This window comes from Acinonyx jubatus, chromosome B4 (assembly GCF_027475565.1).
Source record: "Acinonyx jubatus isolate Ajub_Pintada_27869175 chromosome B4, VMU_Ajub_asm_v1.0, whole genome shotgun sequence".
NCBI lineage: Eukaryota > Metazoa > Chordata > Mammalia > Carnivora > Felidae > Acinonyx > Acinonyx jubatus.
The window spans coordinates 133,088,487-133,157,703 of record NC_069387.1 but is presented as its reverse complement, the minus strand read 5'-3'; the positions used below and the strand labels follow the sequence as shown (position 1 = coordinate 133,157,703).

General features: G+C 53.8%; 1 protein-coding gene and 1 long non-coding RNA gene across 5 annotated transcripts; one reads left to right on the top strand and one right to left on the bottom strand.

The window, feature by feature from the left end:
- Positions 1-29,840: 29,840 nt before the first annotated feature.
- Positions 29,841-41,106, bottom strand: LOC128316517 (uncharacterized). 3 transcript variants are annotated; one of them, XR_008300559.1, is made up of 5 exons: positions 40,650-41,105; positions 40,182-40,361; positions 37,487-38,784; positions 33,193-33,292; positions 29,841-30,398 (listed from the first exon to the last, which is right to left on the bottom strand). It is a non-coding gene; the product is annotated as an uncharacterized LOC128316517 (long non-coding RNA). The 3 variants fall into 3 exon arrangements; XR_008300560.1 differs by lacking the exon at positions 40,182-40,361 and having other exon boundaries at positions 40,417-41,106; XR_008300558.1 differs by having other exon boundaries at positions 40,182-41,105.
- Positions 41,056-68,872, top strand: LOC106979905 (NADH-cytochrome b5 reductase 3). Of its 2 annotated transcripts, none has more exons than XM_027070583.2 (9): positions 41,056-41,229; positions 49,066-49,197; positions 52,527-52,599; positions 52,985-53,091; positions 55,122-55,251; positions 55,746-55,829; positions 56,011-56,096; positions 60,680-60,779; positions 60,870-61,020. In XM_027070583.2, exons 1-9 carry the CDS (start codon positions 41,209-41,211, stop codon positions 60,953-60,955), a joined length of 819 nt encoding a protein of 272 aa, XP_026926384.1. In that variant the 5' UTR covers positions 41,056-41,208; the 3' UTR covers positions 60,956-61,020. The 2 variants fall into 2 exon arrangements, with proteins under 2 accessions (XP_026926384.1, XP_026926383.1); XM_027070582.2 differs by lacking the exon at positions 60,870-61,020 and adding an exon at positions 67,704-68,872 and having other exon boundaries at positions 41,057-41,229.
- Positions 68,873-69,217: the final 345 nt, after the last annotated feature.

Genomic DNA, 69,217 nt, shown 5'->3' with positions numbered 1-69,217 from the left:
GGATTCTATGTAAGTAATTTCTCCAACCACAACATCATTCACCTATCTTTTAATTTTTTTTTTTTAGAACGAGCAGGTTTTACTTCAATAATGGAAATTCTATAACTGTATATACTTAGGCAGGTAAGGTGCCCTCCTAGGATCAAGCATTGGTTAATCAGCCATTTAGCCATCGTGTGTGAGTGCCTACTGGGTACCAGCACGCAGAGGTGAACGGACGACGTCACTTGCTCACCCTCAGCGCCTCTGTGGGCCTAACTCGGGCCCAGCATTACTGATCGCTGGTCCTGCCTCCCTCTGCAGCCTTCAGCATGGCCCTCCACTCCAGCTAAACTGCATATGCTTCACTCTCCTCCCTCTCTATTGGCCACTCTGTGCCTGTATTGTCCTTCCCATCCATCTTCACCAACAGACTCTTCATGTTCCTTTCCATAAGGCTGATGTCCCCTTCAGGAAGCCTTCTCTGACTGCCCTTCCTGCGGCCCCACAGCTCCCAGGCATCTTTGACTACTATTGGATTCTTGGCCCGTCCCCAAAGATCTTGAAGGGCAGCGGCTTGTCAAAGCCTCTCAGGGCTATCGCTGGGTTTGGGCTCAGGCTCCCAGTGAGGCACATCCATGTAATTTTCGGCAGGGGTGGGCACGGGGGTGCCTCAAGAGGTTCCCAGAAGTCCATGCAGAGCTGAGGGACCAGCTCTGGGTCCCCTCTCCCCGGGGAGGGGTGCATCAGTAAGATCGTTGGGGCCTCGGCCGCCCTTGCCGCCTTCTAATCCGCCAGGCCAGGCCAGAGAAGCTGAAGCCAGTTCTGCAAGAGCACAGCCTGGCCAAATGTTCACAGACCTCCTAAGAGGACCCCATTCTGGAAATGGGGCCCAGGAGGCAGCCTTGGCTTCCAGATTCTCCTCACATCATGCCAGGCAGGGCCAAGAACGAGAGAACTCTCAGATGCTCCTGGCATCCTTTCTCTGAGAAAGTGGGCAGGGGAAGGCGGAGGGGGCACACAGGCGATTTTTCCTCTTCCGCGTTCTACAAAGGACCCTCCATCCATCAGCCTGGCAGTTGGGGGACTGCACCTCACTGAGCCTGACCCACGCCCAGCCTCTTAATGCGGCAGATATAAACCAGTCAGGATCCAGCTGGCCAGAAATAACAGCAGCGGCCTGGAGAAAAGAGGCCGAGAGGATGGGTGTGGGCAGGCAGAGGTAAGGGGAAAAGGCTGATTCATCCCCTGGCTGTGAGGCCGGAAGATGCCACCCTCACCACCCAGCCTGGAGGACCCCAGCCTCCTCCACCCTCCCTGGTGCTCTGTTCTTGCATGGTTGTGACCATCAAATGGGCCAGCGCGGCGCCTGGCACGGAATATGTTTCTATGTTACACCCCTCCCCCAAAATGCTCCCTGGGGAAACTGAGGCTTAGCACGTGGGCAGCAATACCGAGATTCGAACCCAGCCCTGGGCTGGCCTGAGGCCTGAGCTCCAAGCAGGGAGGAGGTAGGCTGGGGACGCTGGAGAGGGCTCTTGCCTTTTTTTTTGGAGAGGGCTCTTCCTGACCTCCCAGGGCAACACCCACAGAGCAGAGCTTCCCGCCTCCCCACCCACCCCCTGCGGGCTCCTCTGCCTCCACCTGATTCCCCCGCCCCTAGGTGTTTCCCCTCAACCCCATACCAAGCTCACAGCCTTGGGCTAACCCCCCTTCTTAATAGCCGGAACATTTGCTGGGCAACTGAGTTCTCCAGTTCTCGGAAAGGGGAAGGGAGGGGCGGGCTCCCATGGAAGGCTGCCCTGGGGACAGTAATCAGATCCTAGGAACCCTGCGGTTGGTTTCTGGCTGTGTGTTTGCAGATGCTTTTGTTTGGGAGTCTAGGAAGATGAGGATCCAGCCCTTTACCGGGGGTCAAGAGGGGCCCAGCAGGGCCTGAGGCAGGTAATCTAATGAACCTGGCTGGCCAAGCCCAGGCAAGCAGGACAGTAGCTTTTCCAGCAGCTCTGGGCTAGGGGAACAAGTCCCCTCGCCCCTGTATCAAAATTCAACTTCTTGTTTAAATATTAAATTGGGACGTCCTCCATCCAAGTGCCTAACAGATGCAGAGGATGAGTAAGTTAACTAAGAAGTGTGTTCCTGGAAGTCTGGTTTCATGGTTCACTTATCCCTCAACCTCTGCTAGTCCTGACGTGGCCCAGCCCGGTGCAAGGCATGCTGGGAATTCCGCCGTGAGGTCGGGGCTTGGGACGGCCGTGGACTCAGGGGTGATCTGGGCTGTGGCGAAGGGGACCCCACTTTCCTGGCCAAGGGCCACAGCAGGGGGGAGCCAAGCTGGTAGGTGAGACTGAACTGGGTGGGGGGAGGTCCCAAACAGGAAGACATTCGTCACAGCCATGGTCCACCACCCACACAAATCAGAACCCCGCCCCAATCCCCACCACCTTCCAAGGAGAGAACCAAGATCAGAGACTCAACAACTCAGGGTGTCTCCATAAGGTACTCAGGAAGCTGCTGTCATGGAAAGACTCCAAAAGTGGGGTTGCTTAAACAAGGCAAGAAATTGTTCCTCTCTCACATCATGGCCCTAGGCTGAGCACTGCAAGGCCCGTGGGCCTTGATGGGGCATCCAAAAGTCTCCAGAGAGAGAGGGAGAGAGGGAGAATCCCAGGTAGGCTCCCCACTGTCGCTGCAGAGCCCTTTCCCTACCCCAGTTACTAGCAAAGGGAGGAGAATGATAAAGACTGGCTTAGAGACCAATTGAGATTTAACGGCCCCCCCCCCCCCCCCCCCCCCCCCCCCCCCCCGGCCTGGGAAGGATGCCCCACTTCCTTTCCAGCATTAGACCACCTGGGGGCTGAACACAATCAGGGTTCCCTTAGCAAGAAAGAAGAAGGGTAGGTGTGGGTGTGGGTAAGGAGCTTCCCTGGGAACTGGCATTTCCCGCCCACCTGCTCTGCCCAAGCCCAGCAATAGACACTTTCCTGCACACGATTTCATTCGCCCCACTCGACACCGGCTGCATTTCATGTATGAGGAAATGGAGACTCAGAGAGGTTAGGTGACTTGCCTGAGGCCACACAGTCAACACCTGGAAGAGCTCAAGTTGCAGCCCAGGTGTGTGGAACTCAAGAGCCAGGCCCTTCCCACTGTGGGAGGCCCCGGCAGAAGTCCGGTGACGGGAACCTCTTAGTTCTATGACCTGCAAAATCAGATCTTAAGCAATATTCCATGCTGATGTAAATGGCGGAGTATTTTTTTTTTTTTTAATATTTATTCATTTTAGAGAGATAGAGCCCAAGTAGAGGACGGGCAGAGAGAAAGGGAATGGCGGAGTATTTTTGCAGAGACATGGGTTTTATTCTACACCAAAACTGAAGGCACATTTTAATAGTATCCTAAGGCTCCTTGCAAAATCGTCTTTTTGGGGAGGTATCTGTTTTCATTAGATGCAGTGCACAATTTTACTCTTTTTGGCCTCTCACTCGTCCATGACTGGTTGGCGTTGAGACCATTTGAGGGTTCATTAATCACGAATGAAATGAATCTGTCAGGATTCATCTCAATGGTAAATAGCAACAACAAAGTAAGAGTGGCTTAAACAGGTTAGAAGTCACTTTCTCACGGGGTGCCTGGGTGGCTAAGTCAGTTGAGCATCCCACTTTGGCTCAGGTCACGATCTCATGGGTCGTGAGTTCGGGCCCCGCGTCGGGCTCTGCGCTGATGGTGCAGAGCCTGCTTGGGATTCTGCATTTTCTCTCTCTCTCAAAATAAATAAATAAACTTAAAAAAAAAAAAGGTACTTTCTTCGTTTGTGAAGAAGCCCAAGGAGGGCAGCCCAGGGCTGGTCACCACAATGTCAGTGAGCCAGGTTCCCATCGGCTTGTGGGTTGTACCACCCTCAGCACAGGGCTTCCACCTTTCAGTCCAAGATGGCTGCTCAAGCGCCAGCATCACGTATGCATTCCAGCCAGAAGGAATAAGGAAGGACTGAAGCAGGGCACTCTCTGCCCCTTAGAGGGAGTCCCCCAAACTGGCATGTGATATTTACACCTCACATCATTTGCCAGAACTTAAGTCATAGGACAACTTAGCTGCAAAGGAGGAGTTGAACCGTGATGCCCTCCCTTTACAGCCTCAGCACCCACGGGGCTGGACGGCCCTGCAGGATTGTCCCGAGTTAGGGCAAGGGGCTGGGTCTTTACAGCTCATGCTGACGAGTCACTGGATGCAGGCAGTCCCTAGAAGACATGACCTTGGGCAAGGCAGCTTTTGTAGCCCCCAAAGGGCCAAGAACTGACGACCATGTTCCAGCTGCCCTCCCAGAAGCAAGTTAAGTTCTCCATTCCAGGAGGGGAACCTGGACAGTTCATCACAGCACCCACCCCAATACTATGAGATTCTACTCATGCGATGCTCAAAGACAGGCAAAATAATCCATCGTGTTGGAAGTCAGGATCACGGTCGCCCTGGGAGGGGGCTCGGGGCTCCGATTACCATTTCTTGATCTGGTGATCAAGAAAATCCGCTGGTCTTACATTTACGGATTATGTGCTTTGCTGGAATAACAGGATGGAGGCTCTGAGGGCGGAGGGAATGGGCTGGGGAGGCTGTTATGCCGCAGCGCAGGAAGACGTGGGGACCTGGGGTACGGCCCATCCGCTGGCCTGGTGGGAGCGTGAGCAGACAAGAAACTCAGATGAGACTTGAATGTGAGCGGCCCCTGGAGATGCGGCTTGGGCTCCACGACAGCCCAGACTGAGCTCACCCAAGGCCCTGGCCAGGGATGGCTTAGGATGAGCTGGTCCCAGGCAAGAGTGTCAAATAAGGACCTTGGAGGCCAAAGACCCGCTGGAGGGGGATGCCTACCCCTCGGAGAGTGAGTCCTGGAGAAGCAGCTGGAGGAGGTGGAGCGAGGCCAGAAGCCAGCAGTGTCCCGGAAGTGAGCCGGGGTGGGGAAGGGGGGTCAGTCCTTCTGGGGCTCAGAGAGGCCCCTGGTGCTAACAGCTGGGGCCTCTGAGCCCCCAGGCCAGCAGTCCCGGGCTCTCTCCCTCCAGCCACGGGCAGTGAGCATTTACGAAGAGGGTCGGCAGTAATCAGGGAGGCCTTGCAGGGATCCCAGGCAGAGGAGGCACTGGCAGGCTGATGGGGACTTGGCCCTTCTTTGCCAGCCCAGCCCATGCTCTTGGAGCAGAGGATGAGCAGGGGGCCCAAGCAGTCTAGGCCAGAAGTGGCCCAGGCTGCATGGTATGGAGGACAGAGCCGGGCTGGGCTAGGACTCCAGCGTAGCCAGGAGGGAGAGGGCTAGGCTGGGCCCTGGGATTCGGGGCCTTTGGGATATTCAGCCCAAATGTTACCTTAGGAAGTCGAAAGAGTTAGCGGTGTGCAAAGCATACTTGATAAAGACCCCTTGGAAGGCTGCCTTGCAGGGTAGTGGGAAGAAGTGTGTTCCATGGGCCAACAAACCTCCCGTGGGACTGAAGAAAGTCACATCCTCTCTGGGCCTCAGTTTCTTCATCTGCAAAGTGGGGACAAGGTACTAAGAGCCCTTAAGCAGTTTCTGGCTCTAAAATCCCCAAACAGGGGCGCCCGGGTGGCTCAGTCGGTTAAGCATTGGACTTCAGCTCAGGTCATGCTCTCATGGTTCGTGAGTTCAAGCCCCACTTTGGGTGAGCTTGAGTCCCGCTTTGGGTGAACACCGCTTCTCTTTCTTCCTCCCTCTTTCTCTCTCCCTCTATGCCTCTTGTGGGATTCTCTCTCCCTCTCTCTCTGCCCCTGGCTCACTTGTGCCCTCTCTCAAAAATAAATAAATAAAATCCCCAAATGGATGAAAAACTTCAAGGGGCCTCAGGGGCTAGAGTTGGGATGTGGCCACCGGACCTTTGTGAGGCCTGGATGGGACAGGGGGCTCTGACCCAGCTGCCCTGGGAGTACCTGTAGCAGCACCTGGGAGGAAGTTTCTGGATACAGCCTGCAGAGCCATTATAGGGCATCCACGCCAGGAGATCACACACCTCAAAGCCCGGAGGCAACAAAGGCCTGAGACAACGTGTCCCCAAATTGCAGGAAAGTGTCTGCCTTATGTCACCTCACCCAACTCTCTGGGGCGGGTATCACGACCGACCGTCATTTTGCCAGGAGATGGGCACCACAGGGGGCCAGGGATTCCCAGCGGGTTCCTGCCACCCGGAACAGATCCATCTGCAACACAGCCTGGCCCCCTGGCCCCTCTCTGCCCCCTGTCCCTCCCGGTAGTTCCCACACACAGCACTTTCATTTCCCTTGCAGGCTCTGAGAGCTTCAAGGACAAGGTCATCACACGACCCTTTGCATGGGTGCAGGATTTGACGTTTCACAAAGCGCCCCGTCTTCCTGTGAGGCAAGTGTGAGCCCTACGTCACTGCGGAGACACCCATGCCCCGAGAAGCCCGGGCCCAAAGTCCACAGCTGGTGGGAGGCAGAGCCGGACATGATCCAGGTCTGTCTGAGCTGGATTCCTGTCCCAAGCCCAGGAATATGCCGCTCGGCCGTCCTCTAGGGAAACCCAAGAAGGACCCACTCATTATTGGGGTGGGGGGCATGCAGAGAGGGTCACAGGACCACCCTCAGATCCAGCCCACTGTCCGGGCCGTCCCATCAGGTAAGGCTCAGGCCTTTCTGTGCCAAGAGACCGAATCTCTGATGGGGGAATCCAGGCAGAACGACGCTTCCTCCCTTGTGGGCAGCCACTGCCCACCCCCCCACACCCCCCCCCCCCCCGGCTCCTCTGAGAGGCCTCAGGCCCGACTCTGCAAGTGCCGGAACCTGCTGTGGCATCTGGGTCCCATTAGCCTGCTGTGGGCTGGCTTGAATCTCAGCAGCCCCCGGGGGACCCCAGCCGGGCTGATGCAACTCACATCTGTCCCTACTCCCCCCAGCAGCTCCCAGGGGTGAGAGCCCCCACCCCCAGAAGTCTCCCAGGACTGGACAAGGAGGAGACAGGAAGCATGAAAGGCTTACATGGGTCTTCAAATTGTGGTCCTGGTTTTCCTTGGCAGCTGGTCTCGGGACTCTCTCTGTGTCCGTGAATGCCTCTCCTATCGGCCTGTGAGCTCCTCAAGGGTAGAACCATGTCTGATTTATTGTTTTTAATGTTTATTTATTTTTGAGAGACAGAGAGAGAAAACAAGCAGGGAGGGGCAGAGAGAGAGAGGGAGACACAGAATCCGAAGCAGGTTCTAAGCTCTGAGCTGTCAGCACAGAGCCCGACGCGGGGTTCGAAGCCACGAGCTATGAGAGATCATGACCCAAGCCAAAGTCAGACGCTCAACCAACTAAGCCACCCAGGCACCCCGAACCACGTCTGATTTATCCACAAGCCCCCAGCTTTGCCCTGCCTGGGCCCCATCACAGAAGTGTGAACTGAGTGAGAGAATGAATGAATGAAGAATAAATGAATGGAAGCATGTATCTACGAGGGTCAAGTCAGGAAAACAGAAATCTTAGCAGTTATTTTACTCATAAAAAATGCTATATTGGGGGGCACCTGGGTGGCTCAGTCGGTTGAGCACTCCACTTCGGCTCAGGTCATGATCTCCCAGTTCATGGTTTCGAGCCCCACCTTGGGCTCTGCACTGACAGCTTGGAGCCTGGAGCCTGCTTCGGATTCTGTGTCTCCCACTCTCTCTGCCCCTCCCCTGCTCACGCTGTGTGTGTCTCTCTCTCTGAAAATAAATAACCATTAAAAAAAAAAACGTAAAAAAAATAAATTAACTTTGATATTTCTTTTTTTTTTTTTTAAGAATTTTTTTTAGCCAAAATGAACTACTGGGACCTCATCAAAATAAAAAGCTTCTGCACAGCGAAGGAAACAATCAGCAAAACTAAAAGGCAACCGACAGAATGGGAGAAGATGTTTGCAAACGACATGTCAGATAGAGGGTTAGTATCCAAAATCTATAAAGAGCTTATCAAACTCAACACCCAAAACACAAATAATTCAGTGAAGAAATGGGCAAAAGACATGAATAGACACTTCTCCAAAGGAGACATCCAGATGGCCAGCTGACACATGAAAAAATGCTCCACATGACTCATCATCAGGGAAATACAAATGAAAACCACAATGAGGTACCACCTCACATCTGTCAGAATGGCTAACATCAACAACTCAGGCAACAACAGATGTTGGCGAGGATGCAAAAAAAAGAGAATCTTGCATTGCTGGTGGGAATGCAAGCTGATGCAGCCACTCTGGAGAACGGTATGGAGGTTCCTCAAAAAACTAAAAATAGAACTACCCTACGACCCAGCAATTGCACGACTAGGCATTTATCCAAGGGACACGGGTGTGCTGTTTCGAAGGGACACAGGCACCCCCATGTTTATAGCAGCACTATCGACAATAGCCAAAGGATGGAAAGAGCCCAAATGTCCATCGATGGATGAATGGAGAAAGGAGATGTTACTCACCAACCAAAAAGAATAAAATCTTGCCATTTGCAACTACGTGGATGGAACTGGAGGGTATTATGCTAAGTGAAATTAGTCAGAGAAAGACAAAAATCATATGACTTCACTCCTATGAGGACTTCAAGAGACAAAACAGATGAACATAAGGGAAGGGAAGCAAAAATAATATAAAAACAAGGAGGGGGACAAAATATCAGAGACTCTTAAATATGGAGAACAAACCGAGGGTGGCTGGAAGGTTTGTGGGACGGGGGGATGGGCTAAATGGGGAAGGGGCACTAAGGAATCTACTCCTGAACTCATTGTTGCACACTATATGCTAACTAACTTGGATGCACATTTTACATAATTAATTAATTAATTTTTTAAAAAGAATTTTTTAAATTATTTTTTTGTAAGTTTATTTACTTTGACAGAGACAGAGAGAGTGTGAGTGGGGGAGGGGCAGAGAGAGGGAGACAGAGAATCCCAAGCAGGCTCTGTGCTGTCAGCGCCCAGTCAGGGCTTGAGCTCACAAAACTGTGAGAGCACTATCTGAGCTGATCAGAGTCGGACACTCAACTGACTAAGCCACCCAGGTGCCCTCCCCCCCTTTTAAAAAGCTTTTAAGTGGTCTCTACACCCAACGTGGGGCTCAAACTCACAACCCCGAGATCAAGAGTCATATGCTCCACCGACTAAGCCAGGGGGGCGTCCCTAGAATGTTGATGTTTCAAAGGACACCCAATTGGGAAAGTGAAAAGAGGACCCACAGAATGGCAGAAAATATTTGCATATCTGGAATACATAAAGGACTGTTACAACTCAAAAATAAAAAGACAACCCAATTAAAAAAATGGGCAATGGATTATGAAGTCGTTTCTCCAAAGAAGATATGCAAATGGCCTATAAGCACACAAAAAGATGCCCAACAGGGATGCCCCCCCCCCGGGTGGCTCAGGTCATGATCTCACGGTTCATCACTCTGAGCCCGGAGTTGGGCTCCACTCTGACCGTGCAGAGCCTGCTTGGGATTCGCTATCTCCCTCTCTCTCTCCCCCTCTTCCCTGCAAAATAAATAAATAAACAGTTTTTTAAAAAATCAATAGGAAAGTATGCAATGAGATCAGGAAGCGCTACGGCAAAGCCTTGAACTTGAAACCCATCCAAAAGACATGTGTCAGTGCTGACTGTGCTTACGAGATTAAAAACCCCAAACCTAAAATTCCTCAAATCTCGGGGAAATTGAAGTGGCTTCCTTATTTGCCTTTAGCAACTCACTGTTTTAATAGCAACATGAAACTTGGTTACGACAAAGCCTTTCTTGGTCATGAAAGGCCACAGCGGACTCCAGCGACTATTTAAAAGGGGAAATGATGATGATGGCCATGATGGCGGGGGTGGCCACTGACAGTTTCCCAGCCCTTGCTGTCAGCCAGCTGTTACATGTGTAACTCACTTACCCTCACACTCACCCTTTGAAGAAGGGGCATATTGACCCACTTTGCAAGATCTCGAAGGCTCTTCTGGGTTAAGATGAGCCATTTGTGGTCAAGGTCATTCTGAGGTTGGCCTTTCACGAATTGCTACATCTCCCATGTTTGGCCAGTCTGACTCCTGACTCCTCTGGTGAGACACATCAGGCACGTCCCTTTGGACAGAAGCACGCCTTCCAAGAGAGGCCCAAGACGTGGGGGACTATGCCCCTGGAACCAGCTACCTGGCTCCCTGCCCTCAGGCCTCTGTCGTCACCAGCACTGCCCTATTCCCCTCTCCTGCATCTGTGTTTCTGCCCGAGCCTCTCCCTGTGGCTGGGGCTCCAAGCCTTATCCCCTGGCAACCCCTCCCCCTTCTCAGGGCCGCTTTTGTCTCCCCCCACTACTGAGCCTCCTCGTCCTGTTCCCTGTCCCAGGAAAGTCCCCACATGCCCAGAGAGGCCAAATCAACTGAATATTTCTTCACCAGAAAGCTCCACATCCTAGCCATGATGGGGAAACAAAGCTTTTTTTTTTTTTTCCTAATCAGAGTAAAAGGAAAAAAAAAAGTCCCAAACGACTCCATGATGTTTTCGTAGAGCAAAAAGACACACACACACACACACACACACACACACACACACAGCATTTTACAAAGTAGATTTCTGGCCATTGCAAAATGATCATAAATTGTCTCAACCTCCCAAAGAGCCTGAAAGGAAAATTTATCTCAAACAGCTTCTTACTTTCCACTGGGCTTTAAATGTAGTCCAACGCGTCCATTCGACCGCAGAAGGCCAAAGCAAGGTTGCGGGAAAATAGTTCACATGAAGAAAGGGAGGAAAAGATCAGCATCTTGTCCAGAGCCTAGAAACTACTGGAAGTCCTCACCCCAACTCAACCCTTTCCCATCACAAAGCCACAGAATTCCAGGACTGTGAGGGACCGCAGACCCACAGGCCCAGCGGCGACATCCCTGGACAAACACTCACCCTCCCATTTGAAGATAGCCTGTAAGTTTTGATACGATTCCAAATGCAGAAACAAACACTGAAATTGACAATGGCTTAGAGAAAGTAGCATTTCATTTCTGAAAGTAAGAAGCCAAGGGCGGCAGTCAGGGCTCAAGGATTTAGCTGCTTCTCAAAGTCATCCAAACACCCAGGCTCCTGCCACCCTGCTCTGTCCCTCCATATCCAGCTTTCATCTCATGGTCCAAAGCAGCTGCTCTAGCTCCTGCCATTGCACCCACACTCAGCCAGCAGACTCAACCCAGAGCTTGTTCCCATCACTTCTGCTCTATCCCATTGGCTACACCCTACTCCCATTAGTTGCAAGGGGAGCTGGAAAAAACAGTTGTTAGACGGGGTGCCAGGTGCCCAACTAAAAAGTCTATTGTTATACATTAGACAGGGAAATAGTTATTTGGGAGAAACTGGCCATTTCTGCCACAGAGGGTTCCTGTGGGAAAATACAGATCGTTTTATGGCACAGTTTTCCAGAATGCACCACGCTAAAGCATGACGAATGTCAAACTTTGTTTTCTTTGGAACTTGCTAGCATCTTGGGCACGGTCCCACTTTGTTGTTAATGCCAAAACCGTGTCCCAAGATAAAAATGTAATGTTTTTTGGACTCTGCTACTGGATCCAAGGATGAGTTCTGGAGTTTGACTCTGGTTTAACTACTCAGGTGTGATTCTGGGCCTTCTTCCCGTAAACCATATGGCTTTGGGCAAATTCCTTACCTGCTTGTCACTCCGTTTTCTCATCTGTAAAATGGGGATAGTAATTGTTCCTGCCTCGTATGATTGTGAGAGTGCATGGCCGGCACAGTATTGGGCATGTAGGAAAAGGTCGGGAAACGCTGTTATTTCATTGTTACTCCCCCGCCCCTTTAGCCTCCAGTCCCACTGCTCAGTCTCACTTTGCTCATCTATAAAATCATGGGTGTGCGGGGCGCCTGGGTGGCTCAGCCGGTTAAGTGTCTGACTTTGGCTCAGGTCATGATCTCTCGTTGGTAGGTGTGAGCCCCTCATCGGGCTCTGTGCTGACAGCTCGGAGCCTGGAGCCTGCTTCGGATTCTGTGTCTCTGCCTCTCCCTTATTCGCAATCTGTCTCTCTCTCTCTCTCTCAAAATAAAATAAAATAAAATAAAACATTAAAAAAAAATTTTTAACTCACGGGTGTGATGGCTAGTCTCCAAAGATGGCTCCAAACAGTCTCTCCCACTCAAGGCACACACACCACATGTCCTATCAAGATGGGGAGCTTACTAGTCACCCCTTGAGTCTGGGCTGGGCGGAGGGCAGCAGCAGAAGGGATAGTGTGCCACTCTGGACCTGACTTTTAAGAGAACAGGCAGCTTCCACTCCCTCCCTCTCAGAACCCGCATGCCAGGCGGTGAGGAAGCCCAAGCAGGTCCAGGGACAGGCCCACAGGCAAGAACGAGGCTCCCGGCTGTGTGAATGAGCCATCAGGGAAATGGATCTTCCAGGCGGTCAACTATCCCAGTTGATGGCCAGTGGAGCTGAGACGTGATCCTGCCGACCCCACGGAATTGCAAGGTGTGAGCAAATAAATAAAGGATCTTTGTTCCAAGCTACTAAATTTGAAGGGGATGGGTTACGAAGCAACGGGGGACCAGCAGACAGCCTGTATGTAGAAGTAGGATGCTGTTGAAATAAACATTTTCTAAACATGTTTATTTATCTCTGAGAAAGAGGAGAGAGAGAGACAGACGGACAGAGTGTGAGCGGGCGGGGGGGGGGGGGGGGGCAGAGGGAGAGGGAGACACAGAATCCAAAGCAGGTTCCAGGCTCTGAGCTGTCAGCTCCAACACGGGGTTTGAACTCACGAACCACGAGATCATGACCTGAGCCGCAGTCAGATGCTTCACCCACGGAGCCACCCAGGTGCCTCTCCCTGAAAGAAGCATTTTATACGTGTGGCACTGGTTTGGAGACCAGACGGTACGAAGGGTCTTGTGCAAGCACAGTGAGGAGCTTGCGGGTGGCTGTTGACGAAAATGGGACCCTGGTGATGTAACCCAAGTTGACTACAAGCACACACTTGTTTTAATCTCCTCCCGTCCATCTCATGGGTGAGACGGGGGATTACGGGATGGCTGAAAACACGACACCCCTCACCGGACAGGTGGGACAGACAGCAGCGTATGAGTCACCGCAGGCCAGGCAGGGCCACTCGGGGCTGGACCCGGGCACGGCGCGACAACCAGGGGCGGTGGGAGGCAAGCTTTGTAGTATCGAGAGGGTGGAGTGCCCCTGGCTCCCACGGGAGGATGTGATGGGCTTGTTCGTGTAGCTCCCTGGGGCTGCCAGGGAACCGAAACCCGCTACGCACACGTAAGTGGGAACTGTACCTGGTGCAGGTGATAGGGAGGGTTGTCTGGCTAGGGGACCTTATCCAACCACAGGAGCAGAGCTGAGGTTAGGGGGACTTGCCGTTAGGCCATTTGAGGGCCTTCTGATTTCACCAGAAGTCAAGGCGGTACGCAATACTGGCTTTAATTTTAGTCTTTATACCACAGCACTTAGCCCAGCTGTTGTAGAACATAGGAAAGGTGTCTAAGGGGGGCGCCTGGGGGGGGGGGGGCTCAGTCAGTTTAGGGTCCGACTTCGGCTCAGGTCACGATCTCACACTTCGTGAGTCGGAGCCCCGCGTCCAGCTCTGTGTCCACAGCTCAGAGCCTGGAGCCTGCTTCGGATTCTGTCTTCCTCGCTCTCTGCCCCTCCCCCACTTGTACTCTCTCCAAAATAAATAAACATTAAAAAAGAAGGAGAAGAAGTTATTTTCCAGGCAAAGTTAATTTTTTTGGAGGGGGGGGGGGTCCTGCCGCAACAGCCACAGCATTATTCCCCAGAGAAAGTGGTCTGTTTCCTTTCACGTTGCAGGATTTCTCACCTAGCTTTCTTGTTTATTTCACACAACCACCTTACTAAGTTGTAATAAAGATTCCCATTTTATTTTAAGTAGGCTCCACATCCAGTGTGGAGCCCAATACAGGGCTTGAACTCACGACCCTGAGATCAAGACCTGAGCTGAGATCAAGAGTCAGATGCTCAACTGACTGAGCCACCCAGTTGCCCCTAAAGATTCCCATTTTATTTTTGTTTTTTTTAATTTTTTTTTTTTAACGTTTATTTACTTTTGAGACAGAGAGAGACAGAGCATGAATGGGGGAGGGTCAGAGAGAGAGAGGGAGACACAGAATCTGAAACAGGCTCCAGGCTCTGAGCGGTCAGCACAGAGCCCGACGCGGGGCTCGAACTCACGAACCGTGAGATCATGACCTGAGCCGAAGTCAGACACTTAACCGACTGAGCCACCCAGGCGCCCCAAGATTCCCATTTTAGAGATGGGGCTCTTGAGGCCTCAGAGAGGTCCAGGCTTGAATCACCGTCTCGGAGGACAGAACTCACGCTCGGTCAACCACACCAGACAGTCCCAGGCTTTCGCTCAAAGCCCCTGCCCTGTGACTACCCAGGGGACCCAGATCTCAGATGGGGATAAAAATATATGACAAATCCCATCCTTGCTTGTTACAGCGCAAAAACCTGCAATGCTCATCTGTGTCCGTGTGCAGGCTGCAGTGTGGACCCCAGATCCCAGTCCGACTTAAGCATGTCAGAATAGCTGGGCTGGCTCCTCTCTCCGAAGGGCACTTGGGCGGTGCCCTTCACCCCACCACTATTTGACTTGGCCGTACAGCAGTCCCTGGGGGCTGTGTCCAGAGAGGCACCTGCCAGGCCAGACTGCCTGGATCCCAGCTATGTCAGTGACGTGTTTTCTCTGGAATGGTGGCAATACAGCCGACAGCCCAGACCGGTCGGGAGGAATGGACGTGTTACAGTGTGTCTATAATGTCCCTTATAGCATACAACAAGCACCCTCCTTTCCTTATTATTCGATGAACAGATGGATGGATTTAATTACAACGCTATAAGGTAGACAGGAGAGGCTATAATTAGCCCCATTTTACAGATGAGAAAATTGAAGCTCGGAGCATTAAAAAGTTTGCCCGAGACAGAATGGGTATAATTATTCTCATTTTACAGACTATAAAACTGAGGCTCAAGGGAGCTAAGTAATGGGCTTAGGGTCAAAGTCAATGTCAAAGCCAGGTCCAGGCCTAGACCTCTCTGCCCTAGGCCTCACCTCTGCCCTCAGTAATATCCCCCGCTTTGAATTCTGCAGGATTTCACACAGGGCACAGGTGGCCCCAGAGGACAGGTGGCCCAAGATGGTGTAGGTACCACAGTAGCCTGCCTCCTCCAGGCTGCCCTGCTCAGGCCTCACCTGCTCAGGGCTGTGCAGAAAGTCCCCTGGGAAATGTTGGCTCTCCCTCTGGGCTCAGCACCTGTGTCCGACTGGGTGGAAGGAGATGGGGTCTGGACCAGAACACCCCAGGACCCCATCCTCCCCTGGCTGGGTTAGAGGGCCTGGCGCTGTGCCTGAAAGTCTGTCATAATCACTTCCTTTGGGTTTAAGTTGCTGTGTAGCCGGAACTTTCTCATAAAATACAAATGCTACCCAGAGGGGAGACTTTAGGAAGTCTTAACAATCGGGTAGAAGACAGCCAGGGAGGGGCTAAGGTGTCTTTCCTGATTTTTAGTAAAAGGCAGCAGTCTGTTTTGAAAGGAGGTAGTGGAAAGGGACAGAAGAAAGTTCCAGAGTGTGAAATTTGGAGGCGTTAACGGGAGGTTTGGGGGAAGACAGCTATTACCAAGCGCTAACGTTTATTAAGCACCTTCTTTGCCCCAGGCTCTGTCCTCAGCACTGACCGCAGGACCTCCTTGAACCCATCAGGTGGGGACGCCTAGAGGATGGGCCCTGCGTGCACGCCCCTGCGGATGCCATCCGGACCCCAGTTCTAGAGTTTCATCCTGCCGATGCCGGGAGCCTCCGGGGCGCTGGAGAACTAGGGGCAGGGCCAGAAGTGCTGAGCGCGGCGGGGGAAGAAGCCGAGGAGGGGGTGGCCATGGAAGGAGGTGGGCGGGATGGAGGGGAATTTCATCTCGAGCGCTGGTGGCCGGGTGCCACCGCCTCGAGGCTGCGCGGGGGACCAAGACGGCGACCCTGAGGCTCCAGAGGGCGCCCCGCAGCCCCTCCGGGTGTCTGAGGCTCCCCGGACAGAGAGCGCGGGGGGGGGGGGGGGGACAAGGGGGGCAGCTCTCCGCAGGCTGATTCGGCCCCTCACCAGGCCCCCCAGCTCTCCCACCTCCCGGCCTGTGTTCGAGCCACGCCCTCGGCCAGAACACATTCTCCAACCCTTGAATTCCTGCCGGTCCTCCCAGACCTTCCCGGGCAGCCTCCCCAGGCCGCCCACCCCGCCCCAGGACAGAGTTTCTGCTCCGCCCTGCGGCTTCCCCGGAGCCCACGGCCCGAGGGTACTGCACGGTTCCTAGAGGGGTCGCGGCCTCTCCTCCCCGCCGAGGGGTCTGCAAGGGGGACAGACGCCGGCTTAACGGGAACACCTCCTAGAACGGTGGAGACACGAGTGCGCGCGCGCGCGCGCGCGCACACACACACACACACACACACAGCGGAGATGCACGCACAATTCGTAGGGAGACACGCCCCCGCCAGGGGTGGCTTTTAGGGGTGCAAGAGGCCGCAGGCCAGCAAACCCGCGCAGGGAGACTTTTCTTGGCCCTGGGCGCCCCCTGGTGGCCGGGGCCTGCCCGCGGGCGCGTACCCTGACTGCGCGCCCCCCACCGCTGACTCAGGGCCGGGTAGCCGCCCGGGGCCCCTAGGCTGGTGTCCCCTGTCCTGCCCCACCCCACCTCTCCCCAGCGTCTTCTTGGTCTGGGAGGACCGGCTGGGAGTCTGTGAAGAGCGTGCGCCTCCTCCAGGAATACCGGGGTCGCAGGGAGGGAGCGGGCAGGGAGAGCCGAAGTCCGGCAGATCTGAATCCACCACCACCGGACAGACCTTTCCGTCCCGATCCACCCCTCCCCCCCGCCCCACCCTGGATGGCACGCGCACACCGTGGGCACACACGCATGTGCGGGGGCACACACTCGCCCCACCATACTCCTGCAAACACGCACTCACAGGTGCGCACGACACGCGCGCGCTCACCCACCTACACGTGCATACGCGCACACGCTGACTCGCCGCTCTTTCTGTTAAGTGTGGTTCACCCTTTGCTCACTCCACCGGGTTCATCACCGGGCTTGCCATGATCTAAGATCGAGGCCTTGGGCCCTCAGACCCCGCCCCCCAAATCCCACCTGCTGCTCAGGTCAGCTGCAGGGCAGCTAGTATTCCTGAGCTGCCCAGAATCCCGAGGTGGTGCCACCTTCTGGGGCAGGCCACTCAAATCCCAAGGCACACAGAGCCCCCTCGTGTGCCAAGCCCTGGGCTAACAGAAGATGGGATGAGCTAGCACTGCTGTAGGAGTGGGGTGGGTTAAGGGCTGCTGTGACCACACCACACCGCAGCGCGAGTGGCTGTGATGGTGGAAATTTAGGTCCAGTGACAGGCTGGAGGGGAGTCCCAAGCCCACTTACTGAGTAATTCATCACTGCCTTCCTAATTTGAAATGTCACCTTGACACTGGACTTCAAATGTTCCCCTGATGTCTATTCTGCTTTGGACAGAACCAGGGAGCCTCGGCCCCACCCCCTCTGTTTCCCAGCAGAGGGGAACCTTGCTACCTGCCTGGGGTATTCTCTTGTGCTGCAGCTGGCCTGAGAATTTACTGACCTGAGACAGGTTATCCCGAAGGAAGCATACAGATTTATGTAATGTTCCTATGTGTACACAGGAATCTCTAGAAGAAAACATAAAGACCCAAAGAAGCCATTGGGCCCCAAAGCTTGTACACCTTTCTTTGCATAAAGAACGAGATATCTTGGGGCGCCTGGGTCGCTCAGCTGGTTAAACATGGGACTTCGGCTCAGGTTATGATCTCACGGGTTCGTGAGTTCGAGCCCTGCATCTGGCTGTCTGCTGTCAGCACAGAGCCTGCTTCAGATCCTGTTTCCCCTCTCTCGTTGTCCCTCCCCCCTCTCAAAAAGAAAGAAACATTAAAGAAGAAGAAGAAGAAGGAAGTACCGTGCAGGGATGCGACAAGACAAAGGGTTTTGCCTGGGGCAGTAACGCTGTGGGACAGTGAGTAGGAAATCTATGGGGAAACTCTTGGAAGAGGCGGCTTATTTTAGATTTGTTTCTATACATCCGATGTGGCTTGGACCCCTAGTTTCCGGCGATAAGAATGTTCTCTTCTCAGTGCAGGGAGGGCCCGCTTCTCTTGGCAAATGTTAGGAGGGGCTTTTAGGTAGGAAGGGGGTGGGCAGGGAGCCTTTGCTCCAGCTGCTGCTTGTTAATTGCCTTCGGCTCAACCTTGTCAATATACCAAAGCTGCATATTTTGGTGTAACTTGTTCTGAACCTGTCCCCAGTACTTAGAGCTCTGGCCCCAGGCATGGGACCAGGATCGGTGAACTGGGATGAGGACAAAGCTGCCAGTATCTGTCCCATCGCCCTCGACCACCCCAGTCCCCAGAGAGCCCCTCCCACTCCTAGGTATGGGGGGTTGGTGGCATGCCCAGCTGCTTGTGGCTGGATGGGGAAAGCCCGTCCCTCTCTGGGTTGGTTTTCCTTTCCGTTTTTTAATGAATAGAGTTTGGTTTTTGGAGCAGTCTTAGATTTACAGAAAATTGAGTAGATAGTAGAGAGTTCCCATATACCCCCCCTCCCTTGCCCACTGCTCCCCTGTTATTAACATCTCACATTAGGGCAATGCATTCGTTACAACTGATGGACCGATACCGGTACACGGTTATTATTAACGAAAGTCCGCAATTTACACTGGGGCCCACTGTCTGAGTTGCACAGTTCTGTGGTTTCAGATAAATGCATCATGTCATGTATCCATCATTACAATGCCAGATTGGCCTCTCTTTGACTAAGCAATATGTGTTTGTTTTTTTTTAACGTTAATTTATTTTTGAGACAGGGAGAGACAGCATGAACGGGGGAGGGGCAGAGAGAGAGGGAGACACAGAATCTGAAACAGGCTCCAGGCTCCGAGCTGTCAGCACAGAGCCTGACGCGGGGCTCGAACTCACGGACCACGAGATCATGACCTGAGCTGAAGTCAGATGCTTAACCGACTGAGCCACCCAGGCGCCCCAGCAATATGTGTTTAAAGTTAGTCCATGCCTTTTCATGGCTTAATAGCTAAGGTTTTTTTTTGTTGTTTTGTTTTGTTTTTAGCCCTGAAGACTATCCCATCGAACGGATATACATTCCATTATCTATTCATCTACTAAAGGACATTTTAGTTGCTTTCAGTCTGGGGCAATTATGAATAGAAATGCTATAAACATTAATGTGCAGGGATTTGTGTGACCAATAAGTTTTCAGATCAGCTGGGTAAATACCAAGGAGTGTGACTGTTGGATCACACGGGAAGGCCATTTTAGCTTTGTTAAGAAACTACCAAACTGTCTTGCAAAGTGGCTGTACTGTTGTGCACTTCCACCAGCAATGAGTGAGAGTTCCGTTGATGCACATGCTCACCAGCATTTGGGTATTTTTATTTTATTTATTTTTTTTTTTTGATTTGGGCCATTTTGATTTTAATAGTTGTGTGTGGTATCTTATTGTTGTTTTAATTTGCAATTGACTAATACATGTGATTTTGGTCATCTTTTCCTACGCTTATTTGCCAACCTGTATGTCTTCTTCGGTGAGGTGTCTTTTTAGATCTTTTGCCCATTTGTGGGTTGTTCATTTTTCTTACTATGGAGTTATAAGAGTTCTTTGTATATTTTGGATACAAGTTCTTTATCAAATATGTATTTTGCACATACTTTTTCCCCGACTCTGACTTGTCTTTTCAATCTCTTAATGGAGTTCTGCTTTAAGAAGCTCATTATTGGGGCACCCCCAGTCAGTAGAGCATGTGACTCTTGATCTCCAGGTTGTGAGTTCAAGCCCCACGTTGAGCATAAATCTTATTTTATTTATTTTGTAAAATGTTTATTTTTGAGAGTGAGAGAGCAAGCAAGGGAGGGGCAGAGAGAGAGGGAGACACAGAACCTGAAACAAGCTCCAGGCTCTAAGCTGTCAGCACAGAGCCCAACGTGGGGCTCAAACCCAGGAACAGTGAGATCATGACCTGAGCTGAAGTTGGACGCTTAACAGACTGAGGCACCCAGGCACCCCGGCATAGACCTTACTTCAAAAAAAGAAGAAGAAGGGGAGCCTGAGTGGTTCAGTGGGTTGTGTCCGACTTTGACTCAGGTCATGATGTCAGTTCGTGAGTTCGAGTCCCATGTTGGGATCTCTGGTTTCAGATCTTCTGTTCCCCCCTTCTGCCCCTTTCCCACTTGTGCATTCGCGTGATCTCTCTCTCTCTCTCTCTCAAAAATAAATAAACATTTGGGGGGGGAGGAGGAGGAGGAGAAGGGGGAGGAGGAGGAGGAGGAGGGGGAGGAGGAAGAGAAGCTCATTGTTGCCACCACCTATGCCTCGACCCCGAATCCAGCTTCTGTCAGTAAGAATGATGTGTCCCTGACTTCTCTGTCCTTCTCTCAGTGGGTTTGAGTTTGGGCAGGGGGAAAAGAGTACCTGTTTTGAACCCCTAAAGCCCTAATATCTATTACGTCAAATGTTTAAATGAGGATCAAATGGTTGTTTTTACTGGAACATATTAAGTGCTCAATTAACTTAGATAATTATAATAAGCACTACATCTTTTGATAGCTAATGGAGTCAGTCTTTGCTCATCACACTTCCTTTCCAGAATTTTTCCTAGCTATTTTCATACATTTACTCTTCTGGATGAATTATTTAATTAATGTTTTAAGTAATTTGTTTGGATTTCATTAAATGCATAAGGAATTTAGAAAAACATAGACATTTTAATGACAGTGGGTTTCTCTCCAAGAATGAAGCTCGACTTTTGATTTAGGTCTTGCTTTTTGCCCCTTTTCTTCACATAGAACTTACACAATCCTTGCTAAATTTATTTCCTGGTACTTTCCTGTTTTTTCTTAAATGCTATTATGAATCAAGTCTTTTCTTCAGATACATATCCTAATCGATTACTATATATAGACAATTGATTTTTTTAAATAGCCTTTATTATTTGGAACAGTTTTAGGTTCACAGCAAAATTGAGTGGAAGATAACAGAGATTTCTCTAAAACCCCCAGCGCTCACACATGCACAGACTCCCTGTTATCAGTGCTCCCCACCGGAGTGGGACATTTGTCACAGTTGATGAACCTGCATTAACATGTCATCGTCACCCAGTCCATTAGGCTTTCTTCTTGGTGGTATACCTTCTATGGGTTTGGACAAAAGCATAATGACGTGCGTGCACCATTAAAGTATCACACAGACTAGTTTTCGCTTGATTTGTAAGTAGTAATTTTTTTCTAATCTCCTTAAAGTTTCTAATAGTGGTTCTAATTGATTCTCTTAGCTTTTCCAAGTAATAATGTAAAAACGGAGGAATTTGGCCTCTGCATTTCCAACACTTATCCCTTTTATTTATGTGCCCTGTCTAATTGCATGGCTTAGTTCCCCCAGAGCAGCATTAAATAGCGGTGACAGGAAATACTTGCCTTGTTCCAGAAGTTAATGGGAATGCATCTAGTGTTTCGCCAGAGAACATAATGCTGGCTTTTGCTGTCATACGTTTATACATATTTTATCATGCTGAAGCATAAAATCTATTCCTATTTTAATAACATATTTTTCTAAAATTAAGAATGGAGGGGGGCGCCCGGGTGGCTCAGTCGGTTGAGCGTCCAACTTCGGCTCAGATCATGATCTCATGGTTCGTGGGTTCGAGCCCCACGTCGGACTCTATGCTGACAGCTCAGAGCCTGGGGGCTGCTTCGGATTCTGTGTCTCCCTCTCTCTCTACTTCTCCCCTGCTCATGCTCTATCTCTATCAAAAATAAATAAACGTGAAAAAAATTAAAAAAAAAAAAAGAATGGAGGGGTGCCTGGGTGGCTCAGTCGGGTAGGCATCCGACTCTTGATTTTGGCTCAGGTCATGATCCCAGGGTCGTGGGATTGAGCCTCACATGGGGCGGGGCGGGGGGGGGCAGTGTGGAGCGTGGAGTGTGGAGCCTGCTTGAGATGCTCTCTCCCTCTCTCTCTCTCTCTCTCTCTCTCTCTCTCTCCCCCTCTGCCCCTCCCCCCCTCTAAAAATAAAAAAAGGGAAAAAAATCTATTAAAATAAAATTAGGAATGGATGTTGGCTTTTATGAAATACCTCCTTAGTATCTATTGAGACACTCATTTGCTGTTTCTCCTACAGTCAATTTATGGTGGAAGACAGGTGCTGTACAATTCGGGAAACAAGGCTCAGGCAGGTCAGGTCATTTGCCCAGGGTCACACAATGGGCAGGTGACAGGGCTCCTCGAAGCCCATGCTCTTTATCACCTGCCTGCCCCCCAAAGCTGCCTGCTCTGAATGCTTGTGACCTTGCAGCTCCCAGGAGGCCACCCTGCACCCCTAGTCCCCTGCCAGGCCTTACCCACAGTCCTCACAGCCTTTGTGGCCCCCACATCCCTGCTCTCCTGCAGGAGATGCCAGCCCAGGTCAGCAGCCACCCGTGTCTCACGCATAAACACGGGTTAAAGCCACAGGAGACAGGCCTGGGCGGAGCAGGGGGTATTAAGCAGTCCCAGGGTCGCAGAAGGTAGAAGAAAAAGGTTTTTCCACCAGGCTTGATAAAAGAGGAAAGGGCATATAGCTGCCCTCAGGCAGAGGCATGGCTTCACAGGGGTGGGTTTAATTTTTTTTAATTATTTTTTTAAATGTTTGTTTATTTATTTTTGAAAGAGAGAGAGTGAGCTTGTGAGGGGCAGAGAAAGAAGGGGAGAGAGAGAGAGAATCCCAAGCAAACTCTGTACTGTCAGGGCAGGGCTGGATGCAGGGCTTGAACTTGCATCGTGAGATCATGACCTGAGCCGAAACCAAGAGTCAGACGCTCCACTGACTGAGCCACCCAGGCGCCCCTCATGGTGTTGACTTTAAAGCAGATACACAGGGGCACCTGGGTGTCTCAGTTGGTTCAGCATCTGACTCTTGATTTCGGCTCAGGGCATGATCTCCACGTTTGTGAGATCATGCCCCTCATTGGGCTCCATGCTGACAGCACAGAGGCTGCTTGGGACTCTCTCTCTCCCTCTCTCTGACCCCTCCCCTGCTCTCTCTCTCTCTCTCTCTCTCTCTCAAAATAAACTTAAAAATAAAATAAAATAAAATAAGATAAAATAAAAAAATGAAATGAAATAAAATAAATTAAAATAAAATAAGATAAGATGAAATGAAATGAAATAAAATAAAGATAAAATAAATGAAGTAATGAAATAAAATAAAATAAGTAAACATAAAATAAATAAATAAAATAAGATAAAATAAAAAATGAAATGAAATGAAATAAATAAAATAAAGTAAAATAAAATAAAATAAGATAAGATAAAATTAGATAAAATTAAAAAATGAAATGAAATGAAATAAAATAAAGTAAAATAAAATAAAATAATGAAATGAAATAAAGTAAATAAAATAAATAGTAAAATGAAATGAATAAAATAAATAAGTAAACAAATAAAATAAAATAAGATAAGATAAGGTAAGATAAAATGAAATGAAATAAAATAAAGTAAAATAAAATAAAATAAGATAAAATGAAATGAAATAAAATAAAATAAAGTAAAATAAGATAAGATAAGATAAGATAAAATAAAAAAATGAAATGAAATGAAGTAAAATAAATAAAATAAAATAATGAAATGAAATGAAATAAAATAAAGTAAAATAAAATAAGATAAAATTAAAAAATGAAATGAAATAAAATAAAATAAAAAAATGAAATGAAATGAAATGAAATAAAATAAAGTAAAATAAAATAAAATAAAATAAAATAAAATAAAATAAAGTAAAATGAAATAAAATAAAATAAAATAAAAGTAGGCACAAAGAAAGCATCTGGGCTCAGAAGAAGAGCCTCGGGCTCTGGCTCAAGCCCATCCTGGCCATCCCAGGACCCTGCCCCTTGCCGTGCTGGGTGACCTGGACAGGCCCAGGCCCGTGAGTGCTGAGGCACAGAGCCCCACGAGGAAGCCTCTCAGAGCTCCGGGCCGGCCCACGAAGCAGGCAGCAGGGGAAGAGCTGGCCGCTCTGCCTTCCGCCCTGGTTGCCACCTGCACCTGCTGCCTCTCTGGCCCGCACGTGGAACAGCTGAGCCCGGAGGTGGCTCGGAGTCCCTGCAGGACCAGCATTTAGTAGAGACGCTGCGGTGGCCACACGCTGTGTTCATTATCCCATTTAATTTAAATTAACTTACCGTAATTAAATCCTTCGAGTAATCCCACCTGGAAGACGACATGGTCTTCTCAGTGTTGAATGCTTTGCAGACCATCTCATTTACCCCATTTTACAGATGAGGAAGTTGAGGTGAGGGAGGGAAAATAATGTACCCAGGGTTGTTGGTGGCGGGGGGGAGGGGGCGCGGCGGTGGCAGGGAGGTCAATCAGAGCCAGGGCCCCTGCCTTTGACTGCAATGTTAATATTTCAGCCTCCTGTAGATTTTCTGAGCCCTCTGAGGTCACCCTGTTCCCAGCTGACCACACCAGTGAAAACAGGTCGTGTGGGGGAGGGGGAGGAAACTGCAATTAGCCGAGGGCCTCCTGAGACTGAAATCCATGTTTACTTATGACAAAACCGAGAATTCGGGTGGCCTGAATTGTCCACCTGGGGGCGCTGGATACCAAGCCGGGACAGGAGCTTTGCAGCGATCTCTTTCCCAGCTGCCTAGGACATCTCCCCTCTGGGCCCCAGGGATGCTCTCCTCCTGCCTGCTCACGTGGGGCTCCTCCTCACCCCCCCCCCCCCCCCCCCGCCCCAGGAGCCTGGACAGACCTCCAGGTGTCATCTTTGGCTCACAACCCCCCCCCCCCCCCCCCACCAGAGTGTGGGAGGCCAGGCCTGCACTGATCAAGGTGACACTTCTGGCCCAGATCAGGGCCTGGGCAGTCTGACTCCCCGACCTTGCTGGCCTCTCGCCTGGCCAGCTGCGCCCTCGGCCATGTCCCTGCCACCTCTTCCAGCTCCAGAATGTTTTCTTTTCCTTCTTCAACTCCACTCTAAAGCAGGGACCCAGAGCGGGGGCTGGTCATTCTATAACAACCTGCTTCTGGGCCTGAGACCCCCAGACCTACAGCGTCTCAAGGGCAGGCCCGCGGAGGCCTCCGGGCGGTGTGCCGAATGCACAAACAGCACGAGGTCCCTTGTGGGTGGTGCGTCCAGACAGGACTGGGCCTCTGGGGGACCGGACATCCGGGGATCTGCGGTTGTAGCAGGATTCTCGCACAGAGAGTCGTGACTCTGCGGCTTTTCTTTCCAGGAAGCAACTTTAGTTGTGCCGGCACCGCTCTGTTGGCTTCATACCCGAAGAACTGAGCCCTGAACGCCACGTAGCGTCGTAGTTTTTTATATATTTTCTACCTCTTTGTCTCCCATCTATGGTAACACGCAAACAGGCAGTCTGATGAAATGGTCTCCCGTTACAAGGTCGTGAGGGATGTTGTCACGTATGGTCTAGCCAGGTTGCCTTGAGGTGTTTTTTTTTTTTTTTCTTTCCTTAGGGGTGGGACCCTACCACATGGTTGGTCCTCTGCCCCTGCTGTTCCCAGAACGGCCGGAAGTGGACCGTATGGGACTTGACTTTCTGCTAACCAGACTCCAAGAAGCTGACCAAGAACCCAGAGTAGCCAGGTGCTGATTCACAGAGATGGTCACGTGTGTGGGGTGGCCTGCCCAGGGGAGCTGCTGAGGGGAGCGGGAGGCCTTCAGCCACCATTCTGCCCAAGGCACTTCCAGGTTCATCGAGCAAGCCCTCTGCGGCTCCACCTGGTGCACCCGTGACCCACTGGGACTGGGGATCCGGGGTTATTTAGCGCTATGTGGACATGCTACGTGAACTAATGTGGACTCCCACGGAGAGAAGGTTCTTGCCTTTTCAAGTCTCTTTCCAGCCTTCTCATCAGGGCAAAAGAAAGCCTCGATTGGGTGGATGGCCTTTACGACCCTGGCAGAGCACCCTTTTCATTCAGACATGAACACCCCTACCCCCAGCCCCACCCCAGGCCTCCAGGGCAACAGCATCCGGCTAGAAATGAATCACATGATTTCCATGGTGCCTATCTTTATGGTTGCTCTTTTTTCTTTTTTAAGTTTTATTTATTTTTGCAGAGAGAGAGAGAGAGAGAGAGAGAGAGAGAGAGAGACAGAGCGTGAGTGGGGGAGGGGCAGAGAGAGGGGGAGACAGAATCTGAAGCAGGCTCCAGGCTCTGAACTGTCAGCACAGAGCCCGACATGGGGCTCAAACTCACGGACCGCGAGATCACCACCTGAGCCGAAGTCGGACGCTTAACTGACTGAGCCACCAGGTGCCCCAAGTTACTTTTTATTTCTTGTAAGTGATACTTGTTCTCTACTTGGGATGACACAAGTTTTTTGTTTTTGTTTTTCTAAGTTTATTTATTTAGAGACAGAGACAGCACGAGTGGGAGAGGGCAGAGAGAGAGAGAGAGCAAAAGTGAGAGCGAGAGAATCCCAAGCAGGCTCTGTGCTGTCAGTGCAAAGCCGGACATGGGGCTTGAACCCACGAACCAGTGAGATCATGACCTGAGCTGAAACCAAGAGTTGGACGCTTAACCGAATGAGTCACCCAGGGCCCCGACACAAAGTTTTTTGGTTTTGTTTTTGTTTTTTAAGGAGAATAGTAAATCCACTCGAGGACATAACAGAAGAGGTGGGGCTCAGATGGGCCAAATCGGTCAGAATGCCCTGGAATGCATGGAGTTGGGGGAATGGAGGATGCATTCCTCTCACCCTCTCAACTACCCAGGAGGTGACCAGAGCTGGGGGATTGTCACCTTTGTACAGCTGAGGAAACAGAGGTCTTGAGAGGGGAAATGACCATGACAGACAAAGCCCCTAGACCAGGTGGGAACCTGCCGTGGCCATCCCACACACCCCCATGCCCACAGGGCCTGGGCCCCTTCATCTGCGGCCAGGAGCCCGTACCTTGGCTGGCAGCCTGGGCCTTGAGAGCCAGGATGTAAGGCTCTTGAGTGTCAGGGGCTTGAGCAACAGCTCCGTCTCCAGAGCACTCACCACTGACCCACGTGGCCCTGCGAGGTACCCCCTCCCGGAGGAGGGAGCGTGGCCCGACAGACGTGGTGTGTGAGGCACACAGGCGTCATCGTCTCCACACTGCTAATGGGGAAACAGACTACAGCCAAGTGACGCGTCCAAGGTCACACAGCCAGGAGGCGGGTGGACGGTCTGGGCCTCGAACCCAATGCCATCTGACAGAGGAGCCTGTGTTCTGTCCTCTGCCCAGCTTCCGCCGCATCGAGAGTCTGAATCCTCCTGAATCTGGGAGGCCAGCGCCTTGGGAACCCACCCCAGGACTCTCTCTGGACTCATTTCTTGTTCCCATGATGCTCTTTGTTGGGGCCACAGCCAGAAGCGTGGGAAGAGGCCGGGACTGCTAGTCTGGCAGCCAGCCGTGGGGCGTCTCCGGCTTTCCCGTGAGCCTCAGTTATGGCCTCTGGGAAACCCTGCCCATATCCCACGCGGGGCTGCTGTGTGCGTCCCCAGGCCCTCACTGTGCTCCCTCCTCTCCTTGACCCTGAGTCTCTGTCTCCCCACGCTGTACCTGCAGCACAGGAAGCCTCACACGGTCGAGGTGTCTTGACCTCTGCAATCAGGACCACAGACGGGTCAGTTACGGAGGAAGTTCACTGAGTTAGCGGACCCGACTCAAATGGAGCACCGTACCTTCAACGGTTGACTTTAACATGTGTAAGCGGACATCCCCTCGGGATCTGCTGATGAGGACCCCAGACCCTCCTGGAAACTGGGGCTGCCGCTGGAGACGGGATCGTGCTTCTTGCCTAGCCCACCCCCATCAAGCGGCCTCTGTGACTTCCAGGCGTGGCCCCCACAGCGCAGCGAGAACCTCCAGAGGTTCGCCAGCCACGGGCACACAGACCCCTCCTGGGTTTTGCTGATTTCCTCCCCGTATTTCGTAGCCACCTCATCCGCCTAATTTGTAGAAGTGGTTTAAGCAACTTGCTTGTATCAAGCCTTCCCGTGGGATTCAAGTTTATTCTCATGGAAACCACCACGCTTTTTCTGTTTTGCCCAAGTTTCTTTCAACGTTTATTTATTTTTTGGGACAGAGAGAGACAGAGCATGAACGGGGAAGGGGCAGAGAGAGAGGGAGACACAGAATCGGAAACAGGCTCCAGGCTCTGAGCCATCAGCCCAGAGCCTGACGCGGGGCTCGAACTCGCGGACCGCGAGATCGTGACCTGGCTGAAGTCGGACGCTTAACCGACTGCGCCACCCAGGCGCCCCATGTTTTCCCCAAGTTTCAACACCTTACATAACACTTAATTCCTGGATCTCACTCGGGTGGGAGTGGCCTCGAGAGAAGCCAAATTGGCACTCCAGGCACCCTGTGGGCACGGAGAGATGGGGTGCCCACCAGGGGGGCACCTTCTCCCCCTGTTTTGTGTCAGCTGCAGGGACTCCGGGAGCACCTTCACAGCCAGAGTGGGATGCATCTCCCAAGGGCCAGTGCATAAACAGGTGTCGCTGGTGGTCCCCGCTCCTTGTGTCCTGTGGGTGACGGCCCAGCCTCTGGCCCCTTCCCCTCCCCAACACCAGGACACCCACCCACCCAGAGTTAGGGCCCCTTCTCCTTGTCGCCCCACTGTCATCCTGCACCTGGTCACCGAAAGCATCTGGGGATTGATGAGGCACCCCATTACTAAGCCTCACGGAGCCCCATTCTTTTCTTTCAGTCAAGGCTGGGACTTGGGTAAAGCGAGAGAGGCAGAGTCATCAGGCCCCAAATTGAAGGGGGTGCCCCAAAGCAGTCATTAGGACAAACAACCCAATGAACAGGGGCCACAGGGTCTGAATAGACATTTTGTCAAAGAAGATATGCAAATGGCCAACAAGCACAGGAAAAGACGCTCAACGTCACTAATCATTAGGCAAATGCAAATCAAAACCACGTTGAGGTAACACCTCGCAGCTACTGGATGGCTGCAATCAAAAAGAGAAGCAAGGGGGCGCCTGGGTGGCTCAGTTGGTTGAGCGTCCGCCTTCGGCTCAAGTCATGATCTCACGCTCCGTGAGTTCGAGCCCCGCATCGGGCTCTGTGCTGACAGCTCAGAGCCTGGAGCCTGTTTCAGATTCTGTGTCTCCCTCTCTCTCTGCCCCACCCTCACTCATGCTCTGTCTGTCTCTCTCTCTCCCTCTCAAAAATAACAAAATAAACATTAAAAAGAATTAAAAAAAAAAACTGTGAACGACCTAAATATCCATATACAGATGAATGGATAAATAGACCATGTATCCAAGCAACAGAATGTTCTTCAGCCAGACCTTGGTTTCTAATGCTGTTCTTCAGAAAGAAGAACCAAAGCTCCTTGGAGAAATGGCTGATTCTAAGCCTGGGGAAGGATTTATAGGAAATAAGCCTGGGGCACCTTGTAGCACCAGGAACCAAGGAAATGTTTAAACACACACAATGCTGTGCTAAAGGGACGCGGGCCAACTGAAAGAGTTACCAATGGCCAAAGAAAGAAGGAGAGAATTGGACGATAACCCAAAGTAGGAAAATTTCTTTAAAAATATAGCCATGAGGGTCGCCTGGGTGGCTCCGTCGGTTAAGCGCCTGACGTCGGCTCAGGTCATGATCTCGCGGTTCATGGGTTCGAGCCCCGCATTGGGCTCTCTGCTGACAGCTCAGAGCCTGGAACCTGCTTCAGATTCTGTGTCTCCCTCTCTTTCCGCCCCTTCCCCGCTCCCTCTCTCAGAGATAAATAAACATGAAAAACTTTTTTTTAAATAAAAATATAGCCACAAGTCCATACTGTTATAAATCAATGATTGAATAAATAAATGAAGAGGGGAGAGGAGACAAATCTCACAGATAGAACAATTCCAAATAACTTATGCAGCTGCCCTGAACTTGGGGAGGTGGGGCATAACTCTCGCTCGAGTGTACAGGTGCATAGAGGCTTCCTCCCAGAGTGTAGATGATCTGATTGGATCCTTTCAAGACTGCCATTAGGAGCACGTCGTTATTGTAGCCATTTTACCGACGATGAAACTGAGACTCGGAGAGGCCAAGCTCTAGGTCACCCAAGTAGTAAACAGGGAACTTTGCAGCTCCTTGAGGGAGTCCTAGCCTGTTCCCCGCCATATGCCCTCGGATCTCACAGGGACTAGGGGTGTGATTGGCACTCAAAGAAATTGTCAAATGAGGGGCGCCTGGGTGGCTCAGTTGGCTAAGCTTCTGACTCTTGATTTCGGCTCAGGTCATGATCTCCCAGTTCTCGGGTTTGAGCCCCGCATTGGGTTCTGCGCTGACAGTGCGGAGCCTTCTTGGGATTCTCTCTTTCCCTCTTTCTCCGCCCTTCCCCCTGCTGTCAAAACAAACAAACAAACAAACAAACAAACATTTTAAAAAATTGTCAAATGAGTGAAAGCAGAGGACAGGATTGGAGACTGAGAGATCACAGTAGAGACTGGGTGCTCCTGAAGCCACTGCTGTGGGGCTGTGTGATCCCAGGCAGCTCCTGGACCTCTCTGAGTCTGTCTTGGGATCCTCATCTATAAGAAGGTGATAGGCTTTCCTGCCTCAGAGGTTGCTGTGAGAATAAAGTGAGGTCACTGGTGTGTCCTCATATGAACCTCATTCAAGACTCTAGAGGAAACACAACCTCAGCTCTAGAGTCTTCAGGAGTTACAAGTGGGGGGCTGGGGGGGGCTGGTCCACAGGTTGTGGCCAAGACGCCCATCTTCAGAAATCGGCATAAGGTGGCTGAAAGTGAGCGGCCCCCTGCTGCCTCCTCATCCCTGTGGGGCCCAGGGGCTTTTCTAGACACCACCTGGGTCCGTCCTCTGGCAGTGTGGCCCGCTCAGGAAGCAGATGCCATTAGAAACGTCTTGTCCCGTTGTCCAAGAACCAAGCAGAGGTGGGAGTGGAAACCCAGCTTGAAACCCGGTGCAGCTGCCCACCAAAGCCCTGGATCCCAGCGTGGGGCAGAGAAGGGCCATGTCCCAGAGGGGGACCTCCCTAAGCCTCCCGCGCCTTGCCCCAGCCCTGGGTCCACCTCTCTGGTCAGGGCTGGGAGCCTTTATTCCTCCGTGTGTTCTCCAGGAGCCCTGACCATGCTGGAAGCCCTCTTCCTCTCACAGACAGGCTGCCGGCTTTCTACCCCCGCCGGGCCCTTCCCCCCCGGGCAGCCAGCGCAGGGAAAGGGAAGGAGGAAAATACAGGGGAAGACAGAGCCCAGATCACCATCTCTGATCCTCTCTCTCCACAGAGGCAAAGCGCCTGGCACCCGGTGGCTCCCTTCCTCCTTTGCATAGTCACCCAGCCTTCTGAGGTTCTCTGAGCACCTTGCCATCCTCCCCTTGCCCAGGTCACACAGTAAGTCAGGAACGCAGTCTTTTCCAGCTCTAGGACCCAGTGGTGACTCCCAGCGGGTGGCAGTCAGCTCACTGCAACTGCCCTGTGGTCACTGGCTCGCTGACCCCTTCTCCTGGGGACCCTCCTGGGCCCACCGCTCACCAGCCCTGCGCTTTCAGTGGGAGTTACCCCGCCTCCAAGCCCGCCCCCACCCACCCTGCTTGACTCCACCTCCCCCGCCAGAATGGTGGTTAAGGGGAGGCACCTGACCCAAGATGGGCCAATCGGAGAGCGCCATTCCCCAAGAAGGACATATAAGAAAACGGACCAATCAGGGCCCTTCCCTAAGATTTCTTTCCTCAAACCAGTCTGGTGGGTGGCGGGAGGCGCATCCCTGCGGGAAGGGGCCCAGAAGGACTGGAGAGAGGAAGCTCCCTGGACGAGAGAGGGAAAGATGTGCAGGAGCCAAGTCCTGGCAGCATCCAGGCCCTTCCCAGCCTCTCCCAGGGCGCCTCCTTTGATTTGTTGAGCTCCTTCAAAGAGCCTTTAGTAAAGCCCTCCCTGGTTAGCGAAGTTTGAATCGGGTTTCTGCTCGGGCGGTAGGTAGCACATCACACGTGCTAAGATCATGGACTCTGAAGCCAGCCAGCACTTAACCTTGGGTGCGTTCCTGAATAGCTCAGGACCTCAGTTTCCCCTACTGTAGCCCACACTTACCGCGGGGGTTAGCGGAGTTACAATAGCACCTGGCCACACCTGGAAGGCCAGACCCCCCCCCCCCCCCCCGGCCGACAGCCCACGATGGACACTGTGAGATAGACTTAGAATTGCCCCCTCTCTCAGTGGCTAACTTTGTTTTGGGGTGCAGCTCACCACATATGGGACCCAGCACAGTGGTGCTGGAAGGTGCTCTGGAAGGGTGAAGGCTGTCATGCCCGGGTGCCCACCTCCTGCTCCCAAGGGTAGCTCCCTCCCAGGGCCTCTGGCCCTCACACAAACAAACAGCCATTAGCCACGGGGTTGGACAGATCCGCCCAGATCTGCCTGAGCCCTGGGGTGCCCCCAGCTTGGACTCGGGCCGGGAATATCCTGTGCCCAACCCGGCTGTGCCAAGGAGCAACGAAACAGCTCTGTCGTGGGTTGAATAGTGTCCTCCAAAAAGATGTGTCCCCCCCGGGGGCACCTGGGTGGCTCAGTCGGTTAAGTGGCCGACTTCAGCCCAGGTCATGATCTCGCCGTCTGTGAGTTCAAGCCCCGCGTCGGGCTCTGTGCTGACAGCTCAGAGCCTGGAGCCTGTTTCAGATTCTGTGTCTCCCTCTCTCTCTGACCCTCCCCCGTTCATGCTCTGTCTCTGTCTCAAAAATAAATAAATGTTTAAAAAAAAAAAAAAAAAAAGATGTGTCCCCCCGGAACCTCAGCCTGTGACCTCGTTTGGAAATAGGTCTTTGCAGATGTAATTATTTAAAGATTTCGAGATTAAATCATCCTGGATTTAGGGTGGGCCCTAAATCGAATGGCTGGTGTCCTTATGAGAAGAGGGGAGGACACAGACGCAGACAGAAGGCGGCGTGAAAATGGAGGCAGAGACCCCAGTGCCACAGGCTGAGAAACACCAAAGAGTTCAGGCAGCCGCCAGCGCCTAGGACAGAGGCGTAGGAACTAACTTCACTCCCTCAGGTCCTCCAGAGAGAACCAAACTCGATTTCAGACTTCTGGCCTCCTGAACTGTGAGCGAATAGCTTTCTGTTCGTGGAAGGCAGCCCGTTTGTCGTCCTTTGGTAACGGCCGCCCTAGAAAACTCTCACCTGCTCACACGACGTGCCATCTGGCAGTCTGGCCGTGTTGCCAGGAAGCTTTGAACTTTGCTCTTTCTTTGCCCACGCAATTCCATGTCTAAGCACGTACCTTTTACAAAATAATCGGAGAAACAGAGATACATGCAAGGGCATTGCCCACAGTATTGTCCAAAATGGTGACAAACTAGGAAAGAGCTAGATACCTATGCATGGAGCTTAGTCAAATAAAGGCTAGTACTCCACACAGTGGGACATCGGGCAGCTGTTAAACACCATTATGTGGGACGCCTGGGTGGCTCAGCCAGTTAAGCATGGGACTTTGGCTCAGGTCATGATCTCCCGGTTTGTGAGTTCGAGCCCCGAGTTGGGCTCTGTGCTGACAGCTGAGAGCCTGGAGCCTGCTTTGGATTCTGTGTCCCCCTCTCTCTCTGCGCCTCCCCTGCTCACGCTCTGTCTCTCAAAAATAAATAAATGTTAAAAAAATTAAAAAAATATATATATATATAAAGTAAAAAATAAGCACCATTATGTGTTTAATGTCCAAAGAGATTATGTAGTTATACATGAAAAAAAATGTTTCGAAACTGCCTATCTGCACAAAACAGATTTACTGTAGGAAAAGATCGCCAAATCGGACTTCATTAAAATTCAGAACTTCTGGTCATCAAAATACAACATAAAGAGGCTGATTTCGAAGGCCAGTTCTCCCACTAAGTGGCTATGAGACGTTGGGTGAACTATTTCAATCCTCTGCGCCTCAGTTTCTCATCTATAAAATGGGGAGACTGTCTTCGTGAGGTTTGTTCCAGTTAACTATTATTGCGTGACCAGCCACTCTAAAACTTAGTGGTGTGAAACAGCAACGGTCTTCTTATTCTCTCACCTGTGTGAAATTAGAGCAGGGTTTGCAGGGGGTGGCTCAGCTCTGCTCCTCAGGGCGCCGGCTGAGGTGGCCCAACGGGGGCTGGAGGACCTGCTTCCAAGATGGCGTGCTCACATGGCTGGCAAGTTGGTGCTGGCTGTTGACTGGGAGGTCAGGTGAGCGGAGGGTCCGAGGCCTGGGCTCCTCTCCACGGGGGCTTCTCTATGGGCTGCTAGGACTTCCTCACAGAATGGTGGCCGGGTTTCAAGAGCAAGCATCTCAGGAGACGGGACGTGGAGGCCACCCATTTCCTATGGGCTGCCCCTCCCACCCCCGCCAATGGTAGAGTGTCACTTTTGCCATATTCTTTTTTTTTTTAAGTTTTAAATTTTAAATTTTTAAATTTGCATCCAAATTAGTTAGCGTCTAGTGCAACAGTGATTTCAGGAGTGGATTCCTTAGTGCCCCTTCCCCATGGAGCCCCTCCCCCCTCCCCCGACCCCTCCAGGAACCCTCAGTTTGTTCTCCATATTTATGAGTCTCTTCTGCTTTGTCCCCCTCCCTGTTTTTATATTATTTTTGTTTCCCTTCCCTTATGTTCATCTGTTCTGTCTCTTGAAGTCCTCATAGGAGTGAAGTCATATGATTTTTGTCTTTCTCTGACTAATTTCACTTAGCATAATACCCTCCAGTTCCATCCATGTAGTTGCAAATGGCAAGATTTCATTCTTTTTGATTGCCGAGTAATACTCCATTGTATATATAGACCACTTCTTTATCCATTCATTCATCGATTGACATTGGGCTCTTTCCATACTTTGGCTATTGTTGATAGTGCGGCTATAAACATGGGGGTGCGTGTGTCCCTTCGAAACAGCACACCCGTATCCCTTGGATAAATACGTTTGGTATTTATCCAATCCTCTGGATAAATAGTCATGCAATTGCTGGGTCGTAGGGTAGTTCTATTTTTAGTTTTTTGAGGAACCTCCATTCTGTTTTCCAGAGTGGCTGCACCAGCTTGCATTCCCACAAACAGTGCAAAAGAGATCCTCTTTCTCCGCATCCTCGCCAACATCTGTTGTTGTCCGAGTTGTGAATGTTAGCCATTCTGACAGGTGTAAGGTGGTACTTCATTGTGGTTTTGATTTGTATTCACTTCTGCCATATTCTATTGGTCAAGAAGTCACGGAACCCACATTCAAGGGGAGGGGACCCAAACCCCCAATCTCTCAAAGGGTGGAATGTCAAAGAATTTACAGACATATTTTAAGACTGCCAAAGGGCTGCTTATGAGGATTAAGTCAAATCATGTAATCACAGTCTCAAAGGATCATCCCATAGATGACTTCTTAAATGCAATACGGCTTTACAGGGTAAAGCCTGGCCGTCGGCTGAGCAAAGTGGTCAAAGCTAGCCTTACAGAAATGGAATAAACTGACAGGATTGCTGCTTCTTAAAGAAGCCATGCATACTCCTGCCTCAGGGCCTTTGCACTTGCTGTTCTCACTGCCTGGAATGCTCTTTCCCCAGTTATCCACAGGGCTTGCTTGCTGACTTCCTTCGGGTCTCTGCTTCAATGTCATCACCCCAGGAAGGCCTCTCTAGCCCCTACATAAAATTGCTACCCCTGTCTCCTTCTGGCCCTGCTCTGCCTTTCCTTTTCCACCAGACATTACATGTCTTTTTTTTTTTTTTTTTAATTGTTTCTGCTTTATTCTGTTTTCCCCCATGAGAACGCCAGCTCTTCAAAGGCATTTTTGTCTTGCTCGCTGCTGGACCCCCAGCACCTAGAATGATGCCTGGAACATAGTAGGTGCTTGGTAAAGATATGAGGAATGAATACATGAATCTGGTGGTGGCAGCCCAAATGTCACCTCTTTTGTGAGGTCTCCCTTGATTTCACCCGCAAGTGAAAGGCCTTGACCTGGGGTTCCTCCCCACTGTTTTCAGCTTGCTGCTTAGGTGTGTCCCTGGGGACTGAGCCACATTCAGCTCTCAGTCCCCAGCCTGCTCTCAGCATACCAGAGACACTCAGGTAATCACGTTTCCAGCTCTCATTTCCACCTGCCCACAGACCCAGATTTGGGAAGCAGTTTACATGTGGCATCTCAGTTAACCCTCAACATGGCCTTCTGAGATATGCGGATCACCCCTGTTTGTGGACGTGTCCCGGAGAGGAATGGTCACTGGCCCTAGACGGCTGGTTTGGGCAGAGCCAAGCCTAGAACCCTCGACTCCTGCTTTCCAGGGAGCAGAGTGCATGAGAATTACACACTGTCGGAGCACCTCGGGAGGACCTGAACCTCAGCCTCATCAGAACCTGAAGGGCCCCCAGGCTGGAAGCTGATACGGCAAGAGCCTCAGATTTATCATAAGAAGCCAGAAATCCTAAGATGGCAATTAATTCAAATGAAGCCAAAACCCAGAACAGATTCTCCCGTGGGCTGGATGCCACCCTTAGGCCAGCACTTTGCAACCTGTGTTCTGGCAAGGTTCTATCTAGATTCTAGATGGTCGTCTATTTTGTAGGCAAGAAAACAGGCCTACAGAGGGGAGTGATTTGCCCAAGGTCACATGGCAAGAGCCAAGATTTTGAAAATTTCTGGTCTAGAGAAGGCAGTATTTTATGGGGAGTGACCCGGAGCTCCCCACCCCGGAGTTAGTCCCTGCCATTCGCTGTAAGGCAGCCCAGGCCAACAAGGACGAGGGAAAACAGATGCCTAATTCCAGGGTCAGGCGGCCATGGGGAGAGCTGAGTTTCAGAAGCAAATAGACCCGGGTTCAAACTCCAACCCAAACCCCCATCAGCTGTTGTGACATGCGGCCTCGGGCAAGGTTCTTCCCTCTCTGAGCCACGCCTCTCCTCTGTAAGACGGGCACACGATACCCTGGGTAAGAAATGACTGGCTCCCGAGCTCAGCTGGGACTGTGCTTCGAGTACGTCCGAGAACTGATGAGGTTGCCACACAGAGTGCACACCGCCCCGATTCCTGTTTCTTCAACCTCCCAGGTGCCCACACAAAGACTGTGCCAGAGCAGGCTGCTTGGCTTCCAAAGAGGCCTAGGCAGAACAGGTCTGGTAACCCTGGGGCTGACCTCCTGTCCCAGCACACCCTCCCTGTCACAGCACTTTCACACACGGAGCAGGCGGCTGGATTCCACCAGTAATGCTTCGGCCTCTGGCTAGGCGGCCACCCCAGCCCTGCAGCTGCTGCTACTATGTTCCCCTAGTTCCTCCTAGGGCAGGAAGTAATTTGGGCAGAAATGCCTCCTGGGTCCCCGCTGCACAGCCCCCTGCCCCACCCTAGCCCTGTGTCCCTCTTTCCCCGCCCCGGAGCCATGCTCTCCTCGGGCCTGGCCCCTTCTGAACTCCAGATGCCGGACCCCATTGACTCTCAGGCCTTCCCCGCCCCCTCTCCCGCAGCCCCTTAAACTTACCCCGCTCATGCCAGGCCAGAGGCCTCCTGCCCACCTTCCTGAGCTGGGGGACCTCAGGCCCCATAGGTCCTGCCCCCTGAACACTCTTTACATCCCCTGAGCATTAGTCTGAACCTTATGGCATGTCACTGGTCACTGCAGCTGCCCCCTGACCTTCAGTCTTGCTCGCCTCTGCCCACACTCCCCGCCTCCCACAGCCAGAGGAAGCTTTCTCTTTGGGGCTTGGACTCACGACCCGAGATCGACAGTCGCATGCTCTACCAACTGAGCCAGCCAGATGTCGCCAGAGGGAGCTTTCTAGAACTGTCTGGCAAGGGCCTTCCAAGCTCAAGTCCCTTCTTCCAGGGGTGTCATCTACTCTGACAGAAGGGCAGCTCATCCCAGCATTCAAGGCCCACCAATGTCACCTGCCTCATTTCTTGCATCTGATAACACCTGCCACACATACTTTTATTCTTTACATCTGAGTTTAAAAATTATTCATCGGTACCCTGAAATTAGAATTGAACTGGATGTCCTATATCTTACTTGGCAACCCGAGTGTCAGTCCAAACATCCTAGACATCATGAGATTTTAGTGTAATTTTTGGTGCAGCAACTGGGACATACTTAACTACTAAAAAAAAAGTTCATTGTTTAACTAAAATTCAAATTTAACCGGGCACCCTATATTTTTATCTGCGAAATCTGGCAACCCAGATCTTACACAGATAACAGGGACCGGGGAGGGGGGCTGTCAGGGGTCAGAAAGCCCCAACCTGGACCCAGAAACCCTGCCCATTATTCTGCCTGAAAGTCTCCTTCCCAAACGCCCACCCTCGTCCATGGAGCCCAGAGACTCCTCGGGAGGAGCTATTCCACTACTGGCCACTTCTCTCCTCTCCCTGGGCCTCAGCTTCCTCTTCTAGCAAATGAAACTAATGGTTTCTCCATCCTCTCAGTCTCTCCCAAGGATCAAACACCTGACTAGAGTAGGGGATTCCCAGCTGGCAGGGCGTGCCCAGAAGGCAAGCAGGCTTGGGGGGAGTTTCTGTTCTTTGGCTCATGGAAGGACCTTGAGGAATGATTAGGATGAAGGTCTTCCCCCAACCCAAAGCACCTTGTAAACCAGTTAAACCACCTCAGTGATAATTGATTCAGGCAAGCAGCATCTGTACATGCTAAAACCACTGGATCAAAATTTGTTGGGGATCAGGGCATTCACACAGCATCCAAGGAGAAGTTACCTTATTGTAGGTAGACCGGGCCGGGCAACAACAGGGAACAGTCCATCACCTGCCCTCTGATCCGAAGGAGACCTGCCAGGTAAACTCCACGCTTAGCCTGGGATTAAACCCTGAACCAGAAAAAAAAAATAACAGCCAGAAAGGACATTACAGGGGCATCTGGGGCAATGGAACGTGGACCCGGGACTAGGTAACAGTATTGTATCAATGCTAAAGTTCCTGAACTTGATCACTGAACAGTGGTATGTCAGAGAACAGCCTTGTTCTTAGGAGAAATGTGGTGAAGTATTCAGAGGTGAAGGTCACATATCTGCAATTCTCTATGGCTCAGCAAAAGCAAACATATAGGGAGGATGGGAGAGAGAGAGACAGGTCAAATGGTAACAGCTGGGGAATCTGATAGTTCATTGTACTATTCTTGCAATTTCTCTGTCCATTGGGTATTTTTCCAAGCCTGAGGGCACACCCAGAAATAAAATATCAGAATTAGAAGTGGTCTTGGGGCTCCTGGGTGGCTCAGTCAGTTAAGCATCTGACTTTGGTTCAGGTCATGACATCTGACGGTTTGTGAGTTCCAGCCCCACGGCCAGGTCACTGCTGTCAGCACAGGGTCCTTTTCGGATCCTCTGTCCCCCTCTCTCCCTCTGGCCCTTCCCTGAGCACTCTCTCTCTCTCTCTCTCTCTCTCTCTCTCTCAAAAAATAAACATTAAAAAAAAAAAGAAAGAAAAAGTCTTAAAGACACTGTGCCCTCCCCCACCTCCCACAGAGGAAGACCCTGAATGGGGAAGGCCTGAGCCTGTCACACCAGTGAATGGCAGTTAAAACTACCCGCTTGATTTGAGTTCTAACAGCAGGAGGGGGCCACCTAATCAATGTCATCCCAGCCCCTCTCTCTGCTCCCCACATACCCCTCGACACTATGGCTGCCCTACTGTCCTGCAGGAGGTGAGCAGTTCCCGTGGAGTCTGGGGAGAAATCTAGCCCGCCCTCTCCAAAGAAACAGAACTACTGTGATCTTAAAATTGTGATCAATAATTTTGATCAGTCGGTGGCTGGCTCAGTCGGTGGAGCATGCGACTCTTGATCTCAGGGTTGTGAGTTTGAGCCCCATGTTGGGCAGAGAGATTACTAAATAATAGTAATAATAATAATAATAATTAATTTTAAAATGTGACCAATACAACTGAAATCATGCCTAACTGATCTGCTGTCACGTTTGCCCTTGTAGTCTAAGGCAGCAGATCTCTTTCTCTGTCCCTCTCTCCACTGTCCCCAGTCCTCTTTTAAAACCAGCTGTTCACTCCCCCACAGGCCTAAATCTTCCCCGCAGTCCCCCACATTCCAGTTCTCTCCACCCAGGCCCCCATACTGCCTCATCCCGACTTCACATCACACCATTGTGCCCCCAGCTCCGCTGTTCCAGTCCCTCTGGCTTTTGTGACCTTGTGTCTGTCCACCTTGTTCCTACCTCCAGGCTCTGCCCAGTTCCTTCTGCCTGGAAGGCCCAGTTCTCCGCCTGGCCAGAACCATGCTGCAGGAACACATCACCTGGCAGCCTGACCAAGTCAGATTATCAGGAGCTCACATCCGGGTCCGAGACCATTCCAGGAGGCTAGGGCCAGAGAGCCCCCCAGGGACCATCGTGGGCCTACACAGAGGAGATACTGTTAAATTCACTCATTCAACAAGTATTGAGCACCTACTGTATGCCAGGCTCTGTGCTAGGCTCCGGGCATGCATGCAAGGGACTTCAGAGCAGAGTCCTGCCCCCAGGGAGTCCACAGTCCACTGGGATGCGGTGGGGCTGGGGGCAGACCATCCCCGATACAACACACGGGATGACTTCAGCTCCAAGCGAAGTACTACGAAGACACAGGGTCAGCCTGGGGGGGGGGGGTGGTGGCTTAGGGCAGGACTTGACTAGGGAAAAGCTGACCTGACAGCCAAACAGTAAGCCAGGGCTGGCCCTGGGGCAGCTGGGGATAGTGTCCCGGAGAGAGAGAACAGCACGTTCACAGGCCTGGAGGGGGCCTGAACTAAACCGAGTCGGGAATATGGAGGCCTGTGAGGCCCAGCACCGCGCTCAGGGCCACCCTGCGATGTTAGGCCAGGCGTGGCCTGGTGGTTTCCGGATTTTAAGTTCCGGATCCCATCGCGGGAGGGCGCCACCTTCCCCCTCTCTGGCGACGAGCGGCGGGGGGGGGGGGGGGGAGAGGGGGGCCCTGGGAAGGCCGACGTCCCACCCGAGGCCGCCCAGCGGGCCCGGGCCCGGCCGAGCGCTAGCTGGGCGACCCCACCGCAGGCCACGTGCCGTGCGCTGGGTCCCCCCGCCACCGCCCCTTCCTCGCGGCGGCGTGGGGGGCGGGGCCGCCCGCTCGGCCCCGCCCCTCCTCCGAGGGTGACGCCGCCAGGGGGCGGGCCCTGGGCGCGGCGGCCCGACTGTCTCGGCGGCGGCGGCGGCGGCGGCGGCGGAGAGAGCGAGGAGCGGCGCCACCATGGGGGCCCAGCTGAGCACGGTAGGCGGGGAGGGGGCGCGGGGGGCGCGGGGGGCAGGGACGGGGCCGCGGGGTCGGGAGCTAGGGGCCCCCCCATCCGCCCCGCGCGTGCCCGGTGGGCGCCGTGACTCACGCCCCGGCCCTCCATGGCCGGGACCCAGCCCTCCTCCCGAGGGGCGTGCGGGCGGCGGGCACCCGGCTGACGGGCACTGGGGCGCCCCGCCGCCGCCCGCATCCCTCCGGGTCCCGCCCCGTGGAGGGCGGAGCGGGCTGCGCGTGAGCCCTGCGAGCGAGGGTGGGAGAGAGGGTGTGGCTGGGAAAGTTGGCGTGTGCCCGAGTGTGCGAGTGTGCACGAGAGTGCGTGTGAGAATGCGAGTGCACGCGAGTCGGTGAGTGCACGTGTGTGGCCGAGTGTGAACATGACACGGCGGGGTGTGCTGTGAACTGTGAGCGTGCACGAGAGTGCGCGAGCGCCCGCGGGTGTGTGTGTGTGTGCAGATGTGTGGCTGAGTGTGAGCATACGGAGTGGGTGTGGTGTGAGGTGCGAGTACAGGAGAGTATGAGTGAGTGAGAGGGTGTGTGGCCGAGTGCACGTGTGTGAGTTTCTGCGCGCGCGTGAATGTGGGAGGGGGCGCGTGCGGGCGATGTGGCTGCATGGCAGGGTTCGTGGCTTCTCCGGGCACCAGTGACCACGCTGCACCCCTGCCTGCTGCTGCGGGGCTGCAAGACTTGTGAGGCCCTCGCGAGGAGCCCGGTTTCACAGATGAAGAAACTCGACTCACACTTGGCCGCCTTCCCATGCTGGGGGTGGTGGTGCTGAACTTGTGGGGCTCCAAAGTCCACCATCATGCTGTCACTTTTGGGACTCCCGGTGCCTCCCTCCCCCACCTCCCCTGCCCGCCTCCTCTCTGGGATTTCTCAAAAGCCACACTGGAGGGCCTGGGGACGGGTGCTCCAGCCTCCCTCCCGCCCCCCACCCCCGGACGTGCTCTGGTCCCGGGAGCTGGCTGGGCACCGGGAGCAGTGGCAGGGCGGGCATCAAGAGGATTAGGCCCAGAGCCACTTGCGTCCGCAGCCACCTCCACCCCAGGCGCCTGCCTCTTCCCTCTGGCTCTGTGAGGCTCCTGCTCAGGATGAGGCAAATGGTTCTCTTGGCCTCCGTGTGTTTGTTCCTGCAGTTGTGGCCCAGCCCAGGACTCTGGGGGACATCCAGACCTAGGAGCAGCCTTGCCCAGGGCAAACCTGTGGGCATTGCTGAGGGTAACGTCCTGACCCTCCTCCTTCGTTACTCAACCCCGCCCCCGGACCCCCACCCCTGCTGTTTTCCCACAGTGCTTCTCACTTTCTAGCTGGTGCTGGTTGGATTTGTCACTGTGCCCCCAGCATGTGGCCGCTCCATACATTTTGCCAAGGCCCCCTTGCAACCCCCTTGTGAGTTAGGAGACTCACCAGCTCCACGGCCCCCTCTGTCCAAGAGGTGGGCAGGGATTGACCTGCTGGGGTCCCCACGTAGCCCAAAATGCCCACGGCAGACCCTAGCCGGGCCTCCTGATGCACCAGCTCCACAGGGTCTGCGGGAGGCCGGCTCGGGCTCTGGGCACCAGACTCTTATCTGGGGTGCACAGGCTCTGCAGGAGGCCTCCTCCTATACTCCAGGGGGCCCCAGCTCAGGGACTGGCACTTGGGGGAACATCGGGGGTTTGGCCTGCCAGCCGGGACCGTGGCTCCCCTGCCCCCCCCCCCACATCCGTGAGTGCTCAGTGGGCCCCGATAGACCGCCACGACAGGTAGTCCCAGGCTCCCTCGCTGCCCCCGCAGCTCTGTGGCTCTTCCGTGGCCCTTGCCCCTAGCTCCAGGGGAGCGGGACTGTGTCTCCTCCACGGAAAGTGGCTCTGCTGTCCACCTGCCCCTCCTCCTGGGTGCACTTCCCCCACGGATCCGAGCCAGGAGCCCCCCGCTGCAGAACTTCCTCCACTCCCTCCCACTTCCTGAGAAGGGGACCCAGAGGGAGGGGGACACTCAGATCCCAGCGGGGCGGCTGGCGGGCGGCAGGCAGGTAAGCCTCAGCACCCGGAGCCGGCCCCCCGGGAGGGCTAGACCTGTGCTCAGACCCCACCTGGGTAGAGCGGGTGCCCGGGTCCCAGTAGGGAACTCCACGGAGTGGGGCAGCTGGGCAGGGTGCCGTGTGGGGGGCAGCAAGGCTGCCCATCCCCTCAGCAATGGTGGGTGAGCTGGGGCGCCCTGGAGACATCCTGGGACTCTGGCTGCCCCTTTCCCTCTCTCTTTCTGTGTCAGCAGAGGTGAGGAAAAGCAGGTGGTGGGTTCCCCGGTGGGCCGAGCACAGCCTGTGGGGCACCAGGTCAAGGCCTGGGGGGCAGCTGTCCCCTAGACCCCCCCGAGGGGCTGTGGTGACTGTGTGTGTGTGCGTGTGTGCGCGCATGTGTGCATACACATGTGTACGTGTGTGTGTGTCTGAGCAGCAAGGCTGAGGAGGAGCTGGGGTGGGGCCTTGGCTTCCACCATCTGCCTCCTGTTTACTCTGTCCACGACTTGCAGGGGTGGGGGTGGTACCGTGGACTAGGAGGGGCTGCAGAGTTCATTCTGCCCCCAGGTTGTAGGAACAGGGCATCCCTACCCCTTGTGAATCTGGTGAAGCCTCTACCTTTAACTTTCCATTGCTCCCCTTCCCCGGACTGTGTCTGTCTTCCCCACTGTCTTGAGCTCCTCAGGGGCAGGGTCCCCTGGCTGGTGTTCCCCGAATCCCCCGTGAGTCCCGATAGGTGTGCTCACTGGGGTTTATGGCCTGAAGGACTGACTGACAGCGAGGGTCTGCCCACAGCTGCCTCCCCAGGTAGGAGTTCGTACATATGCAGAGTCCACAGGCGCAGAGAGGCAGGGCGGTACGGTGACTCAGTGCGTGGACTCGGTCACGTGCCTGGGTTCACATCCTGGCCCTCGGGCCAGGTCTTTCACCCAGGCCTCTGTTTCCTCGCCCGAAATGGGGGTGGTATCAGCTCCCGTCTCCTAGGCTTGAGGATTATGTGAGATAATAGGAGCAAAGCAGCTGTACCTCGCTCTGCATAGCCCAGTTTTGGGGACCGGAGCCTGGAAGGAAGGCTGCTGCTGACATTTATCAGCTGCCCACACGGGCGGCTCCTTCCGGCCATGGCTCTGATCCCAGCATCCCTCCACGCGGTAGGCGTGCCTCACAGATGTGGAGCCGCCAGGAAGCCAGGATCGAAGCTAGGATCGTAGCCACCCCGGCCTGTGCTCTGTGGAGGACTGTGTGTCTTCAAAGGGACAAGATGAGCTGGTGCCCCGCCCTCACCCGGGAGGGATCTGGCCTCTTGCCCTGACTCCTGAAACTTCCAGGCAAAATAAAAAGAGTCAGACAGAGACCTGGGGGGGGGGGGGGGGGGGCTTGTTGCTGTCCCTTCACGAATTTATCCACACATGTTTACTGAGTGTCCCTGCTCTGAGCTCTGGGGATGCAATGGTGATGAGACCACAGATTCCCCCACCTCCCCCCACCCCCGCCCCTTCTGGGGCTTCTGATCTAGGATCTGCTGTTTCACGGCGACTGTGACCACACGTAGGCTCTGGCCCAGCCGTTTGAGCCACGGCTGGCATCCCGGGTACGCGAGGCTGGTACTTGGAAGCTGGAAGGTCTGGGCTAGGGCTGCGGCCTCCACCCAGGGCCTCCCTGAGCCTCGGTTTCCTCATTTGTTAAATGAAGAATGCAGTTGGCCTATTTCCTACCGCTGTGGGTCAGTGAGGAAATACAGGGGAAGGTTCTCTGCAGATTGTACAATGAGCTGCAGGCCAAGCGGCTGTGTTGGGGGAAATCAAAACTCCAGGGAGCACCAGACACAACTCCAGCTGGCTCTCACTGTCCTTCGAGTTCATCTCCAGGGCTCCCTACGATGCAAACCTAACTTCACTCCACTTTCTCCCCAACCAGTGTTCCCCATGGATATGGCTTCTCCGCTTGACATGGCAGGGCCCGTAGCAGAGGAATCTGCAGAATAGTCCTCAGTCCCAGGGGAGTTTAGAGAGGGGAGCAGGGGCTATGGGAGTCTGCTGAGGGCCTGATGAGCTAGGGAGGGGCCAGTCAGGGAAGATTTGACATTTAGACTGGGGTCTGAAGGATGAGTAGGAGTTTCCTGGCTGGATGAGGGAAGAGGAAGGGCATCTGGGGCAGAAAGAAGAGTGTGCAAAGGCCTGAGGAAAGCCTTGTGGCCAGCGTTACAGCCACATAGCAGGGGCCTTGAGTGGAGGCAGGCAGCGGGGAGCCATCGTGGGTGTTTGAGGAGGGGACGGTGGCCTGTTGGTTTGCAAGTTGGGGCCTCATCACGAGAGGCAGGGTATGAGGCTGTGGGATTCGGGCCTTGGGCTCTGTGGCTGGGGCACAGAGAGGGCACCTGGCCTGGGAGGTGGCTCCGGAAGGGCTAGACGGGCCTGGGGTTGAGTCCTGGCTCCACCCTTGACTGCTGTAGGACCACGTGCAAGTCACTTAATGTCTCTGAGAAACAGGGACAGTAGTATCACTTGTGAGTGTGGCCCCCCAAGGATCGGCTGTGGTGCACCTGGGGCAAGACACTGACCTTCTCTGGGCCTCAGTTTCCTTATCTGTAACCTGGTGATAATCACAGCGCCTACAGCCAAGGTGAAAACGAGGATTATCTCAGGGAGCTCACGTCCCACTCCTGGAGCCGTGCCAGCTTGGGAACGTTTGCTGCGTCTGCTCTGTGCACGGCCCTCTCACCTGTCTTCCTGTCCTCCCCAGCCCTGGAGGAGACTGTCCTCTTGCACTTGAGGGGGGTGGGGCCTGGAGAGGCCACGATTCTCTCCTGAGGTCCTGAGCTGGGGCTTGAACGAGGGCCTTTAACGAGACCCAGGATGGGTAGAACGCTGTGCGGTGCCTCGGACGCGGTAGGTGCTGGTTAAATGTGCGGCCGCCAGAGACCCCTGCCGCATGGTGGGTGGGGCTGGAGAGGGGAGCCTTGGCTGGCTCCCACAGCCCGTTCCTTCGGACCCATCGATCACAGACCAGGGGCTCTGTGGGGTGAGGCCTGGACCGCACTCAGCCTGGAGGCCCTGCCTGGGAGAGAGGCACCTTGTTCTAAGCCCGACAAAGCGCGCCTGTAACCACAGCCCACAGCCGCAACAGGGTAACTTGAAGCCGCCGGGCCGGTTTGGGGAGCAGGGGCCAGGCCTGGCGCGGGATCTTGGTGCTTCTGCCCTTCCTTCACTTGGGTATTCTGTCTCCCCAGTGGTAGAGGCCCACCGAGGGTGTCAAGAGAAGCTCCTGTGTGTGCTCCCACATCCCTCTGTGGCCTGGGTACCCTTATCTCATCTCATATCTTGACTCCCCCAGGAGGTGGGCCGAGCGGTAGCTCTTAACCTTCCTTCTACAGATGAGACACTGAGGCTCAGGTACTCGGCCAGAGCACCCTCCCTGGGTTGACACAAAGTGGGAATCCTGGCAAGGCTTCCAGGAAGCCAGGGAGCAGTAGGGTGGGCCTTGAGAGAGCAGGGTCCTCTCACCCAGCCCTGAGTAGGGCAAGGACCACCTCCAAGTCTATTCACTACCTCAGGAAGCCCACAAAGGAAGCAGAGAGGCCTCCGTGCCAGCAGAGAACTTGGCTCTGAGCTTCCTGGCAACCAAGGCAAGAAAGGGATCTAGTAGGATTATGATAAGAAGAACACATGGTCGTTTGGTGAGAGAACCGAGGTCAGGGAGGTGTGCTGGTCACGGGTGCCGAACAAAACCTAAGACAGCTTTCTGGAGAAGCAGTGTTTTGTGCTCCCAGCCTCACCGTTTGAACCACCACTGTGGCCTCCTCCCCACCCCAGCCCTAGTTTTATTTTGAAGTTACTTCAAACTTACAGTGAGGTTGCAAGAATGCACGAAGAATTCTTGTAAACTTTTTGCCCAGATGGCCCAACCGTAAACGTTTATTGTATTTGCTTTGTTAGGTGTGTGTGCATATTTTATTTTTGTTTTAATTATCTGAGAGTAAGTTACAGACACAGTGTCCCTAAGTACTTCAGTGGGTGCCTCCTAAGAGCAAGGATGTTCTGTTGCCCAATTACAGGGCAGTGATCAAGTCAGGAAAGTAGCGTTGATCCAATGCTCGTGTCTAATCTGTGGGCCTTAATTCATATTTTGCCAATTGCCTCAGTATTGACGTTCATAACTATTTTATTTTTGGCCCAGGATTCGATCCAAAACCACACATCGCATTCCGTTGTTCTGCCTCTCTGGCCTCTGTGTTGGTTCCCTAGGACTGTGTAAAAAATCACCACAAACTAGCGTAAAAGAAATGACTCCCTTACGGTTCTGGAGGCCAGAAGCCTGAAATGAAGGTATTGGCAGATCAGCTGTCTGTCTGGAAATCTAGGGGAGGGTCCTTCTTGTCTCTTCTTGCTTCTGGTGGCTGTCGGTGACACTTGTCACGGAGTTTAGGGCCCGCCAGGGTGTTCCAAGATGATCTCGTCTCAAGACCCTCAGTTGAGTTGCATCTACAAAGACCCTTTTTCCAGGTGAGGACACATTCCCAGGATCTGGATGGATTTATCTTTTGGGGGCCACCGTTCAACCCACAAGGGCTTTCTTTAATCTGGACCCGTTCTCCACCCTTTCTTTGTTCTTGTTTTTTTTGTGTGCCATTGACATTTTTGAGGAGCCCTGGCCAGTTGCCCTGGAGAATAGCCCTCACTGTTTCCACATGGCTGTAGACAGATGAAGTGATCCCGTTTCACAGACGGAGAAGCAGCTGGGAGAGGCTAAGCGATTTGCCCAGGGACAAAAAAAAAACAGCTAGAAAGTACAGGTGGCCAGTCGTCTTTCTTTGCAAGGTTGTTCTCTCCAAATGAACCTAAGCAGTGAGCTATCTGCCATGAGATTTGGGTTTTGTCTGTTTTTCAAAAATCGAAACCACCTCTTAGGGTCTTTCCGAGGCTGAGATGTGGGGGGCAGGGCGTTGGCAAGGAGGAGCCTCTGAGGGTCACACAGCACGGTGAGCATGGGCCGGTAGTTGAAGAGTGTGACTGGGGAAGCAGGTGGACTCAGGTTCAAATTGCAGCTCCCCCCCCACCAGCTGTGTGAGTGTGGGCAAGTTGCTTCACCCCTCTGAGCTGTTTGCTCATCTGCAACCCTATGGGGGTTGTCCTGGGATGAACACCTGTGTGGGGCTCAGCACGGTGCTGAGCAGTAGACTCTCAGAGCTTCAGGGGACCTTGCAGGTCACCTGGTCCAGTTCAGGGAGGGGAAGGGACTTACCTAGGATCACACAGCCAACAAGGAGCAGAGCTTCCCAGTGTCCAGTTCAGTGCCTCAGCTGTCCCCCACACCTGAAGGCGGAATCCTGGGGCTCAGGGGTTTGTCTGTCTAAATAGAGCTAGCACTTGAGATCACTTAGTAGGACCAGGGAAACTGACTAAAGGAAGGGAAGGAGGGAGGGAGCACAGGCACACAGTGCTCAAGGTTAAGCATAATTACTTGTGAACTTTACTCTGAGCTTCCTAGCAGCCAAAGTGAAAAGGGATACGTGCCCAGTTAGGTAGCTTTCTTTGTCCTGGTTCATCTGGGAAATGGAGCTTTTCCAGTGACTTAGGAATAACTGATAGGTTTCACGTGTCTCGTTTTTGTAACTTCTCCCAGCCGACGCCAAAGTAGGTGATGGGGTTCCCTGGATGAGGATGGTGGGGGAGAGGGTGCTCCTGGAAGAGGGGACAGCATGAGCAGAGAGAGGCCTGGAGGTGTGAAACAACTGGTGTGTTTGCGGGAAAGACAGGTGGCAGGCCCCTCCCCGTGCCCACGCTGACCTCGTGGGTCTGTCACTGTCATTTCAGTTGGGCCACGTGGTCCTCTCCCCAGTCTGGTTCCTCTACAACCTGCTCATGAAGCTGTTCCATCGCTCCACCCCGGCCATCACCCTTGAGAGCCCGGACATCAAGTACCCGCTGAGGCTCATCGACAAGGAGGTGAGTGCCAGTCACCATGGGGGCAGGGTATGGGCCCCCGGAAGCTCCTCTGTCTCCCTGCCTGCATCACAGTGTTTGTTGGCACCTGCTGTGTGCCCAGGGCATGCCCCCCTCCCCCCCCCCGCCGAAGTAGGTCCTATTGTCTGCCCATCTCACAGATGGGAAAATTGAAGTGATGTCCCTTTCTTTTAAATGTTATTTTTTTTTAATGTTTATTCATTTTTGAAAGACAGAGAGACAGAGCACAAGCAGGGGTGGGGCAGAGAGAGAGGGGGACACAGAATCCGAAGCAGGCTCCAGGCTCCGAGCTGTCAGCACAGAGCCGGATGTGGGGCTCAAACCCACGAACCATGAGATCATGACCAGAGCTGAAGTTGGACACTTAACTGACTGAGCCTCCCAGGTGCCCCGAAGTGATGTCCCTTTCTAAGGCTACTAGTAAGCTGCAAAGGGATTTGAACCTGTGTCTCTGACCACGGAGCCTGTTCTCTGAACCACACTCTCTAGCCCACAGAAGGTCAGAGCAAGAGGGACCCCTCAGGACTTTTGGGTCTAAGCACCCATTGAACAGATGGGAAAACAGAGGGCAAAAGAGGAGTAGGGGGGTATCGGAGGTCACACTGTGTGTTAGGGGAAGGACCAGGACTCAGGCCTGCCCCTTGCCTTGGTCCCACGTGCTTCCCGTCCCGGTGCCCCTTTCCTTAAAGCTAATGACTCCTCCTCGCCCCCACGGCCATCGGCTCGGGGCCTGGTGCTTCTTGGACTCAGATAACTTTTGCCTCTGTGCAGATTCCCTGCGTGACCTCATGATCCCTCTGTGTGGCTCCCCCTGCCTCTCTGGAGGGCTTGCTCCCGCCCTCCCTGTTGGACGCTTTTCCGTTTCAAACTTCTGATCGTGATTTAAAACCACCCTCTCCCTCCCTTGCCCTGCCTCCCTTTAGCGGCTGCTCTTCTCTCCCTCATCAGAACCCCTCCCTTGTGCTATTTCTGGCCACCCGCAGCTGCCTCGGAAGGGGTGTGACAGGGAAAACTGAGTCATGGAGCAGAGAACGTCACCTGCAAGGCCCTGAACCCTGGGCCCCTGCTCCGCCCTAGGCTCCACATCAGTCCCAAGTCCCCGAGGCGCAGAACTGGGGCTTCCTGAGCGGCTTTCGTACCAGGAGTTCGTTGAAAAGTCAAAAACCAAAGAGGAAAAAAACCCGCCACTTCCCAGATGAGACCAGACTTACCCTTTCAATAGGTTTTGTAGACGTTTTAACAATTTTTTTTTAATTTTTTTTTTTAACGTTTATTTATTTTTTTGAGACAGCGAGAGATAGAGCATGAGCAGGGGAGGGTCAGAGAGAGGGAGACACAGAATTGGAAACAGGCTCCAGGCTCTGAGCCGTCAGCCCAGAGCCCGACGCGGGGCTCGAACTCACGGACCGCGAGACCATGACCTGAGCCGAAGTCGGCCGCTTAACCGACTGAGCCACCCAGGCGCCCCATCATTTTAACAATTTTAATTCCAGAAGTAATGTATGATTTATATGTGTTCACTCTAAAAATCCTGTTTATAAAGTATGAATGCCCCATCCTTCCCATCCCCCCCACACCACCCCTGTGCAGAGGGTCCCATTCATGGGCCAGTGTGAGCCTTCTGGGCATCACATTCGCGTATATATGACGTATGGAGTTTTAGGTGTGTACTTACTTTCTCTTTCTTTTAATAGCCTGATTAAAAAAATTTTTTTTTATTATTTTTGAGAGAGAGAGAGAAAGCACGTGAGCGGGGAAGGGGCAGAGAGGATCTGAAGCGGGCTCGGTTGATAGCAGTGAGCCCGACATGGGACTCGAACTCACGGACCGCGAGATCATGACCTGAGCTGAAGTTGGACGCTTAATCGGCTGAGCCCCCCAGGCTCCCCTGGTTCATTATTATTATCTTTTAATTTATTTATCTTTGGGAAAGCACAAGCCGGGGAGGGGAAGAGAGGGGGACAGGGGATCTGAAGTGGGCTCTGTACTGAGAGTGGAGAGGCTGATGTGGGGCTCGAACCCACGAACTGCGAGACCGTGACCTGAGCCGCAGTTGGGCGCTCAACTGACGGAGCCGCCCAGGTGCACCCCTAGTTCATTGATGACTATCTCGTATTTCCTCATAGGGACGTCGCACAGCGGACCCCCCCAGTTCCCTTTGACCGGGCCTGTGGCAAAAGTCCTAGCAGTTAAATCTGCCCCGTGCCCGTTATAGCCTAGCGGTGGCTTTTTGGGGTCAGCAGGTGGGTCGACTTTGGGAAACTTTCGCCGAGCTCCCCCACAGGCACAGGGAGGCCCCCACCGCCTGCCCTTCCTGGGCCCACTGACTTGCACGGTCCCCTTGAACCTCTGGGGCTCTGCTGCCCAGCTCATCATGGCCAGCAGCCGAATGCCGGCACCGTGCAGAGCTCTGCACCGATGTTCGCGTGTCACTTTTGCTGTGCCTTGCTAGCGTTGGCCGGCACAATAATTACCAGTGTTTTCCCCTCGTTTCTGTTCTTCTTCCAAAAACTGGCATGTGGGTTTCTGACCTGGAGCCCCAGGACCAGTTGAGAACCCTGGGCTCCGTTCCCAGAAGGCCTGGGGCTCAGTTTGCGTGGAGTGCAAGGTTTCCGGGGGATGCGGCTTCGGGCCTGGGCTTCTGGGGCGGGGAGACCCCTGGCTGCCGAGCCCAGTGTCCTGAGAGGTCGCTGGGCTCTGGCTTCCTGAGATCAGACCCCCGGGCTCTGCTTGCATACTTCAGGGACGCTCAGAGTGATGCTCCGTGACTTCGGAGAAGTCTGTTGTCCCCAGTGATGGCACCGTGTCCACGAGCGCACGTTGCCACATCGCCTAGTCTCACGTGGGCGTGAACGTGTGCCCGACGGCTGCCTGCCGTCCGAACGACCCCTCCACACCCACGCTCCTGGCTGCACTGGGCGCAGGGGAGACCCCACAGAGGCCTTGTCTCGGCCCTGCCCCTGGTTTGCCAGCCCGGGGCCCGAGCTCTTCCTGCCACCCCAGGACACTGTCCAAGCTGATGGCAGGCTTGGGTCCCCTCTCTTGCCCCCAGAATTTCCTGAGCCATCTGGCAGCCTTCCTTTGGGATCCGAGTTCATTCCTTACCCCGACCACCTTGCTGTGTGGCCCCGGTTGGGTCCCTGCCCTTCTCTGGGCCCGTGAGAGCAGAGGCACACCCAGCGTTGGCCCGCGCGTGTGCAGCTTGTGAGTCCGCGTGGATCAGCATCGCTTCTCACACCGGGCGCTGGGAGCTCGGCGGTCGGGGGTCCCCCTGCCCCGGGTGCCGTCTGACAGCTCGGGCCTCCCCGCAGGTTATCAGCCGTGACACCCGGCGGTTCCGCTTCGCCCTGCCTTCGCCCCAGCACATCCTGGGCCTCCCCGTCGGTGAGCGCAGCCCTGACCCAGCCCGAGTGGAACCGGGTGCTGGGCCGCAGGGGTGGGAGCTTTGCCCTCGAACTGGGGAGAGTGGGGAAGGCTTCAAGGAGAAGGTGACAGCCACGGGGGCCGCCAGGGATGAGCGTCAGCCAGAGAGGGGAAGTCGCTGCTGTCCCCGGCAGCGGTACCAGCGTGAGCCAAGGTGTGGCTGCAGGAACTGGGACGTGGTGGGAATCCCCGTGGGGGCGGGAAGGGGGTCGTGGAGCCCAAGCCAGGCCAGGCTTTCAGTACGGGCTGGGGCAAAGGGCGGTGAGTTGACTGGCCTCAGTGGACCCTGCAGAGACAGCTGGCGGCCCCTCCAGAACTCCCGGAATCACCCCTCCTCGTCCTGCAGGCCAGCACATCTACCTCTCGGCTCGAATCGATGGAAACCTGGTCATCCGGCCCTACACTCCCGTCTCCAGCGACGACGACAAGGGTTTTGTGGACCTGGTCATCAAGGTGAGGGCTCGGGGCCATGACCGCGTGGGGGCAGGGCTGACCTGGTCTCTGAAGGCCCGGTGCCCCCTTGCACCTGGTTTCTGAACGATTGGCAAACTCTGGCTCCCCAGCAAAAGCCAATATGGAGGTCTTGGCAGAGGGCAGGCGCTGGGGCTCAGGATGAGTGTCTTCAACTCAGGACAGATCGTCTGCAGAAGAGAAACCAGGAAGGTCGAGCAGCTCGTGCAGGGCTCACCTTCCCGCCCTTGGACGGGCAAAGCCTGGGGCGCTGGGTCCCTGGTGGTGGCCCCAGGGTGCTCGCTTCACTGCACTCGGTCACGCGGTCTTGTGACCAGCAGGTCCTTTCCTGAGCACACTTTCCTGAGGAAACGGCCCACGGGCCCCTCAGGAGCAGTGTGAGGAGCTTGGGGCTGTTGTCTGGAGACCTGGGATCCATCGTGGGTCAGGGCTGAGCACACACTGTGGAGACGCAGCCTTTAGAACCAGAGAGGCGCAGAATAACCAACAAGGATCTTAAAAATCATCGTATTGAGTGGAAAAAGCAATGCCAGTACACTTTTGTGAAAGTTAGAAGCACAGGCTTTCCAGAATGATCCATGTTCTTGGATTACACGTCCAACTGCTATGAACCAGCCGAGGCTTGGATGTGGGCTGTCGGAGGCCCTCCCAGTATGGGCCCCAACCCCCATGGCCACCCTGGCTCAGCGTTCCTGTGGACCAGGCTTACTGTCCTACCTCCGCTGCGTGGGTCCCCTCACTAGGCGCTTCATGGTGGAGGGACCGGCAGAGACCCCCTCTGGGCCAGAGCTGAGGCCCAGGGGCTGTGAGGGCAGGAAGGGAGCAGGGTCTGTCAGTCCAGGCTGTGGCCTGGGTCCCTCCTTAGCTTGGGGTCATTTTGATCGTGCTGGGTGCCCAGGCCTAGCCTCGGGAGCCTGTCTTTGCCTGGAGAGCGGACCCCCTTGCTCCAGGGGACAAACATGTGAGACTGAGCGCCTGGAATGGCACCAGAGGTGAGGCAGGTGGGGTGATGGGCGCTGCTCCCCCGGGCAGGCAACAGGGGGGTGAGATGTGGGGGCCGAGGACGCGTTGTCCAGACAGAGAGGAAGGAAAAGGACCTTCCCGGTGCAAAGGCCCTGAAGTCAGAAGGAGGCTTTTAGACTGACGCAAAGGGCGGGGGCTTCAGAGGACAAGAAGGGGGAGGTTGGGGGGCAGGCAGGGCCTTGGGGGCCCGGTAAGGTTTGGGCCTTTATCCAGAGGAGAGGGAAGGCGGTCCGGTTCGGACCTCTGTTCTTGTTGGAATCACTCTAGCCGGATGTGGAGAAGGTGTCGGTGGGGGGGGATCCAAGTAGAGGATGGGAGACTCCGGAAGACCAGACCCTCCTGCCTCAGAGACCTTGCTCCCTGCTCCCCGTTGGCCAGAGTCCTGGCCCACATGCCTCTCCCTGTCCCCGCACCCTCCCCAGCCGCCCCCTCCCCGCCCATCACTCCTGCTTGCCCCTCGAGGCCCAGCACCCTCGGCCCTGGCCAGGGCGAGCTGCTCACCCTCGGTCTCCCCGTGTCTTTCTGGTAGCCCTTCCCTTCTTCCAGAGGGGAAGTCCCAAAGGGCACGGCGGGGTGGGGGGTGGCGGCGGGGAATTGTTCCAGGAGCGCGGTCTCTATGACAGCACAGAACGGAAAGAGCTGAGGGTACGCAGGAGGGGTGGGGCCCAGCCCATCTCCCCAGAGGCTTTTCTGCGCTGACCTCGTGGGAGTCTCCTGCAGGGAGGGGGCACGGAGACAGTTCTCTGCAGAACGTTGATGCAGCAGGCCCCCGGGTTGGTCGCCTTGTGCAGCAGGCCGAGGCTCTGTGTTCCCGGGGGATGTTGGGGAAGGGCGGACTCCGGGGGGGCTGGCACGCAGACGACTGGCCGGGGCACTGCGTGAGAAAGCCACACGCAGGCTGCAGAAGAAACCCAGAAGAGGTTCCTCTCTTGCCTCTGTGGCCCAGAGCTTACCCTGGTGACCCTGCGGACTGTGGGAATGTCTTGCAGGTTTACTTCAAAGACACCCATCCCAAGTTTCCTGCTGGGGGCAAGATGTCCCAGTACCTGGAAAGCATGAAGATTGGGGACACCATTGAGTTCCGGGGCCCGAACGGGCTGCTGGTCTATCAGGGCAAAGGTGATTTGGGTTGGAATCGCGGGGCCCCGCGGGCGCGGTGAAGGTTGGGTGCAGGGCCCCGATTCTGCCGCTGTCTGGGTGGGTGACTCTTGTTGGGCAGGCCGTCTCCTCTCTGGGGCCTCGGTTTATTCGGCCATAGAGGAGGGAGATTGGCCAGCACAGGGCCTGCACACGGGCTGCCCTCGGGGGCCAGATGTGGCCCCCAGACCAGCTTGGTTTGTCTGAAAACAAGTGAAAGCTTCGAGCTGGAGCACGTCCCGCTCCCCAACCCCCCCCACCGCCCCCCAGTACCGTCTGCGGTGGGAGTGAGGGGCTCACCCTCGCGCTCCCCTTGGCCTGTAGCTCCGCCTTCCCATCGTCTCCCTGCCCCCAGCTGGCTGCCCACACCTCAGGCCCCCGAAGCGGGAGCGGGTTCCCCAGCCCGTCCAGCCCCAAGTACCGCCTGTTTGAGAGCTGGGGTCTCCCCGTCTCCTTCTACCTTCTCCTCTCCCCAGGAAAGTTTGCCATCCGTCCAGACAAGAAATCCAACCCCGTCATCAAGACGGCGAAGTCTGTCGGCATGATTGCAGGAGGCACCGGTATGTGGACCCAGAGCCCTTCGCTGAGCCCCCAGCAGGCAGATGTCACGGGTCAGGGTCAGGGCGCAGACAGAAGCAGTCGTGAGCTCCCCAAGGTCAGGAGCCTGGGCCTGGTTGTCCTGGCACCTCCCCTCCACCCCACCCCGTGCCTGCCTGGCGCTGCTGGGCCTGTGTTTTGCAGGCATCACTCCGATGCTACAAGTGATCCGCGCCATCATGAAAGACCCAGATGACCACACCGTGTGCCACCTGCTCTTCGCCAACCAGGTCAGTGAGTGTTCCCGACACAGATGCGCGGGCCCGGCTCCCCCAGAGGGGGTGCCGGCCCCTGTGGGGCACCCATCGGGGGGTCTGCACGGCTCTGTGGCTGAAACGTGAGGGTCCTCTGAGCGTCCTGTGCACAGGTAGCTTTCGCTGTAGCTGGTGGGCGTCAGGCTTTACAGTCCAGAGCCCAGGGTCTGACCTGAGTGGTGCTGCTCAGGGCCGGGGGGGGGGGGGGGGGCGGAGGTGGGCGGAGGGGGTGATGCTGCTGGAGCACCCCCCACCCTGGGGTTTGCTCCCTGGCTGCTTCCTCTGAATCTCAGAGCTCACTCCACAAACAGCGAAGAACCTGGCAGTGAAGGGCAAGAACACTGGGCTGGGTGGGGGCTGGCCTGGAGCCAGAGGGGCCGAGAGCACACGTGCATGCCGTCCCTGAGCTGGGGGTGTTGGGGCAGGGTTTGGACCCGGTCTCTCTGGCTCCTGGGTGTGTGTCCGCCTCCCCATGCCTGTTGCCCGCCTGCCCAGGCCTGCCGTGTGGCCTTGGGCAAGCCACTTGCTGTCTCTGGGCTCTGCTCCCTCATTGTGGAATGAACTGATGAAGTCAGGTCATCCCAAGGGTCTTTCTAGATTCACTGTTTTATGACTGAATGTGTGGGTTTTGCAGAGTGATACCCCTTTGGGGCAAAGCCAAGGTGAGACACCCATCCCCCAACAGTGGGGGGGCCATGCCTAGCCCCCTGAGCCTCTCGGATGTGGTTCAGGTCAGCTTGCCCCAGGGCCCATCTTTGAGGAACCAAGCTCAGAGGGGGAGGGGCCTGCCTGAGTCCTTGGACCCGCACAGCTGCAGGACACAGCTCTGAGGCCCACCGAGGGGGCTGCCAAGGGGCCCCGGGGTGGGTGGGAAGAGCCAGTGTTCTGAGGTGGTGGGGGTGGGGTGAGGTGGGATGGGGGGACGCTGGTTCCACTTGGTGCTGCTGGGTTAGTCTCTGGAGGCCGTCAGTCCTCTGTCACCTGAACAGGACATCCTCACGCCTGTCGGCCCACTGGGCTGGGCGGTAGAATGATCTCCACTTTATATAGCTCTGGGCTCAGAGACCCGGAGAGGTGCTGGACCTGCCAGTCGCACAGGAAGGAGCGCGACCAGGACTCGAGGCAGAGCGTAGTGTACGAGAGTAACTGTATTTTAGGAAATACTGTCTTGTTTTACATTTTTGCAAGCCTTTGTGATGTGTGGCTTAGTGGAAGCCGCTGGATCCCATATCTGGTTTTGCGTTCCGTTGGGGCAGCGTGGCAGGTCACGGAGCCTTCGGGAGTCCCAGTGTGCGCCGTGATGGAAGGAGAGTGAAACACGCACACGAGGTGCTAGTGTTCTGGGAAGACAGAGTGTCCGTGCGCAGCCAAGAAAGTTTGAAAAGAGAGAATAACAGGGTAGAATTGATCGTGCTACTAACACATCTGTGATGGAAACAGTGGCTCCAAAGCCACACACGAGAACTGGGCTTGCTGGGGCTTAAGCATTTCCAGGTGACACGATGGAAAATCCAGACTGTGCCGGAACATGCTAGAACACGTGGCTATTTACATTTAAGTTAGCGAAGATTAACTAACATGGAAAACACCCTCTCTCATGGGTTCTGTAGCCCCGCGTGGCATGCGGTTACTGTATCGGGTAACACAGATCCGGAACATTCCCACATCCATCGTGGCAGAAAGTTCGGTTGAATAGCACTGGCCGAGGGACAGGGCCGAGCATACACGAGACTGTCAAGTTGGTGCAGGTGGCGTCTCAAACCCGAGGAGAGAGATGGAAAGGAGCGTTGGGTCAGCTGCTATGACTTTGGAAAGTGCTGAGTAGACCCTACTTTAACCTTAAAGTAAAATGAGATTTAGGTTAAAAATGTACGTGTAGAAAAGTGGTGCGTTAGAGGCTCTAGGTGAGCCTTTTTGTGAGTGTTGAATGAATGAGTGGGGATGGGCCGTCTAAACAAAACACCAAAGGAGAGCCCATCTGCTTAAAAATGGAAAAAAAACCCCTATAAATGAGGTAGATAAACAGCTGGGGAAGAAACCCATGCTGCAGCACCACTATAGAAAGAGTCTTTTCAAACTAAAGAGATAGAGCTAGGGATACAACATCTCTCTTTTTGAAACGATAATAAATACGGGCACCTGGCTGGCTCAGTTGGAAGAGCGTGAGACTCGATCTCGGGGCCATGGGTTCAAGCCCCACACTGGGTGTAGAGATTGCTTAAAAGCAAACAAACAAACAAATGTGAGATCGACGCTCCGTGCCTCTGATGGGCAGAGCTGTGAAACGGTCATTACACAGTGCTGGCAAAGCTGTAGGAAGACAGTCTCGTCGCTGCTGGTGTGAGAGAGGCCCACCCAGGGAATACGGGGCTGCGGGTATTGAATGCCATACCCACGTGGAATTTTCTGCCCCAAACTCCACTTTCTCAGATTCATCTAAGAACTTAGGGCAGTGAGGATGGTCAAGGAGACATTGTTTGTGAAGGAGGGTGTTCAGAACGATTTAAATGTCCTTCAGCAGGGAACAGTCCGTTGGTCCAGCACAAGCTGGGCAGCTGGTAAGGGAAGCATTGGTGCTCAGAGGCCGGTGACGCGTGGGGGGTCTGCGGTGCGTTCTTTCCTTAGGAGAGCAGGTGGCGGGGCGCCTGGGTGGCTCAGTTGGTTAAGTGTCCGACTTCAGCCTAGGTCACGATCTCGGTGTTCCCTAGTTCCAGCCTCAGAGCCTGAAGCCTGTTTCAGATTCTGTGTCTCCTTCCCTCTCTCTGCCCCTTCCCCACTCATGCTCTGTCTGTCTCTCTCTCAAAAATAAATAAACATTTAAAAAAAAAAAAAAAAAGAGCAGGTGGCAAGGTGGCCTGCACGCCCTGGTCCTATTTTTGTTAAAAAGAAAGGATATGTAGTTATTAGAAAACAAAGTCTAGGGGCGCCTGGGTGGCTCCGTCAGTCAAGTGTCTGACTCTTGATTTCAGCTCAGGTCATGATCTCATGGTTTGTGAGATGGAGCCCCGCGTCAGGCTCCGTGCTGATAGAATGGAGGCTGCTTGGGATTCTCTTCTTCTCCCTGCCCCTCCCCTGCTCTCTCACATGCACTTGCTCACTTTCTGTCTCTTAAAATAAATAAATAACATGCTCACCCTCTCTCTCTTTAAATAAATAAATAAACCAACAAACATGAACAGAAAAAGAAAACAAAATCTAAAAGATACACAAAAAATTCTATCTCTATCTCTATCTATCTGTTATCTCTATCAGGTAATAGACTGACCTGGTAAGACTATCAGCTGATTTTTCTTTTCTCCCATATTTTCTATAGTTTTTCGCACAGAGATTGTCGAGCCTGAGCCCTGGCCCTGTTCTCACTCCCATCAGCACAGGCACGGCCCCCTGCCCCCCTTAGAAATGGGAGAAACGATCAACACCCTCCTCCCCGAGACACTCAGAGGCTCGTGCTTCCTGCCTGCAGCCCATTTCCCAGAGGGGAACACTGAGGGGTCAGGACTGCAGGGTCCTTATGAGAACAAGTACGGCTGGGTCAGCCCCTCCTGTAGCAAGACGCCCTCCACGCAGTGGGTACTCAGCAAATGTTCATCGCTGTGGCTTCAGATTATTTGTCTTTTCCTGCCCATCTCTCGATGCCACTAAGCGCCCCCAGTAGTCCCTTTCGCTGAGCCTGTCCGGGTGCCGTTGGTCACATGGGACAGAGAAAATACATCTCTGCATCTCTCGCTGTCTGCCTCGGTGGGGAGGGCCATTCTGCCCTGGCCCAGGGGCTCAGTAGTGCTTTGTGAGTGGGCGATCCCTTCTGGTTGACAGAGCTCTTTGGCCCCCAGTTTAATAACAGTCCCATGAGGTCAGTTAGGCTGCCCACTGATTGGAGGAGCCCCTTCTATCTTCTGTGATCTGTGAACGCATGAGGCAAAGGCCCGTGGTCAGAGGGCCCATGTGAGGAGCACGCCGATGCCCCTGGGGAGTCCGGGAAGGCTTCCTGGAGGAGGTGGTACCAGGCTGAAGGACAGGGTCACGTGGGGCCAGCCGGATGAGGCCGGTGTGAGCAGAGAGTGGGGAGCTGTAGGTCAAGCAGGGGGTCAGCAAGGGCGAGGCTGTGGAAGGAGCGGGTGTGACCTGGGGAGCAGTGTCTCCGTTTCCCAGTTTACGGATATACAGCCCGAGACGCCAGAGCACAAAGAGGCTTGGCCGAGGGATGAGGGTGGTGGGACGGTTGGCTCTTTTAAGTGGACGGTCAGGACGGTCCGTCCCTGCTCTGCAGTTGCGTGTGCCCGGCCTCGTTTGCTCGCTCTCCCCGCTCCCGCTTACAGGGGGCACGTCTCCTACAGTGCTGGGCGCCTTCCGCAGACGCCGTTTGTAATGAACGTCTTGTCTGCAGCTTTGATCCGCTCCTCCGGCGAGGTGGGCAGAGCGGGGCGGGGGTTTCTGGGAGTTTCTGGGAGTCTGGCTCGGCTCTGCCGGGCCGCTCCCCAGCAAGCGCCGCCAAGTGCGTGGCCCCCAGCGGGTGGGATGACGAGCCGTCCCTGCTGACCACTGGGCCCTGTCCCCCGCAGACTGAGAAGGACATCCTGCTGCGGCCCGAGCTGGAGGAACTGAGGAACGAACATTCTGCTCGCTTCAAGCTCTGGTACACGGTGGACAAAGCTCCCGAAGGTGAGGGCAGGAAGCGCTGAGGGGGCCGGGGGCGGGGGGATGGCGCTGGACCCTTCCCAGGGTTGAGCCTTCTGCACCCTTCATCTCCAGTGGTGCTCAGGGTGGCCGTGTGCGAGGGAGGTAGTATGATGCCCTCTCACAAAAATGAGGAAGGAGGGATCAGAGAGGGGAGGTAAGTGTCCCACAGCACACAGCTGGAAAGCACCAGAGCCAGGGCTTGAACCCACATCCTCCTCCCCCAGAGCCCAAGGCCCTCCCTGGCTGCCCCGCCTCCCACCGGACAAAGAAAGTTGGCCTTTCTCCCCTTGGTGGGGGGCTCACTCTGGGGCAGGTCTTCAGGGTCACTGCTGGGGTTGGGGGCAAGTGCCCCCGCTTTGCACTTTGCACCCTGTAAGGCACGTTACGCCCATTTTTTCCCTGGGCAGCGGCTGGGGGCCAGGCCGACGTACCCTTACCCTCATTCGACCTGTCCGGGTGGGCTGTTTGCCAAGGTCATGTAGGAGGCAGTGGATGAGGGCCACCTCCAAAACCCGAACCGAGGCTGCCCCCTAGGAGTTAAATTCCGCTTCATTCTCCCGCTTTGGGTGGAGACGTGGGTACGGGAAATACCTGAGTCTCTTCTTTGCTGTGAGAAAAGCAGCAGGTCGGGCTTCTTGGCCGGTGGTCCTGATGGCGTCTGGCTGCAGGGTTGGGAGCCTGCAGGGAGGTGGTGCAGCCTCGGAGACCCCCACTCCCTCCAGAGGCCCCTCAGCCAGCTGTCCTTCCGTGTCCTTCCTTCGTGTCAGGCTGCAGCCCCACGGGCCGGGCCTTTCCGCTTTTCAAGAGAAGCAGGGCCCTGCATTTTCATGGGAAACTTCTAAGTGGTGGGAAATGGACATTTTTGAAGCATCCTTAGGGCACCGGCGTGTGATGTCATTCGCATCCGCCCCCCCCCCCCCCCCCCCGGCGTCCACCTCCCCTGGAACCGGGCAGACGGGCTCTAGGGGCAGGTGCCCATCTCATGAGTGGGAGGAGCCACCCTTCAGGGTTGACAGATCGGGTCCTGGGCCTCCTGGCTGAGACCTAGGCTGGGATGTAGGTGAATTGTGGACCGGACGGCAGTGCCCTGAGGCCCCTGGCTGGCCGGCCGGCCTGGACCAGCCCATCCAGGCTCCTGGTGGAGCCCTCGCTCTGTTCAGGAAGCCAGCTTGGCCCCGTGAGCTGACGCTCTCGTGGAGGAAGATGAACACGAAATAGGTTTATTAGCACGTTATAGAGCAGAGGACCTAACCCTTGGGCAACAGCAGGATTAGGGGTGCTGACCGTGCCGTTGAAAAATCTGCATATAACTTTTTTTTTTTGATGTTTATTTATTTTTGAGAGAAAGAGAGACAGAGTGCGAGCCAGCGGAGGAGGGGCAGAGAGAGAGAGGGAGGCACAGAATCCGAAGCAGGCTTCAGGTTGAGCTGTCAGCACAGAGCCCGACGCGGGGCTCGAACCCATGAACTGTGAGATCATGACCTGAGCCGAAGTCGGACGCTTAACCGACCGAGCCACCCAGGTGCCCCAGCATATAACTTCTGACTCCACAAACACTTAACTACTAAAATAGCCTACTGTTGACCAGAAGCCTTGTCGATAACAGCCGATTAACACAATATCGTGTGTATTTTTACACACCGTATTCTTACGATAAAGTAAGCCAGAGAAAGTGGTATTAAGAAAACCGTAAAGAAAATATATTTACTGCACTAACCAGAAAAAATGTACATGTAAGTGGACCCGTGCTGTTCACGGGCAAACTGTAGAGTCCGGCAGGGAGAGGCGGCAGGAGCACTGGTTCCTGGAGTTGCTTTTTTTTTTTTTACAGTAAAGAAAGCAACATTTAGCTTGTATTTGTGTCTCACTGGAAGTCGGGGCCGTCGGGGGGGGGCGGGAATGAGAGGAACCGGAGAGGCTTACTCCCTTCTGGTTACAGTTTCTAGTAGCGTGGGAGGGTAGGCTCCACCCGTGGCGGGGCCTCCTTGTCCCCGCTGCCTGCGGAGGAGGGGCCGGCGCTGACCCCTGCTGGTGGCACACACCAGAGCGCGGCCTCCTGGGGGCTGTTGTAAGGGGCACCCGCTACCCGCCGGAGGAGGAGCTGGGCTGGGTCGTCTCCTGGCTCCTGGCACTTGCGTTTATTGTTACCCTGACCCACAGTTCAGGAGGAGTCGAGGTGTTGCCACAACGTTAGGTAGAAGCTGAAATTCTAGGTGCCACGAGAAAGACGGCGTAGCAGGTGGGCAAGGGCCGTCGTGGAACTGAGTGAAGGAATGGGGCCTGGGGCCAGCTCACGTGCAAGTGCGGCTGGCCTGTGCAGTACACGTGTAAAGGAAAACGCACTATTTAAACAAAATCCGTGTCAGTTTGCGATGTCTTCTATAGCCGCGCATTTTACATACTAGCAAATACAGCTTAGTCCCGTGCGTATTTTTAAAAAATAAACTTGGGGCGCCTGGGTGGCGCAGTCGGTTAAGCGTCCGACTTCGGCTCAGGTCACGATCTCGCGGTCCGGGAGTTCGAGCCCTGCGTCAGGCTCTGGGCGGATGGCTCAGAGCCTGGAGCCTGCTTCCGATTCTGTGTCTCTTTCTCTCTCTGCCCCTCCCCGCTTCATGCTCTGTCTGTCTCTGTCTCAAAAATAAATAAACGTTAAAAAAAAACAATAAATAAAAATAAACTTATACCGTAGTGCCTGGGTAGCACAGTCGGTTGAGCATCAGACTTGGGATCAGGTCATGATCTCGCCACTTGTGGGTTCGAGCCCCGCGTGGGGCTCTGTGCTGACCGCTCAGAGCCCGGATCCTGCTTCGAATTCTGTGTCTCCTTCTCTCGCTGCCCCTCCCCTGCTCGCTAGCACTCTGTCTCTCTCAAAAATAAACATTAAAAAGTAAAATAAACTTATACCAAAAATAAAGTCAAAAGAAACTTCTACCTCCTCCACCCACCTCTGCCAGCCCCCTCCCCTGCCTCTGGCAACCAGCAGTCTGTTCTCTCTGTGAGTTTGCAGTTTTTTGTTTTTGGGGTTTTTCTTTCTTTCTTTTTTTTTTAAAGATTCCACATGTAAGTGACTCATACGGTGTTTGTCTTTCTGTCTGACTCATTTAGCATAACACCCTCGAGGTCCATCCATGTTGTCACAGATGGCAAGATGTCATTCTTTTTATGGCCGAATAATATTCCATTGTATTGAAGGGGTTCAGGTCTCACCCACACCCCTCCCCTCCAGAATGTGCCACTTTGGCACGTGGGTTATTTTGAGCTGAAGGCACTTGAGACCCTGTTGGGCTCAAGAGAAACTTCTGTCCCTTCCTCAACCACACAGAAGAATCTAAACTGAGGGTCTTTCCGGGGCGCCTGGTGGCTCCGTCGGTTAAGCATCTGATTCTTGATATCACCTCGGGTTATGATTTCTTGGTTTGTGAGTTTGAGCCCCACATCAAGCTCTGCACTGACAGCACGGAGCCTGCTTGGGATTTTTCTCTCTCCCGTTCTCTCTGTCCCTCCCCTGCTTGCCCTCTCTGTCTCAAAATAAATAAAAATAAACTTAAAAATAGTAAATAAATAAATAAATAAATAAATAGGGGGTCTTTCTCAGAATGAGGGCTATTATCAGAGGTAAATTTTATCTGAGTGACTCATCTGTATGGCAGGGCAAATATCTAATAAACAAACATCCCTTCTTAGCCTGCCATGAAGTACGTTCCCTCCCTCTGAAGTCTCAGACGTCTGCCCCCTTCTCCCGGGTTCAGAATGACATATGGACCTCATTTTGCCTGACTGCCTTTGGAATTTCCATGTCTGTGTGGATTCCCTGTATATAGGCTATTAAATTTGATTTTCGCCTATTCAGCCCTCTCATGTCAACTTGATTCTTAGTCCAGCTAGAAGGACCTTTCAAGGGAAAGGAATTCTTGCTCTGTGAAAGCATTTGTAGCACAATTTCTTTATCCATTCATCCATCAGTGGACATTTAGTTTGCTTCCATATCTTGGCCATTGTAAACAATGCTGCAGTGAGCATAGGGTGCATATATCTTTTCGAGTTAGTGTTTCATTTTCTTTTTTTTAATATTTTATTTTATTTTTGAGAGGTGGGGAGAGAGAGAATGGACCCGAAGCAGGTTCAGCACTGTCGGTGCAGAGCCCAGTGCAGGGCTCGAACCCATGAACCCTGAGATCATGACCTGAGCCAAAGCCAGCCGCTCAACCACCTGAGCCACTCAGGCACCCCAGTGTTTTCATTTTCTTCGGATAAATACCCAAAAGTGGAATTGCTGGGTCATAGGGTAGTTCTATTTCTAATTTTTTTGAGGACCCTCCATACTGTTTTCCACAGTAGCTGCACTCGTTCGTACTCACAGTACACAAGGGTTTCCTTTTCTCCACATCCTCTCCAACACTTGTTTCTTGTCTTTTTGATGGTGGCATCCTGACAGATGTGAGGTGTGCTTTTGGATGGAATGTTCTGTAAACGTCTGTTAGGTCCATCTGGCCTAATGTGTCGCCTGAGGCCGATGTTTCCTTACTGATTTTCTGTCTGGGTGACCTAGCCATTGACATAAGCAGGGTATTAAAATCCCCCACTCTTACTGTATTGCTCTCTCTCTCTCCCTTTAGATCTGTTAGTATTTGCTTTATGTGATCAGGTACTTCTATGTTGGGCACATAAGTGTTTACCAATGTTACATCATTGTGGGGTTGACTCTTTACCATTATGTCTCTCCCATCTTTGTCCCTTATTTACTTCAGCTTTCTTTTCGTTTCCACTTGCACAGAACATCTGTTTCCGTCCCTTCACTCTCGGTCTGTGTGTCCTCCCAAATGTCTAAAGTGCGTTCTTGTAGGCAGCACATAGATAGGTCCCGTTCGTCTGTTTTCGTGCAATTTCAGTGTCGTTAACGCAGTGTTCTATTAGTTTCAGGCGTACAGGGTAGTGATTCGGAAGTTCTGTACGTTACTCAGCGCTCATCACGAAAAGTGTGCTCTCCATCCCTTCACCGTGTCACCCAGGCCCTCACCCTCCCCTCTGGCCACCATCACTGTGTTTCCCACAGTTAAAAGAGTCTGGTTTTGGTCTCTCTTTTTTTCTTTGTTGGTTTTTTTCCCTAAACTCCACTTGATGAGTGAAATCGTATGGGATTGTCTTTCTCTGACTGCCTGATTTCACTTGGCATAATACTCTCTAGCTCCATCCATGTTGTTGTAAATGGCAAGATTTCGTGGCATCTCATGGCTGAATAATATTCCCTCGTATATATGCACCACATCTTCTTTATCCATTTATCCTATCAATGGACGCTTGGGCTGCTTCCCAAGGTATCTTGGCTGTTGTAGAGAACGCCGCTATAAACACTGGGGTGTATGTATCCCTTTGAATTAGTGTTTTTGTATTCTTTGCGTAAATACCCAGTAGTGCGATTTCTGGATCATAGGGTAATTCTGTTTCTAATTTTTTGAGGAACCTCCATTCTGTCTTCACAGCAGGTGCACCACTTTGCATTCCCACCAGCAGTACGCAGGGTTCCCTTTTCTCCACGTCCTCGCCAACACCTGTTGTTTCTTGTGCTTTGATTTTAGCCATTCTGACAGGTGTGAGGTGACATCTCCTTGCGGTTTTGATTTGCATTTTCCTGATGAGGAGTGATGATGAGCATCTTTCCATAGGTCTGTTGGCCATCTGGATGTCCTCTTTGGCAAAATGCATATTCACGTTTTCTGCCCAGTTTTTAGTTAGATTGTTTTCTGGATGTTGAGCTGTATCAGGTCTTTATATACTTCAGACACTAACCCTTTATCAGATAAGTCCTTTGCAAGTATCTTCTCCCATTCAGCGCGTTGTCTTTTAGTTTTGTGGGCTGTTCCCTTTGCTGTGCAGAAGCTTTTTATTTTGATGTCGTCCTAATAGTTTATTTTTGCTTTTGTTTCCCTTGCCTTAGGAGACATGTCTAGAAAAATGTTGCTATGGCTGATGTTAAGAGAAATTCCTGCCTGTGCCTTCTTCTAGGAATGTTATGGTTTCAGGTCTCACATTTAGGTTCTTAATCCATTTTGAGTTTATTTTTGCACACGGCATAAGAAAGTGGTCCAGTTTTATTCTTTTGCATGTGGCTGTCCCGTTTTCCCAACACCGTTTGTAGAAGAGACTGTCTTTTTCCCATTGTATATATATTTTTCCCCCTCAGACCAACAGCAGCCCAGTGCCCTGTCGAGGCTTTATTTGACATCACTCCCATTGTACATTCTTGCCTCCTTTGTTGAAGATTAATTGACCATATAATCATGGGTTTATTTCTGGGCCTTCTATTCTGTTTCATTGAACTATGTGTCTGTTTTTATGTTGGTATAGATAGGTCTTGTTTTTTATCCAGTCACCTTTTTTTCCTCTAGTTTTTTTTATCTTTACATTTATTTATCTTTGAGAGACAGAGACAGCACAAGTGGGGGAGGGGCAGGGAGAGAATGAGACACAGAATCCGAAGCCGGCTCCAGTCTCTGCGCTATCAGCACAGAACCTGACGAGCGGCTCGAACTCACGAATCGTGAGATCATCACCTGAGCCGAAGTCAGACGCTTAACCGACTGAGCCACCCAGGCGCCCCCACTCAGTCACTTTTGATTGGAGAATTTAGTCCATTTACGCTTAGAGTAATTATCGATAGATACTCACTTACTGCCATTTTGTTAATTATTTACTGGCTGCTTTGTTCTGGGTCAGCCAGGCTGGGGCAGGGGATCAGGGCAAACGTTTGCTTCGGATCAACCTCTTCATTCTTCAATGTTTGTTGAAAGAAGGGAGGAATTCACAGCACAGCAGTTTAATGGTCAGGGGGAGGCGGTTTGGGGTAGGTGGGCAGTCGTTGGTCAGTCACACGGCCACACTGGGACTCACCTTGTCTCCCGCCTGCAGCCTGGGACTACAGCCAGGGCTTCGTAAATGAAGAAATGATCCGGGACCACCTTCCGCCCCCGGAGGAGGAGCCGCTGATACTGATGTGCGGCCCCCCGCCCATGATCCAGTATGCCTGCCTGCCTAACCTGGACCGCGTGGGCCACCCCAAGGAGCGCTGCTTCGCCTTCTGACGGCCAGGCCCTGGCTGCTCGCACGCCTGCCCCGCACACTCACCGTGCCCCGTCCACAGCCGCCCTCCCCGCCGTTGTTCTTTAACGTCATTTCCCGCCACATCTCCCGCTGCGGCCCTGGGTGCAGCCCGCCCTGCCTGAGCTGCGGTGGTGACCCCGCTGGGCTGGTTCCCCCGAGGGACCCCTTTGGGAGCAGGGTGCTGTTACAGGCAGGCCACCTCCAGCCACCATCTGGCCCTCTTCAGTTCTTACCCGTGATGCTCAGCCCTGGCCCCGCCCTGCCTCCACCCCACCCACCCACACACTACTAGGCCAAGGCTTCCAGCACTGCGATCCACCCACCCCTCGCAGAGCAGACCGCAGTCTGGAAGCAAACACAGGTGTACGGGCAGCCCAGAGCTGCAGGTGCCAGGGACCCCCCCCCCAGCCACCGGCTCGGGACCCTCACCTGCCACCCCTCACTACCTGCTCTGGGTCACAGCCACCTGACACTACATAACAGGTAATGCCAAAAAGTGCTCTCGGCAGGGACTGTGGGGATGAGAGTCTGCCCCCCTCCAGTGCCCAGGCAGGCCCCGCCAGCAGGGAGCTGGGCTCTCCCGGGGCTGGAGCAGGAGGAGGAGACTGGCCCACCGGCCCAGGGCTCCTCCCGGGGACACGCAGGCCCTCCGGAAGCCTCGGCATTTTCTGCAACACACCTTAACTTCGGGCAGCTTTGGGAGTTCCAAGCTGTCGGCCCAGCAGTCTCATGGGCTGCCTCTGGGCCCTGGGCCCCCAGCCCTGATGGCAGAGCTGAGACAATGTTTATTTATTCCTCTGCCCCAAACCCGCCCGTCCTGCTGCCTGCGCCCCAGCATAGGGGAGTTTGTCTGAGCAGCGTTCTCAGTGACCTCAGTGTTGCCTTTAGACGAGGGTGGGTGAGCCTCTTGCGTATCGGCTTTTCCAGAATCATTTATGAGCAGAAAAGACGTTGAAATAAAACTTTGCTAATACTAACCCTTCCGGGGCTCCTGGAGGCTCTGTGACTTGTGTCATTGTGGGGACGGTGGCGGGGGGGGGGAGGAGACAAGAAGGGGCTCGGTACTTATTTCAAACGTGTGTTTGTGTTTGTTGTGTGAAGTCTGGACAGTACGGAAAAATATACGCGGGAGAAAAGACACCGGACGTCCAGAGGCAAACGCCGACCGCCCTGGTGAAGCCACGTGGCCCACCCGAGGCCGGCCGCTGCTGTTGCCCCGTGTCACACGGTCTCCATAAGCCCACATGGATCATGATTCATTATGTAGCAGATCCCCTGGGGTTGGACAGCTGGATTGTTTCCCACCTGTGGATTCTGAAAAT

What these genes read in the sequence shown, in the direction of transcription:
- LOC106979905 (XM_027070582.2), top strand. Translation starts at nt 41,209, where the DNA reads ATGGGGGCCCAGCTGAGCACG. An exon ending in GCTGGTCTATCAGGGCAAAG is followed by an intron (nt 55,252 to 55,745) that starts GTGATTTGGGTT and finishes TCCTCTCCCCAG; the next exon opens with GAAAGTTTGCCATCCGTCCA. An exon ending in ACCTGCTCTTCGCCAACCAG is followed by an intron (nt 56,097 to 60,679) that starts GTCAGTGAGTGT and finishes TGTCCCCCGCAG; the next exon opens with ACTGAGAAGGACATCCTGCT.